This window comes from Puma concolor, chromosome E4 (assembly GCF_028749965.1).
Source record: "Puma concolor isolate L17-30 chromosome E4, mPumCon1.1.hap2, whole genome shotgun sequence".
Classification (NCBI taxonomy): domain Eukaryota; kingdom Metazoa; phylum Chordata; class Mammalia; order Carnivora; family Felidae; genus Puma; species Puma concolor.
Genome location: NC_141683.1, coordinates 29,928,057 through 29,979,174, shown reverse-complemented (window position 1 = coordinate 29,979,174; position 51,118 = coordinate 29,928,057). Strand labels below are relative to the sequence as shown.

At 51.3% G+C, this 51,118-nt stretch overlaps 1 protein-coding gene across 4 annotated transcripts; it reads right to left on the bottom strand.

Moving 5' to 3' along the window:
* Positions 1-16,503: 16,503 nt before the first annotated feature.
* On the bottom strand, positions 16,504-36,155 carry TMEM9 (transmembrane protein 9). 4 transcript variants are annotated; one of them, XM_025921049.2, is made up of 6 exons: positions 36,081-36,155; positions 35,473-35,583; positions 34,293-34,384; positions 28,677-28,785; positions 26,233-26,364; positions 16,504-17,544 (listed from the first exon to the last, which is right to left on the bottom strand). In XM_025921049.2, the coding sequence occupies exons 2-6, from the start codon at positions 35,545-35,547 to the stop codon at positions 17,392-17,394; spliced, it is 561 nt and encodes a 186-aa protein (XP_025776834.1). In that variant the 5' UTR covers positions 35,548-35,583; positions 36,081-36,155; the 3' UTR covers positions 16,504-17,391. The 4 variants fall into 4 exon arrangements, with proteins under 4 accessions (XP_025776834.1, XP_025776835.1, XP_086550562.1 ...); XM_025921050.2 differs by having other exon boundaries at positions 35,482-35,583; XM_086694436.1 differs by lacking the exon at positions 36,081-36,155 and adding an exon at positions 35,997-36,042.
* Positions 36,156-51,118: the final 14,963 nt, after the last annotated feature.

The following is a 51,118-nucleotide window of genomic DNA, read 5'->3' as shown; positions in this document are numbered from 1 at the left end:
TTGCGGTCTGTGAGTTCGAGCCCCGCGTCGGGCTCTGGGCTGATGGCTCGGAGCCTGGAGCCTGTTTCCGATTCTGTGTCTCCCTCTCTCTCTGCCCCTCCCCCGTTCATGCTCTGTCTCTCTCTCTGTCCCAAAAATAAATAAAAAACGTTGAAAAAAAAAAATTAAAAAAAAAAAATAAATAAATTATGATTCCTGTTGGAGGAGATGTCCCACTGCAGATTTGAATAATCCTGCTGTGACTGAACTTCTGCTCTGGTGACAGAAGTTCCGCAGGTCACCTTGGGAAGGTAACTCCCCCTTGAGGATATTCTCGAATCTCTGTTGGGAAGCTCTGTTGGGAAGGCAAGAATTGGGATGTAATCAGGCTGAGTCAAGCATCAGGAGCTGTACTCCAGGAAACCTGATTAAGACCCTTGCCTGAGCTTAGACAACTTGGATAGTGGGATGGTCCTCACTCAAAGGTCTGCAGCCTGGGCAGGATGCGGTCAGCAGCGGGGAGGGAACTAACCAACCGTTCCTCTGAGTTCACTCGGCGGGGCAGAACCGTGTGTTAACAGTGCCCCCGTGTGGCGAGGAGAAGCAATGGCAGGGGTTGATTGATGAAATTCCAGGTCAGGACCTCCTGAGCGTTTTTAACGAACTGCCTGCTCTAAGTCTCCGTTGGGAACTGTTTCTCCAGGTCTTTTGGAAATTTAAGGAGGAGGGAAGACTCCCCCACCCCCATGAAGACTCACTCAGTTTTCTGTTAAGATATACTAAATTCTCTTCCTGAGTTTGTGGATCAATTCGCATCACTTAAACTTCTGTTATGTACAATATGTATATCGAGCCCCGCATCGGGCTCTGTGCTTACAGCTCAGAGCCTGGAGCCCGCTTCGGATTCTGTGTCTTCCTCTTTCCCTGCCCCTCCCCTGCTCATGCTCTGTCTCTCTCTGTCTCAAAAATAAATAAAAACATTTAAAAAAATGTTAAGTATATATAATTAAACATGTTTTGTTATTTGTTTTGAACAGAAACTTGCACATTGTGTCAGTATTAGACAACTTGCTAGATAGAAGTGTGGTTCTGAAGTCACGTAGAGGCACTCCCCCCCCCCCATGTTAGCTGTAGTGGTGACTACTGGATGGGTTAAGTTCAACCAACCCATAGATTGCTTTAAGCAGCCACAAAACAGCACCCGTGGGCAACGCTGTCCACTTTCCAAAGGGGTGCTGGCTCCTGTCTGGGACTGAGGGCACTCCTCGCCCCTGGCACCCCCACTCCTCACAGTTCTGCCCCACTCTGGTTTATTTTCACCCCGGCACAGCGGGGCAGATGTGCAGGGCAAGAGGTACCTGATATTTTTCCATGAAGCTTACCTCACGACGCGAGCACACTGAGCTTCCCCCTTTAGGACCACGATACGTTCACATCGTACCCTGCACGGCTGCTTTATTAAGGGCCAGCAGGACTCCAAACCCTCAAATCCAACTTGCAGTAGAGGAAGTTGCCAGTGGGGGTGTCCTGGGCTTCCCTCCCAAAGTCTTGCTGTTCCAATTGTGCAGCGTGCAGCGTTTGCCCCTCCGGTAGCACCTCCTTGTTGTCACATGCTTCCAGAGGCTCTAATGTCACAAGTCCCAGGGATGACACATTGTTATAGCATGTTGCTGATGGCTTCATGAGCATCGCCTGCCGACCCCTGTCCCAGCCCCCTCCCAAGCCACTGAGTCTACTAGCTACTCAGTCTCATTCTCCCACTTTCCCTCATGCTGGACTCTTGGTGGCCCACGGACAGCCAGTGGGCTCTCTCCTTGGAGCACATCCCGACGCCACCTCCTGACCAGGTTGTAAACTATAAGTGAAGGAACTCCTGTCTTATACTTCATTAAAAAAAAAAAAAAAAATGTTTATTTTTGAGAGACAGTGCGAGTGGGGGAGGGGCAGAGAGAGAGAGAGGAGGACAGAGGACCCGAAGCAGGCTCCGCGCTGACAGCAGAGATCCCGATGCGGGGCTTGAACTCACAAACCGTGAGATCATGCCCTGAGCTGAAGTCAGATGCTCAACCGACTGAGCCACCCAGGCACCCCTTATACTTCATTTTTAAGACAATAGCATATGCTCAACAAATGTTTGTTGATCGACACTGGGAATCCCCAGAGAGGGCCGAGCCATCGTTTATCAAACAAAGGGAGATGTGAACTTCCAAAAAGACCAGTTAAAGAACAGCTTCTCTCACTGTCTTCACTGGGACTGGAGCCGGAGGTGGGAGTCGGAGGTCAGAAATTGGCTGAACGTAGAACCCATGGCTGCAGCGGCAGCTTTGGGGACAGGGAGTTCACGGTCCTCAGCTTCTCCTACCACTCTCAGACATTCCTACAGTTGATAAACCCACCATGGTACCTTTGAGCCCCTGAGCCAAGACTTCTTCCAGAGCCTGCCACCCTCTGCGGCCAAAACCTGGGAGAATTTATAAGGAAACCAAGCACTTAAAATGACAGAGGGATGGGGCGCCTGGGTGGCGCAGTCGGTTAAGCGTCCGACTTCAGCCAGGTCACGATCTCGCGGTCCGTGAGTTCGAGCCCCGCGTCGGGCTGTGGGCTGATGGCTCAGAGCCTGGAGCCTGTTTCCGATTCTGTGTCTCCCTCTCTCTCTGCCCCTCCCCCGTTCGTGCTCTGTCTCTCTCTGTCCCAAAAATAAATAAACGTTGAAAAAAAAAAATTTTTTTAAATGACAGAGGGAGGACCTGGCTGACTCAGTCGGTGGAACATGTGACTCTCAATCTCAGGGTCATGAGTTCGAGCCCCACGTCGGGCATAGAGATTAGTTAATTAAAAAAAAAAAAAAAAACAACAGCAACACATTTTAAGCGACGGAACTGTTTGGCCTTGTGTTGTCATCTTGCACATCTCCTGGCCGCCAGCAAGGTGGTCACTAAAACTTTTCCCCAAAGGGCTCCGTGGTCAAATACTTTCAGAAATGCAGCCCCCTTTATTCCCTTTCTTGGAGATTCTCAAGATGCATTGACATCCCAGAGAAAGCCCTACAGCAAAGAAAGCCATTTTTGGTTAACGCAGAAATTCCCAAATGACCTCAGAGAACTTTTTCCCTCATTTCAGGGAATTCAATGATAAAATCTCCAGAATAAATATGCACTTTTTTCTTTTTGGATAAGAAATTTCATAATATCCCTTGGGAGTCTGTCTTATGGACTGTAACTCTTTTTTTTTTTTTTTTAATTTATTTATTTTTGAGGGAGAGAGAGAGAGAAGAAGAGAGTGGGGGAGGCGCAGAGAGAGAGGGAGACACAGAATCCGAAGCAGGCTCCAGGCTCTGAGCTGTCAGCACAGAACCTGACGTGGGGCTCGAACTGTGAGTTCATGACCTGAGCCGAAGTCGGACGCTTAACCGACTGAGCCACCCAGGTGCCCTTGGCCTGTAACTCATTCTAGAAAGATAACCTCACCACTCCCACCATATGCATATGCAACACCCCCAAATACATGTGTAACATACATAATCATTTCAGTATCTCACTGCTGTCACACTGGGTCTGACCAGAGAGGAGGGGGACAGCCAGGCCGGTGATCACATGCCCACATGGTGTCTTCGGAGGGTTAGTCACTCTGGTGCCTTATGCTCTAAGCAGATACAGAGTGCGTGCAGGCTGATTTCAGCCCCTCTGGCCCCTCGGCCTGCACTGGACGAGGCAGGGCCACGGTGGCCTCAGCCCCAGAGCTGCCTAGCCTCACACTGCCCGCCACACCATCCTTCCTGCCTCCCATTTTGGAAAGCTCTGTTTGCCCCCGAGCAAACTGTCTGCACCACTTTCAGCAAATAGAACAGCACTGCAGAGCTTTGGCATGGGCTGACGGAGCCCCGTGCTCCAGCGTGGCATCACTCTGCTGAGAATCTCAAAGAAGAGGAAAGGAGTGGAGAAGGGAAGCCTAATGTGGGGTAGGTGCCTTCTGATGTCTGATACTTTGCCTGCTGGCCTGCTCTCCCTGTCTTGGGTGACCCTCATGCCAGAGAAGAGGTAGGTATTATTGTTTCCATTTACAGAAGAGGAAACTGAGGCTCAGAGAGGCTAAGAGAGCGCCTCAGTGGCACACAGCTTGAGTGCAACTTACCGGGGTCTGGTCAGGTTGATGCATGAGGACCTTCTTGGCTAGGCAGGGGTCCCCAACTTTGTTGGAGGAGGACGATCATTACAGGATCTCCTGGGGGCCAGAGTCAAGTGAGGGGCTCGGTCCTTCCTACTTCCCTGGACTGCGACCCGGTATTTGCTTGGGGGTCACAAGAAGATGCTGTTGGAGGCACCTGCTTCGACTTCCTAGGAGTATCAGGCTCCGAGCCTCCTGCTGGGAGGAAAACCCCAGAGCACCCCAACTCCAGGAGTTCCCGAGAGAGGTGGCCAGACACGTGGGAGAGCACAGACTTTCACCCTGGACTGAATCCTGGCTCTACACTCACCGGTTGAGCAGCCTTAGGCCAGATAGTGATTTCTAGAAGCCTCAGCTTCCGCATCTGTAAAAAGGGGGCAATAATATCTATCTCGGGGGTTACTGTAGAGATAAAGATAATGTGCCTTAGTCACGTGGCACCCAATAGGAATGGCATTACCGGAAGCTGGTATCGTCAGTAAGGCAGGGCGACCTTGGGAAGAGCTTCTAGAAGCTCTAAGGTCCCTGGATACGTCTGCAAAAGGCCCAAAACAGCGTGTGCCGTTCTCCAACATCGTGACTGGACACAGCGCTGATGCCCACCTCAAACAGCTCCCCACAGTCGCATCTGTCCTGATAGAAGCCCAGAAGGAAAAGTCTGTACCCAGGGCTTGATTTTTTTTCTCAAGTCTTTGGAGGAACAGGGTAACCGAATTCACATAACTCTCTACAGAAGCTGGATGTAGTTAGCGCGTGTCCTACTGCCTGTCAATTCACCCACCAAACGTCTTCTGAGCTCCTTCCAGGAAGCCTGCTCTGGGCTGGGGCTCAGCACAGGACAGCCACAACGGCTGTCCCCAGTGCGGCAGGGGAAAAGGACTGCGTGTGAGCAACAGTGCCCATTGCACACCTAGCACTTTCCTATGTGCCGGACCCATCTCTAAGTGCGCTCTCATACAGCCCTGGGAGGGCAGCACTGACAGTAGCCTGGGTTACAGGTGAGGACGATAAGGCTCAGAGAGGTTAAGCCACTTGCCCAAAGTAACACAGCTGGTACAGGACAGAGTTGAGACTCACATCCAGGTATCTGGGCTCCTGAGTAAGCCCTGCTCACTGTCGTACTCATAAGGAGAAATATCACCAGAAAGGGAAAAGCAAAAGGAGTTGCGAGGAGAAGATAAAGACTCACGGCATGAGGTTAAGGAAAACGCACCATGAGACCATCTCAGGTTTGCTCCTGACTTCCCGGAACTGGGATGTGTGGACAGTAATGTCTGCCTGGTCTGTTTGGTGATCAAATGGGTAAGTTCGTAAAATCACTTTGTAAAGTTGCAGACAAGTGTGAAAGGATTGTAATCATTAGGTTTGCGATTGCCATTTTAAAAGAAGTGGCCGCTGGGGCGCCTGGGTGGCTCAGTCAGTTAAGCGTCCGACTCTTGATTTCGGCTCAAGTCATGATGCCAGCGTTGAGGGAGAGAGTCTAAAGCTGGGCTGTGCGCTGAAAGTGAGGAGCCTGCTTGGGATTTTCTCTCTCTCTCCCTCTCTCTCTCTCTGTCTCTCTACCCCTCACCCCCCCTAAATAAATAAAACTTTTTTTTTTTTATTTTTTTTTTTCAACGTTTATTTATTTTTGGGACAGAGAGAGACAGAGCATGAACGGGGCAGGGGCAGAGAGAGAGGGAGACACAGAATCGGAAACAGGCTCCAGGCTCTGAGCCATCAGCCCAGAGCCCGATGCGGGGCTCGAACTCACGGACCGCGAGATTGTGACCTGGCTGAAGTCGGACGCTTAACCGACTGCACCACCCAGGCGCCCCAATAAAACTTTTTTTTAAAAATAAATAAAAATAAAAGACGCGGCCACCAATCAGGTACCACCTCTCTATATATGCTGGAAGGGTGAGAGCTAAGGGGTCAGAAAGATTTCTCAAATATGCTTTCAAGCCTGCAATGAACTTTGGGAAAAACCCATTCTTGCATTCATCACCAAGGGACCCACTAGACTGACCTTCAGAAACAGTGACTGCTCCTCAGGAGCCATTGAGAGCTTAGAATTCCGAGCACGGCTGGACCAGAGAACAACAGCTAACTTGTCCATGAGATTTCCTCCAGGTCAGCCACTGTTGTAAATGACACAGATACGTGTGCTTGCTTGCACACACACGCACACATACATACATATGGCCAGTGACTGAATCCTCACTACAAGGCAGGAACTGTTATTATCCTTATTTTGCAGATAGGAAACTGAAGCACAGAGAGGTCAAGTAACTTTCCTAAGGGCACACAGCTGATTAAATGTTAAACTTGGCATTTGAGAGAAACTGGCATACGCCTTGGGACTGGCTAGGCATCATCATTCTGTCCAAGGAGGAGTCTTTTTTAACAGTCTAAGAGAATGAGGAAAAACTAAAATTCAAGAGAGAGAAAGACTGTTCTAGTCATTTCTCTTTCTACCCACACTCTCACCTCCCCCTGCCCCCTGCTGTCAGTTACACCCAAAACAGGGAGGAAAGAAGCCACAGCCTAGAAGCCAGGACATCTAAAACTCATCTGGATCCAAAACTACCAGTAATGCTAATGTGATTCAGTGGGCAAATCTTACCAAGAGATAAAGCTGCTCCTCCCCTAGCCTTCAGGGAAACAGCTCAGAGGAGTCCAACAACCTCATGGTGGGGGTGAGGGTCGGTGGGGAGGGTGGTGTTAGGGTCGCAGGAGGGCAGCTGGGGAATGAAAGGCCAAGGGAAGGGGCACTCGCCAAAATTCTGTTGGGAGCCCAGTATATAACCCGATTCTCGGTTAAAAGAATACTGACTGCTTCCAAATGCAAGTTACTCTGATTCCTGTTCCGATCGTGGCCAGCACAGAGTAAGTGCTCAAGGGTGTTTCTGAAGCCATGCTAATTTCAGAGACAAGAACCGGGGAAGGAAAATCACCCTGTGGAGGCATGGTGAGCGCAAACCAGGCAATTGCGCAGAAGAGCTCTGACCAGGAGACTGCGAGCCGAGCCCAGCTTCCCTTGATGGGGAGCAGTCGGCTGCAGGCTGGGTATGTGGGCTGAGGGGGCGCCACCGAGGACGCCCCCCCAGGGCTCTCCCGAGTCGCCCCCTCAGCCGTTAGTGTGGCTGTCTCCTCTCTGGGCCTCCTGCCGTGGGCCTAGCACCAACCTCAGGCAGAGAACTGGGCTTTGGAGCCCGTATCATTGCTGACTAGGGGAACAGAGGAAAAAGAGATTCTCACCCCCTTCGCCACAAAGAAAGTCACCCTTGGGGGCGATGGGTATTTTCCTGGGTAAAAAATCCCTGAGGGCCGCAGAGCAAAAGTCTGAGGTTTCCTGAGGCCCCTCCCAATCACGGAATCAGAGAGTTTGTAGGTGGGAAGTGACTTCCTGCTTCAGGGCCCCGGGAACATGGCATCTCCTTGGTCTGCGATGACGGAGGGGAAGAGAGGTAATGTTGTTTGCATTGGTGATGCTTCAGGCGTTGGACCTCACTGCCGTCAGAGTGTCCCTGTGAGGAAGTGTCCCACTCCACAAGGAGGAAGCCAGGGCCCGTGTGGCCAGATCAGACAGTGGCCCTGTCTTCTCACCTCCTCACCCCAGCCCCCTCTCCTGGTGGCTGAGGTCCTCACGGCTCCCTCCAAGTCCAATCCCCGGGCTTCTCCGATCTGTCTCTCTCATTCACGCACTTAGCCACGTTTCAGACAGAATTCGTGCTCTCTGCATCTTGTCAAGACTTGGCATCCAACCAGGGACTCTGGGGCTGGCCAACCATGGCTTGGGATCCTGGCTTTGACACTTCCCAGCTACAGCGGCGTGAGCCACGCTGTTGGATTTTCTCTTCTGTGGGTGGGGGACGGCTGTGGCACTCCCTCCCTAGGGTTACGGTGCAGTTGCAGGAGGTCACGGGCGCGAGCATCTTTTGTGCAAGCGCTCAGTCCACATCTCTGCAGCTGCTGCCGCTGGGGACGGCAGCTGGTGTCGGGCTCCCATCCCACCCCACACAGACCCTCTAGAGGCACAGAGCCAGACTCATCCTCTAAAACCTTATTTTGATTATGTTGCCCCCTCCTCCATAGGCGACTTACAGCTCTTTAAAGCGTATCCCCCCTTGCCTGGCACCAAAGGCCCTCAGCGGCATGCCGACCTCCTCCTTCTCCGACCTTCCCTCTCGGCGCTTGGCCGAGTCAGCCCTCACCTCCACTGTGACCCATTTCTCCACACCGGCCTTGGCCTTCTCCCCATGACTCCCCTCCTGGAGTGTCAGCCCCTGCCTTTCCACCCGTCCAAATTCAAGTCCTCTGGAGCCAGATGGAGTCTGTCCATGGCCATGGAGACCACCCTGCCCCCTCCTGTTCTATTCTTTCTCTCTCTCCCCTGAATCCTAGAGCCTTTGCGTTGTTGTCCCTCATCAGCCATCATCGGTTTGGGGACGCTCTCTCTCGGGCTGTCCTCTCGCCCGGCCGATGACCTGGCCACATGTTTGCGTCTTGCTCTCTCACGGAGAAAGGCGGGGCCGTGCCTCGTGCGCCTCAGCATCCCGCAGGGCTGGCGCTGCTCCTGATGCCCAGGAGGTGCCCCTGGTGGGTCCCTCAGGTGCCCTAAAGGTGCAGGGGCGATTCAGCGACCAAGCACATGCGGTCACACGTGAGGGTGACCCACCCGGTCCACAGAACGCTGCGGTGACACAGGTGCTCACGAGCCGCGTCTAGTCTCTTGTGTCTGCGGTGACGCAGCGATGCCGACATTCCGGGCCCGAGAAGACAAAACTTTTCCATCCAACCTGCTTCCTCTGGCAGCAGAATAAAAAAGCATAGGCGCCGAACGGGAGGAAATACGGTTTTAACAGGGACGGAATCTCGGCTCACTTCATGGGGACGGGGGCTGCAACTTAGCGGGCACCTACCGTGTGCTGGCAACATATTTAATCCCCTCATGGTAACTTCTCTTCCCTGTGCTGCAGATGGAGAAACTGAGGCTCAGAGAGCTTCAGTGAGCTTCAGTGAGATCGTGTTTCTGGGAGATAGCAGGATTACAAACCCCACATGGAGATTTCTGTAGAACTTCCTCGGTGCTAGGCGCTGGTCTACGTGTTTCCACCGTATGACCCTCACAGCAGTCCTATGGGGTAGGTATTACTGGCCCACTTCCCAGGTGATGGGACTGAGGGGCAGATAAGCAAATGGCCTGTGGTCTCACAGCTACCAAGTGACAGAGCTGGGATTTGATCCAGACAGCCTGCTCCGGAGGTCACACCCGGAGCCACCTCAAGCCTGCTCCCACATTCAAACACAGGACCAAGCTCTCCCCTGCACACCCCTTCACATTGTAGCTGCTTTCTAGGAGGGCTAACCCCGGCTGATTTCCACCCAGAAAAGCCCTTGCTTTAGTCTCCGGACACTGGCAGGCATCAGGCATTGGGCCAAACGCAGTGGCAGTGGACTGTCCCAAGATCAAGTCCACGGGAAAATTCCCAGTTGGTGGCAAAGCCTTCGGCAGCACAGCTAATCTCGCCTGCTCCCCTCAGAGATGGGTGCCATAACCCCAGCCAGCAGGTGGCTCGGCTCCGCTTTCCTTTCCTTTGGGTAGGAGAGCCATCGGGGGTGACTAAGCCCTGAGTAAACTGTTCCCAACCTCACTCCTCCGAGCCGGGAGGGGCCGTCACTATTTCAGGACAAAACTCAGACACATCCCTCAGCCCCCACCTCTGCACAGTTACCTCCTCGGGCGGGGATCGCTCCTCCAGCACCGCGGCTGCCGCTCACAGCGATCTGTGTCTCGTGGGCCTTCAGGGGGACAGAGGGACCTCGGTGCTGCCCGTCTGTCCTGCGGCGCCTTCGGCAGCCTCTGGCCCGGCTTCCCTGCCACAGCACCAGGAGCCAGGTACACTTTCCTGATTAAGCTTCAAACGGCGGCGACACACCCAGAAGGGGAGGGAGGAGGGCGGTGGGGGGCGGGGGGGCTCCTCTGATCTGGGATCCACTCCCAAGGAGGAGAGAGGGCCACTCTCGGCCTCCTGTGATTGGCCGCCCCAAGTCCAAGCAAGACAAATGCGGCTCCGGCTGGAGCCAAGGGTGAGCCGGGATGCTGTCCCCTCAGGGTGCTGCCCACCTGAGGGCCAGCGGAGGGCCAGCACACCGGCCCAGCTGGCAGGGAAGCTCAGAGAGCCTCCAAGATGGAAGTGTGTGCGGCAGGAGGGACTCTCGAGCTTAGGAAATGCCTCTTGACTGTGGCTGGTGCAAAACCTGGGACGACACAAGGGGTCTCTTCTCATGGGGCCAGTCCTTCTGGCTAGGGGAAGATAGCCCTGTCTCTGGAGTGACTTTATGGTACCAGTCTGGGTGCTGGGAGCTGATGTGGTCCCTGGGCCCTCCTGGGGAAGGATGGGGGACTAAGAGGGCTGTGGTGGCTCTCTAGGACACAGTTCCAGGGCGGGGCAGGACACGTACTCGCACAGTTGGGCTGGGGGCTGCCGTGTGCCCGCTGGGGACTACGGGGCAGCAGAGGGCTATTCCACAAAACTGCCTGATGCCAGAGCTGGAGGGGCCCTTGGAGGCCACCCGCGCCACAGAAACTGCCCCCCCAGAGAGGGCAGGGTTTGCTCAAGACACGCAACCAGCTAGTTTAGCCTTCTGCAAAGCAAGACCTCCACTCTGGCAAAGCTTACTGACCTAGACAAGGTGGAAGCAAGGAGACCTGCGTGCTGGCCTCTGCCTTGTCACCCTCCCCTTTGCGTTGAATACTGTTTCCTTTCAGAAAGAGCCTGGGGGGGGGGGGGGGCGCCCAAGGTACCCCTCTCAGCAGGAGGGGGAGACACTCCTTTCCCTCACATGGTTACAAACTGCACCACTGAGCACTTACTACCTGCCAGGCTCTGTTACACTCACACACGCCCATCGACCCCTTCCGACACCCTATGAGATAAGTTACTATTCCCGCTTCTCTGCCGAGGAAAGGAAGACGGCTTAATTTGCCCAGATCCACACAGCTCGGAAGAGTCAGCGCTGGGATTAGGACCCAGGCAGACTGGCTCTGGGGCCTACCCACCTGGCCTCTTTGCTACAGCGTCCTTTGGTCTGGGCCAGGTCCGGGGTTTCCGGGCATGGGTCCACTCGGTGCCTGCTCTGGGCTCCCCCGGCTCCGTCACACCAGCAGAAGCTAGAGAAGACCCTCTCTCGGTACTCGTTTACCCCCGTTCGGCCAGTGGGACACTGGCATCCAGAGAGATTAAGTAGTTTACAGATGTCAGTTCCGAAGGTACCTTAGATATCAACCACCTCCGGGGTCCCCAACCAGCGGCAGTAGCACCCAGCTTCTTGCAAAATTTCTGCCATTTCTGAGCACCGTCTGAACGGTTTTGCTACGATTTCCTTGGTATGTACTCACTTCCCCGCTTTTCACTCGTCCTTAGCACTCATTTCCCTTGAAATCACGAAGTTTATGTGCTGATGGTGGGTTTTTTTTTTTCTAATACTCATTAAAATAATCATAGAACTACTAGAATAAAAAGTATTCTTCGGGGTACCCCCCCTAAAATCACGCTCAGGTGAACCACACTTCGGGAAACAATGGGCTGGTGTAACGTCCTCACTCTCTACCTCGAGAACTTCAGGCTCAGTCAGGAGGCCTGCTGTTTGAGGTCAGGCAGCGAGTGACAGAGCCAGGACGGGACCAGGGCTCCCGACTCCCAGCCTGGAGCCTCACCCTCTGTGTCCACCCTGATGCAGTAATCAGAGAAGCCCAGTGCTCTCAGGGCCTGCCTGCCTCCAGCCTTGGCTCTGAGCTCAAGTCCATGGCTGGGAGCAGGGATATCGGGGGCTAAGGGAGTAGCTAAGGGCTAAGGGCCACCAACTAATCACCCCCAGGGGGCTCTGAGAAGAACTTCAACCAGAGAGGGATTTAGCTGAGGGGTCAGGGTTTCCTGGGGCCCTAGGGCCCCCCATCGCACTAAGTAGGAATTCTCTGTTCAATCTATGCAACCTTGACCTGATGGGTAGGAGTTTATGCTGTAACAGTAATAACAGTGAAGTAAGAATAACCAGCACTAAGTGCTCTTTTAGGTGCTAGGATTGTTCTAGGTGTTTTATACACGTTAATAATTTATTCCTTACAGCAACCCAATGAGGTAGGTAATTACTCCCCTTCCACAGTGAGGAAACAGGCATGGCTTCAAGATCTACTCAAAGTTGCCAAGACAGTAAGGGGCAGAGTTCGCATTTGTACCCAGGCTACTGGCTCAGGGTTCACGCTTTTAAGTGCCCCACTTGCTTTACTAAATAGAGGGCTGATCTTATGGGGAGATTTCGGTCCAGCCCCTCATAATGACAGCCATCACCAGCTAAGCACTTAACCACGGGCTAGACCCCAGGCCAAGGTGTCACTACAGATGAGGGGATTGGCTCAGAGGGGTGGAAGGGCTGTCCGAAGACGCGGGGTCTATTCATCCCAGCTTCTAGGCTCTGAGCTCCACCCAGCCACCCACCCTGCTGGCTGCCTGGAACCTGTGGAAGTTGCCTGCACTTGGAAAGCAGAGGCTCAGGAGGAGCTAGGAGGGAAAGACTCGGCCTTCTCCTCCACACCTGCAGTCATGTCTTAAAGCCCTGCTTCCTCCTCAGCCCCCCAGGGCAAGTGGGTGGACAGTGGGAGCTGGTGAGAAGCCCGAGTCAGCTTCTGACAGTGCCTCCTGCCCCAGACGGCGGAGCCTCAGAGGCAGCTTGGGAAGAGCCAAGTCCCTGGTAGCTACGCCTGCGCCCACCTAGGGGAGGGCCTGGGTGGAGGGCCCATCAATTCCTCCCTAGCAAGGGCCCCACCCAGTAACTCTGCCAATTTGTTCTGGGGCTAAATGCTGTAGTACAGGCAAAACATGGCCTCAAGGCCTAATAGGCCTCAATAAAGAACTCAAGACTTAGGAAATGGGGAGCCCTTTATGGTTCTGAGGGAGGGAAGCAACAAGATCCCAAGAGAAATGAAGGCATGAAATGGGGAGCGGTGGTAGGGGTGGAGGAAGGGGACAGATTCCTGAACAGTTGACCCTTGAACAATAGGTGTGTGTGGGGGGGGGGTTATGGGGGCCCACACCCTGCGCAGTTGAAAATCCACATATAACTTTTGACTCCCCCAAAACTTAACTACCAATAGCCTACTGTTGATTTGAAGCCTTACCGATAACATGAACAGTCGATTAACACATATTTAAGCATGTTATATGTAGTATATACTGTATTCTTACAATCAAGTAAGCTAGAAAAAAGAAACTGCTATTAAGAAAATCATAAGACAGAGAAAACATATTTACAATACTGTGCTGTAAAAAAATCCACATATAGGTGAACCTGTGCAGTTCAAACTTATTCAAGAGTCAGCTCTGCTTGGCGGTCAAGTTGGTGGGACTTTTGAGTGATTGGGCACAGGAACTGCAGACAAAGGAAAGATCAAGAATTGAGTGACCTCCAGGTTTCTGGCTTGAACGATAACGGATATAAAGGTCAGTTAAAGAGCTTAATCTTGGACGTGTGTATTTTGACAGGCTTGAGGCACCCTGTGGGAGAGTCCATCTGAGAGCTGGGTACACAACCCTGAAGCTCAAGGGTCGGGTCTGGGCTAGAGAGAGAGATTCTAGAGTTAATATCAGAAAATCACAAAGGAGAATAGACTTTCAGGAAGAGTACTTGGACATTAAACTTTAGATTGAGCCATGTAGGCTGGAAATGGAAGCCTGAGAAATGTCAATCTTTAGGAAGAAGTGAAGGGATGGTGAGAAAGGGCAAGGAGGACCGAAGATGCAAGGTCCCAGAAGCCAAGTGAAGAATTTCAGGAAGGAAGAAGGATGAGGGCATCAAATGTAGTTGGGGGGGGGGGGGGGGGGGCAGAAAGATAAGAACCAAGGCTATCCTCTGGGTCTGACAATTAGAGTCATCAATGACCTTGCCTACAGAGGGCTCGGGGTGAAGGACTGAAAGGGAAGGTGGAGGGCATGGGGTCAGGTAGTAGACTCCATGGTAGTCAGAGGTGGACATGGGGCCTGTGGAAATTTCTTTGGAGGGCAGGAGGACTGGACATGTTAATAGGCTGAGAAGGACCAGGAAATAGGGTGAGGTAGAGGTCCTTGGGAGAAGGGGATGGGTGGGTTGGCTTTGAACAGGAGGGACATGCTGTCCCCAAGACCACAGCAAAGGCAATAAGGTAAGTACGAAGAAAAAGTTTCAGATGGGAGTGAGGAAGTTGAGAGATCATACCTACTGGCCTTGATTTTCTTGAAGTAGCAAGGGAAGATTTTCTAGGGTAGGGAGAAAGGGAAATAAAAAAAACTTTTCTCCACTAGGAAAGTTGCCTAGTGACCTCCACAAAGAGTGAGCCACAAGAAAGGACTAATGCCAAGGGATTAATGGCCCCCACAAAGGCAGGGAGGAGGTGGGGGGGGGTGGTAACCACCAGCCCTCAGGGGCCCCACTCAGTCTCTCATTGGCAGAGCTGAACTGCCCAGGGAGGAACAGAGAAGACAGGCTGGGCTGTAGATCCACACTTGGAATTTTGCTGGTGGAGTACGGTAGATGCAAGGAGACAAGGCAGAGTGGGTCTGAGTGAGAAATGCAGAGAGACCACCAGGAAGTGTTCTAGCCTCACACCGTGGGGACCAATTCTAAGACCCTAGTCCCCAGGGCCAAACCCAGTGTCTTCCCGGTGGGCCTGAGCATTGCTGAACAGCGGATCTCGTGGGTTTCATAGGAGACACAGGATTCCCGAGCACGACACTAAAATTCATGTCGTACTACGTGAGATGGGATAGAGTGTCACTTCTGATCTTTTCTGTAATTAACTGTAGGGATCATAATCCTGTTCCAGATGACTTGCAGAGCAGTAAACTCTCCCTCTGCTGGGCTCCCTGCTCTTTCATCGTTCATAGAAAGAGGAGGTACACTCTGGAAGAGTTGCCTAAGAATCAATTTTGTGTGTAAGGTGAAGCATATCTAGATGTTTGGCTACTGGCTGAATCCTTATGTAAAGTGAACAGTCATCCTAATTTTTTATACTAATTTGTTTTTACACACTTGGCTTATTTATAGTTAGTGGCTTGCTTCATCTTAAATCCTTAAAATTACCAACAACTAGCTGGATCATCTGTAGGATTCAACCAAGACTCCGAGAAACATGGTACTCGAGGTTTCTCCCAGGCGGTGTGGTTTGGTGGGGACCCAGCAGCGTTAGACACCAATTTCTGGATTGGTTATTCTAGATAAGTTAACACACGCACCTGCCCACCTTTGAAAAGACCCAGTTTTGCCTGCCTCTTGAAATAAGAGCATCCTCTTGTAGAAGAGTTACAATGCCCCCATCCCCCGGCCTTCCAAAGTAGCGGTGGCCCCAGCAGGTGCCAAGTATGTGCCAGGAAAAGGAAGAGGGCAGAACTGGGACCCATGCTCCTTCCTCCCCGTGGCATGCGTGTCTCCTGTCAACGCCATCACAAACTTTCATGCTGGCTGAGCACATTTGCTCAGGATCCCGCAATCACTCCAGCCCCTTCTCCGCTGCATCCCTTGCTTGCTTCAAGGCCAACTCCAAAGTCTCCGCTCTTCCTAGAAGCCCAATTGGTGTGTCACCGCTCCCCCCCCCCCAATCCCCTTTATACTAGTATTGGACTCTGAACTTGGGCAAATCTTTGCAAACTGAAATCCGCATCTCACATTGTTCTCTTAGCTCGCACTTCACCAAGGACCCAGCAGGGGGCTCCACACAAAGCTCCTCAATACAAGTTTGCTGGCCCAACCCAAGGGCAGAAACTTTAATCAGATCCAGCTGGTCCCTCTAGGTGCACCGTTTCTGTCTGGGTCTAGGACACACCCCGCACTGCATGTTCTGGGATGGGACAGAGGGCACCGGGCCAGGCTCTGCGGGATGGCCCCTGGATGGTGCTCAGATTTGTTTCCCCCAGGCAGCTGTTTTCCTTGCTGCCCCACACCTCTCTGAAGAGCCGTGGGTTTTCACTAGGGAAAACACACGAGTTTCGAAGTGAGCACTTTTTACTGGTCTGTAAGATACTGACTGACATCAGGACTGTTCAGAGTTGAAGGCGGAATCTCCCCCAAAGAGGAAACACAGAATTTCGAGGTAATTCCCAACGGCCAGTGGATAGAGCTCGTGAGGAGCCTGTCTCCAACCCATCAAGTGAGCGGCACTCCTGGCGAGCCCTGGGGCTCTGCCTGGACCCCGTGGACCCTGCCACACCGACCAGGACTTTCCAGGCTCTGCTTCTCTCCCTGGACCTATTAAAGGACAATGTTCTCTGTCCCTTCTCTGGGACACAGCGTTTATCACATCACTTGTGAAACACTCTTAGCTCTCTAGATCTCTTGAAATCCAGGAAGTGAGAGAAAGAAGACAATTTAATGATGGCTTCCTTGATGTACAGACAACAGAAGGACAAACGTTTCTCTCCATGCACTGGTACAATGAAATTCAGAGACGAGTGGAAATCCAGGGACAGGAGCTATAGCATTTAGAGCCGCTGCTCAGCCCATGGTCACGTGGTCCCACCAACTGGCTCAGTGCAGACATGGGGAGATGGGGGGACAGCCCGGCCTCCTGAGGTGGGGGCGAGGGCCCAGGTGGCAGAGTGAGCAAGGTGCATCAGCACCACCATGCCTTGGGGAAAGAATGCGGGAGAGTGGGGGTGGGGGCAAGCGGGTGGGTGTGCCCTGAAGACACAGTGCGGCTCAGTGGCATCAGCTGCCCCATCAGAACCATCCTGAGGGCTAGAACCAGGCTGAGCGGGACTGAGGTATTGGAGCTGGGAGGAAGGTGGCCATAAGAACCACAGCAGAAAGGAGAACATGCTGACTGCCTTCCTCCCACACACTGAGTCCTCGATGGCCCAGCTCCATCCTGCGAAGGGTAAGAACATTCTGAGATCTGGAGCTGGAAGGGTGGCCAGGGTGAAGTAAGGAGGTACAGACCGTTCCAATCCTGAGGCCACCTGAGGTGTCTCTGCTCTGCTCTGGCCACCACCCCCTCCCCTTAAGCCCAAGATGTGAGCAGGCAAACCAGAGATCAGGGACCCCATCACTCTTCCCAGATTCAATCAGCTGACTAGGACTTTCCTAAAAAGAGAGAGGAGAGGGAAAATGGCCACAGGCTTCTAAACAGAAAACCTGGGAAGGGTGGCACCGAGTGGGGGGAGGGGGCATCTGGCTCCATCCAGCCCCAGAAGCTGGCGGCCGTGGCCTCTGGTCCTTGACCCAACCTCGTCGGCCCATCTAGCTGAGCATCTTGTGCCGATCGAAGACGGTCTTCCGCTGCTCCTGCACCTGCAGCTTCCACCGCTGCTGGGCGCCTTCCACACGCTCTAGGACTGTGTTTGCTCGAGGGCCCCCAAGGGAGGCAGTGGCGGCTGCCACAGAGCGAGCATCCTGCAGTGGAAGAAAAGGGAGAGATTTGGCACTGTGAGCTGGTGGCAGGGGTTGGGGGGGGGGGTGGTTTTGAAAGCCTGACACAGAAAAAAAAATGCCCTCAGAGCAATTCCAAAGGTTGAGCTCCCCGCAGACCAGGAGGCTGGACCTCCCCAATGGCTGGGGGTGGCTTGAGGGCCTTGCCTGGTGGTCCATGGGGCCTAGCATAGCACCACAGCCCAGCTGCAGGCTTGGTGTTTGTAGAATGTGTAAGGTAGGGCCTGGGAAAGGGGGCACTCCGGGAGGAAAATGATCTGAGGCCCCAGTCACCACACGGCTATAGCTTGAGTCCTCGGCTGCATCCCACTGGCCTATTTCTTTTACTTTATTTTATTTACTTGTTTATTTTTCAGAGAGAGAGAGAGGGCGGTGAGAGAGGCAGAGGGAGACTGCATCTCAAGCAGGCTCCATGTGTAGCGTGGAGCCCAATGAAGGGCTCGATCCCACAATCCTGGGAGCATGACCTGAGCAGAAATCATGAGTTGGCTGCTCAACCAACGGAGCCACCAAGCGCCCCCACACTGGACTATTTCTAACCTTCAAGAGGTAATACTTCTTCCTGGACTGTTCACCTCATTTGGTCAGCAGAGGCCCTGATGCCGTCTGCTGTTTGTGGATATGTATCAGTGTGCCCCGTGGCGGGTACAAGGCTGCAGGACTCCTCCGCCCTGCCAGCCACAGCCCAGGGACAGCGGGAAGGCCCAGGGCTTAGGGCCTCGCTGCCCTGACATGGCAGCATGTGTGCTCCAGTGGGGAGGACGGGCCCACCGAGGCATCTGCACGGGAGCTGCTCTGCCAGGCGCTGGACACCCAGCTTACTCCCCCTGGGAAAGAGGGGTTGTCCCTCACTCAGGGAGTCTGGCAGGGATGGGGATTTGGAGTTGGACCCCAGCACTCCCATTCCAGAGCCTGCTCTGGCCCACTCCCCTTTGACAGGTCAGGTCAGGACGGCTCAGCTCCCCTGGGTGCCCTACTGATCCCCTTCCCCTCTGCTCTCGGAACTGCTCTGTTGTCAAAGGCAGTGGCTCCCCTAATTACCACCTCTGCCTCTGAAGCTCCGGAGCCCATGCATTTCCTGCAGGACCCCAACCTGATCTTTGGGGGGAATTAGAGCCGAGGGCCAGGCCCACACCCCTGTGGGGATTTCCTCCCTCGCTCTCCCTGCCTCTCATCTGCTGCCACACATCTCTTAAGGGATTAGCACACCTCTCTAAGCCCAGAGCCGCCCAGTAAATGCAACTTTGCTTCTAATGCCCCGAGCTGGCACGGCTTCTGTCGCTTCACAGCTGCCAGGCTGGGGAGAAGGGAGGGGTGGTTAGGCAAGGGTAGGGGAGGCACAGAGAGCTGGCAGTTGCAGAGAGGTGGCTGGCCAGGGGTGAGGCTGGGAGGTAATTCGCCGTCGCCGCAGAGCTCCGAGTCACTGTCTCATGAGGAACACTGCCCTCTGGGAGCCCCAGTCCACAACCCTGAGGAAGGCCTCCTCAGCCTGGTTAGCTGAGGATCACGGTGACATCAAGGACGCAGGTGCTGTCAGCATGAGGCGGGGGGCGCATTGAGCCTGGAGTCAGGACTCCAGGGTTCTAGGCCGGGGCTCCGAGGGGCCACCTTCTCCCCGCCTCAGACCCCTAGGGCCCATCTCACAGGCCTCCCAGTGGGAGCTGGGACAGAGGGGTGGCCTCAGCCACCTAGCAGCTCTGTGCCCCTGGACAAGTGACTACCTCTCCAAGCTTCAATTTAACGAAGCCAGTCTTTTCAGACTTTTCTGACTGTACTGTCAGCAGGAATTACATTTAAAACTTTTACAAGACACTTAGTATGAGGCATTCGGATACTCTCTGCTCTGCTCCGTTTCATTTTTTAAGATGCGGGTCATGACTCAGTACGTTGATTTCGTGGCCTAACAGTTGGGATCCATACTTTGAAAAACACGGTTTAGGATGAGGAGACAGGTATGGCAAGGTTAAGGAAAACAGTATGTCCAGAGTTCTCAGTGTACCGGCCACCACGGAGTAGGAGCTCAGGAAATGTTTAGTTTCCTTCTTCCTGGACTGCGCAGCTCAGTGGTTAAGAATACTCCGGAATCAAACCAACCTGGCTGTGAGTCTTGGCTCTGACACCTATCGGAATATGACCCTGGGCCAGTCAGCTCATTCTCTGAACCCATTTCCCCATCCATAAGGTGAGGACTGCAAGAGCGGCTTCTTGATGAGGCAAAGAAAGTAAGGCCTTTAGCAGCGCCTGGCAGATAGCAAACGCTCCAATTACTCATGGCAGACCCTAGCTCTACTAGGTGGGAGAGAGGAGGAGAAAGCCGGCAGCCTGCTGCCAGAGGGAGCTGCCTTTGAAAAACCCCCATGGCCCTGTACCACCTTTCAATGCTGTTCCTTCCCCGTTCAGCTGTGCCAGCTGAGGGCTACGGGGGGCCAAGGACAGGGCTCCATGTGGCAGCATAGGTGACGTGGGCACTGAAGCCCCACTGAGGAAGCTGTTGGCCCACCAGGACCTTGCTGTTCTGGCTTCAGGGGCCACAGGGGCTTCTCTCCCCTCCCCCCTCAGGCCCCCACCTCTAATCATGTCCCTTCTGGGTCCCACAAGGAGTGCCCAGGTGCGAGCTCCAAGGTGTGGGCTGGGATACCCAGGCAGGCTTGGAGGGATGGGGCAGCTCCAGCCCTGCTTCTCCTCAACTGCTCTGCATCTCGGGAGGACGTCTTGAGGAGAGGAAGCCAGAGGAAGCCAAGAGCAGAGCATTAAGGGAACATGCTGAAATTCACCGCATTACCACAGTATCATTTGTTTTCCCTTCATGTAAAGTCTTAACAAACAGCTCCTAAGTGGGGGAAAGCTGCTGCTGAGAGCCTCCGTGTTTCCATTGCTAATAGTCTGATTAAAAGGTATTAAAGACTCCACATCTGTTCTAGAGACGGCCCAGAGCGGGGCCTTACCCTTGCCCGTTCTGCAGACAGAATGGCAGCTGGAGGAGGAGAACAGCACCATTTCTAGCCCCTTTCCTCCGACCTAGCTCCTTTCCTCTGGGGCTGAGTGTCCGGGAACTAAGGGAGGCCAGAGGGCAGCTAGGAGAGGAGGAAGGCGCCGGATACTGATGGGACACCAGGAGATGCCCGGTGGGACCAGACTAGCACGACGATGACAAGCATCACTAAGTGCCGTGGGTTCTGCTAAGTACTTTATGTGGATTCTCCCCAGGCTTACAAGACTGGCACATGGGAAACATCACTCCCATCTGCAGATGAGGAAACTGAGGCTATGGGAGATGAATCATTTTGCTACCCAAGGTCACACAGCCATTTTGGTGGCTGAGCTGGGGTTTGAACCATGTCTGTGATTCTCTTATCCCAGCACTCTGCTGGGTCCTTCTTTGTCTGGTTTCTCCTAAGAGGGAGCCAATGTGGAAACCCAAAGAAGCAAGCTGCTATCTTTCCGCTACACTGGAGGAAGAACAAAGCACCTGTAAAGGCACCCAGAATCAGGCACTTCAAGCCACCCTCCCATCCAGGCCTGGCAGATACTGGTGCACACAGGCCAGAGCTGACGACCACCATCAAAGTGGCCTAGATGAAGCCCCTCCAGCCCACACAGGAGCACTGGTTCTGAGTCAACACTGGGCTGGGCCGAAGCCTCTCTGATGACAAGAAGATGGAGGAAAAAAGAACCCCCACCTGGAGCTGCGGCCCCTCCACCGTTGTCCCCAGCCCTGGGAGTGGGGGCAGGACCGGCACTCTTGTCACTTACCCAGTCACACAGCTAAGAATGGCTCTGGTGCAAAGCCCTTCAGAAAAGTGACCACACAGCCTCCCTCTGTTTTCCCAGTTTAAATCCTTCCTGCTGTCACCTAATCCCACTGCTTCTCTGCTGCAAAGCTCTCCCTGACTCCCACATGCTCCCAGTCACCTTCCTAGGACATGGCATGATGCCATTCCCCCACCCAAAAACCCTGCCTGCTGACTCGGCTCCTCACAGATGAAACACTCGTGGGTACGGCATTCAAGGCCCCTGAGCTGGCTGAGGCGCACACTCCCGGCCTCACCTCCCCTGCGTCCCCCAGCCCTGCAGCCACACTGGTCCAGGCAGCAGCCCCTCATTCTTAAGGATGCACAAACATTTGTCAAACTGGAACACACATGATCCTGATTACATCGCACCCAATCCAGACTGAGGAAACCACACTAAGAGTTCCGGTGTCGTGGCTACTAAGTGGCAGAGTCCGACTCCAACCCCGAGCTGTGGCTCCAAAGCCCTGCTCCCAACAACAGTGCTGGGAGTCCTCTAACGGATGATCTAGAATCACATACTTTTCTGTCTATCCCCAGAGGAGGTGGGAGGACTGTCCCCATCAGCGTGTATCTCCAAGTCTGTCAGCTTCCCTGGAGGGAGAGCCCTGAGCACACATGCGGCCCGCCTATCCGTGGACAGAGAGGGAGGCCATCCCAGTGGCCCTGAGCCTTCTCGCCACCCCGGTTCCTTCGTGCCCCCAGCTGCTGCCCTCGTCGTCACCACCATTCTTTGCTTCCCCACACACCCCTCTCACACGGAGGGCCTGGAGCTGCACCCAGCCCCAGTGGGGTGAGATCTCTGAGGACCCCGCAGAGCTCAGGGGCCCATGCTACAAGAAGCAGAGACACCCAGAGCCTCATGGAAACCCTTATTTCTCTCTTCAAAGAGGGCCAAACCTGTACATCTAAAACAGCTCTGTTTGCTGTTTCTGTCCCAGCAAACATGCTTGCTTCCTCCTTTCAAAGGGTGTCTGAGCCTGGGGATTAAGCCTAATGCTGCCGGAATCCCAGGGGAGGCAGCGCTAAGCAATCAGGGCCCACCGAGGCCTGCCAGCACTTTCAAAGGGAACACGCCAGGCTTTCATCTCCCTCCTCAGGCGCTGGGGCTGCGGCTGTGGGGGAGGCTTCCCTTCCCCTTCCAGACCTCTTGCCCCAGGGCAGGAGAGCTCCTGGCCACAGGAGTTGGGGGAATGGGGACAAGGGCCCCCAAACCTGGGAAGTGATCCAATCCCTAGACCCATCTCTGACTGGGTCCCAGACTCAAGGTGGGAGGTGGGGTGGGGGCACCAGAGCCTGGACAGTTTCCTCCTCAAGGTCACTGAGTTGTACGGGCCCAGAACTTTCAAAGAACTGAGAGGTCCTATTCCAACTTTCCTCCTTATAGGGTGAAAGCTAAATCCGTTACCCCAGGGGAGACCCTGTCCTTCTCGCTTCCTTAAGGGAAACATTCTCCAGACCATCAATGAACCCAGAGACACAGCCTCAGCCCTGGCTCTGCTGCTGCTCAGCCAGGTGGCCTTGGGGCCTGCTCTCCTTGCCCCCAACCCCACCCCACCCCCCTTTCCCCAAGTGCACGGAGAGAGGTGGGTCAGCACAGTATCCCTCAACATCCGAGACTAGGGGCACTGGGTCTCTGGAGAGATGAAACCTTTGGGCACTACTGACCCCAGTGTCCCTACAGCAGCCGAGCTATCAGTGTCCCATCCATCCTCTGAGCTGGCTCTGAAGAGCCCCCTGCCAGGAAGCCTTCCTTCCCAGACTAACAGGAAAAAAAGGGTAAGTGCCCAGCCCCCAGTCTAATAAAGAGCTTCCCAGAGCACCCAGCTTTCTGACTGCCCATCTCCTAAAACCTGATCTCACCAACTGCCTTCATGGTCCCTGCTCATTCCTTTGGTTGGGGCTCCATCTTGGGACATAAACCCCCTGAGGGCAGACATGAGGTCTACAAATCTACACAGCGCCACCTGCAGGATTCTTGAGTCCAGAGGAAAGAAGAGACGCCATGTCCATGGGAGAAAAATGGTGCTGCTGAACCCCCAGGAGGGATGACCTAGGAACACCTAAGTTGGGGACACCATACAGAATCACAAGGTGAGGGGATGGGGAGCCAGGCTGAGTACTGGGACTAGGGGACAATCCATGCTAAGAGTGCTACAACGGGGGGACAGACCCCACTCACGGCTGCCTGAAGGTGTTCCTTTAACCACCCTCCGGAGCTGCACCCAGGAGCTGCACCCTGCCCCACCCTCCACATCTGTGCAGAGCTGGCTGGGTCACGGTATCAGAGACTGAACACCTTTTATTACCTTCTAGAACCTTGGGGTAGGAGGTGAGGATGTCATCCCACCTCTCTCTACCAAGGCAGAAATCCCCTCCACAGTGTGGAGTCTGGGCTCGCCGGCTTCCGCTTGAGGGCTGCCTAAGGCACCCCACTGCCCTTGCAGGCACCCATGATACATGGCTGGACAGCACCCCCTCGTAGGCCAATCCTCCTTCCTATTCAGCCAAAATCTGCACCCAGGGGACGTCTTCCCTTGGATTCAGGATCTGCTCCAGTGGATTCAGGATCTGCTCTCAGGAACTGGATGACCAAATCTAACCCCTCCACTCTCCCTAAAGCCCCTTCATACAGAGGCAGCTGTGACTTAAGACTCCAAGTGGGGAGCGTCCCAGGTCTCCTGGGGGAGAGGGGCCTGCGCCCAGACCCAGGGATGGCAGGCTGCCCTCCCCTCTGGCACCACATCCAGGATGGCAGGAGACACAACAAGGCCATGCCCGAGAGCCACACATTCCAGAGAAATCGCGGTGCGGACTGGGTAATCACGGGGCTGCATCTCTCAATTACTCCCCCAGCCAGGACTGCAATTACCACATTACCCCTAATCGCCGAGTGTTTATTAGCAACGCTCCTCCCCATCAGAGCTGCTATTACTGCACATTAATAACCGGGTAGGCACACAAGGTTTCCTCTTGAACACAGACCACCCAGCCGCCAGTGCCACCAGCTCCCAGGCCCCAGCTCCAAGGGGCGAGGCTCAGCCTCTCTGTTCCCCCTTTGGCCAAACGCATGTCGGCAGGAGGCTGGGGGCAGACTGGGGATGGTCCAGGCACACACCCAAGAGAAGCAACAGGGCCCATGGGATGGCCAGGCCTCCCTCCTTTCCTGGCCTCGTCTTCCTGCTCGTGCTGGCTTAGACCCACAATGGCTGCACACTGAGGTCTGAGCCCTGGACCCTCTTGGTGGGGGACCCGCCCTTGCCCACCTCCGATCCAGTGCCTGAAATGTTCTAAATTCTGACTGCCTGGTGGCAGTTTAGCCGATGCCTGGTGATTTCCTGTGACTCCAAACGCACTCGCTTACAAGGGAGCCCACCCGACACATTATCAGCGGTGTCATCTGCAAGAAGATTCCTTCTTAGATCTCGTGAAATCTCCCTCTTGTAACTCCCAACTGTGGGTCCTCGTACCCCTGGCTTTACCTGGGCGAAGCAAAGCCCTCTTCTGAAGACGTGCTATCCGAAGGCCGCTGTCACGTATCTCCTTGAGTTTGGCTTGTTTGGTTTTTTTTTTTAAGCTAAACATCTCCTGGTTGCTTCAACTTACCCTCCCAGGACATGGCTGAGATACTTCACCCCTAGAAGCCCCTTTGTGCATGCGCTGGTTCATTCACTCCTTCCCTCACTCTGGGGATAAACAGTATCTTCCAGCAGCCAGAGCCACCAAGGACACAGCTAACGGACCGGTCTGTGCTTCCCACAACTTCTCAGAGCGTGTCCCTCAGGGTAGAGAGTGGCAGTGAGACCTGCCCTGCCTTCAGATGCCACTGCTCTGAGGTTGTTGTGGTGGCTGTGTGATCCCATAGAGGGGGAGCTCCGGGCGTGCGGGGCGAGGAGCCTCCCTCAGGCGGCGTGCTGGCTCATCACACCCCTGCCCAGGCCGCCTACACACGCACCACTTCTCACATTTTTTTTTTTTCCTGCAGCCATCCTCTGCCCCGCACAGGGCTTCCTCTGCAGGGCGCCCCTAACCCCTCAGCATGGGGACAGATACAGGAGGGCAAGAGTGGCTGCTAGCTATGCCGGGCCTGACCTGAGGGGTCTGCAGGCTGCCTGGTGCCAGTGGTCCCCCATCTCCTTTATCTAATGACGTTGAAACTCCTGAGCCTGATATTTGAGGCCAACAATAATCTGGCCTAAACCTACTGGCCAGCTCTATTTGCCACTATTCCTCCTGCCTACCTTACCCTCGGAACGCTCCAAATTCCTCAAGCACACACAGTGATTTCCCACCTCAGCACCGCTACCTACTTTACTCCTCACTGGCTCTCAAAATCCTACTTTCCTCTCGAGGCGCCCAGGTTGTGTTTTGCATCGAGCAGGTGCTCCGCAGAGGACTACAGAATGACTAAAGGACAAACCTGCCACCTCCAAGTCTGCCAACAGCTTGACACCAGTGTCTGAGCAACCGGTGTCACGTGTTGTGTTCACGTGTGACCGGCCCTGGCTGGCCCACTCCCCCTCGGCCTAGAAAGGCAGGGTAACAGGAACATATGGCTCCCCCCGCCGATGCCCTGAGGCTGCCTGATGTCAGACATCGGGAGAAGTGTAGGGCCACCTCCCGCTTCACCTGGAAGTGCAAAGGACAGTCCCCTGCCGAGGAAAACTCTAGAGTCTGGGTGACGTGTGGGACACTGAACAGAAGAGCGAACTGGAGTATAGGGGGTGGGGGACATGGATCCTCAACGAGGCCTCTGTAATGCTATTCTGGTTCTGCCCCGGGGACTCGCATGCCGGGGGCCCAGGACCCCACGTGTGGGCAGAGGTACTGGCAGGGCCCTGGCGCCCAGAACCCCGGTTACCTCGTTCTCCTCCTCATTGTGCAGCTGCTCGGTGTATGCATCCGGCTTTCGAATGAGAGGATCCACCAGCATCAGGAAGGCCATGTAGAGCAAGAGGGCCCCCACCACTGACAGGTAGATGACAATGGTAACCTGAAGGAAACAACCAGCTTGTCCTGTGAGCATCCTGGGCCAGGAGGGCAAATCGTGTCCATTCCCGTGCTGTGCATATTTGATGGCGCAGCTGCCTCAACTTCTGCACTGGGGAAGGGCGAGGACACTGGGGGCTTGGAGGGCAAGAGGGAAGGGAATGTGCCCTATTCCACATGTGTACCAGCTCTGCCCCTAAACTGAGGGGACCCCCCAAGAATGACGGACATAAAAACAACAGATAATGAAGGAAGACATCTGGATTCTGACACCCCAAGATGCTCCCAGGGGTGGGGATCAGGGAAACAGGGCTACCAGGATATCTCTAAGAAAGGGTGGAAAGCAATTGGACACTAAGAGCAAGGAAGAACCGGCTGGTGAAGAGGCCTGAAGGCAGAGGCCGAGCACCTGGGCACAAGGGCTCACTCCCCCCACCAACGGGATGGACAGGTGCGAAGCTGCGGTCCTGAGAGGGCACGCCAACCGGTGGAGGGGGACAGACCGGCAAGGTGTGCACTGCAGGCTGGAGGCTACATCTCCCCCTCCCGGCGGTCACCCCGGGAGTAATTTCTGTAATTTCTGTTTTACAGAAGATAGATTCAGTGAGGCCAATTCAAGGTTTCCAGTGTGATACTCTGGGCATTTAAGACAGGATTCTCCAAGACACTTAGCAGCTTCAGTCCCTGTAATGGCATTACTAATACACCTCAGTTACTGGGACTACAGAAGCACCTTTGCTTGTGTCCAAATGCCCCCTGGGCGGCTGCCATCACCTGAGAACGGTGAGGCTAAACCGCTCAGCCTAGGTGCCAAGGTTAGCAAGTGGGAGAGATGTAACCTGAACTCAGATTTACTGACTGTCTCAAATGCTTTCCTACTTCCACAATGCCTGGCCATCACTGGCCTCTGAACCCGGCCTTGACCCTAAATGGACTGCGAGGAGGGATAAAAGCAAGAAAGAAACCTTGGGACTTTCAAGTCAAAGCTCAGCTCAAAGGTCAAGTTCAACTGGACCAACTTCCTCCCTGATTGGGGCATCAGCGTTCATGCCTCTTTAAACAGGGCAAACGATCAGACCTCTTGCCTGTACCCCAGGAAGGGGAAGGGGAGTAGAGACTGAGTCTCTAATAGGCTAAAGCTGGGGGGAGGGGGAGGCTCCTTGGGAGGAGGACTGGAGGGAAATCTGAGGGATTAGGAAGTGTGTCTGATGAGGTCCCCATATCGGGAAGTCCCTTTCTGCCAAACAGGGACAGGGGACACTTGGCTCAGAATTCAGTCTCAGCCACTTGGTCCCCAGAGGGTGGGGCCCCAGAGCACGTTCAGAGCAGGAGAAAGATGCTCCAGGAGTGGCTGGTTCAGGTGGGAGGATAAAAGGAGTGACAGACGTGGGGGATAGGCAGCTGCTTTCCATGAGAAAGGCGAGAACACAGAGGACTGCAGGGCAGGGAAGGTGCTGCCAGCTCCCTGGTCTGGGAGGACAGCAGTGAGCATCGCCTCCCCTCCTGAGCCTCAAAAGGAGAAACCTGGACGAGGCAGTGTCGTTAAATTCCCAAATTCCTTTCTCGAGGCTATTTCTAGACTCTCCACAGAACCAGGTTCTCCACAGAACCTGGCCAGGAAGGCCTTAAGTTAGAAATCGGTAGACGGGGTCTGGCTCAGGTGTTGGAACACAGACTAGGAGTCCCGGGGGGGCTGTGGGTGGACGAGACCCTGCTAGCGTGAGCCGTGGTCCTGTTGCGTCCGCCTCAGGCAGAGGAAAGAACAAGGCCCCCGTCCTCACTCGCTACGGGAGTGGTCGTGTCTACCACTTCTCTCCTGAATTCACCCAACAGCCTAGGAGAACGAGGGTCAGGGCTGAAGCCCCTCCTGCCCAGCTGCCCCATGCAGACACCTCGCCCTTGTCCACAGCTCTTGGGACCTTTTCAGGACTCTGAGGAGTTCGGTAGACTGGATGTTCCGGGAGGGCGGGCTTATTGCTCTATTAGCAGCATCCTACACGGTGCCCAGAACATAAAAGGCACCTGAAGGAGGCTCCCTGAAGGAATGGGAGAGAGAGGAAGGGAAAGACTGGAAAGAAAAGAGTGACACTGAACACCTCTCCCAGGTTCCCAGCGCCCCCGTGTAATGGGAGCCACTGGACAGAGGTCAGAGGAGAAAGCTGCCTCCAAGAAGGTGTGGGGAGCGGGCCCCTGCATCTGCGACCAGGCCAACGCAGAAGCCGGTCCCACAGCCACTTGGGATGCTCAGAATACAGCCAGAGACAGTGAGTGCCGGGCAGCTGGGGATTGGAGGGGGGCCCCCGAGAGCCGGGCTACCTTGATGGTGGTGGTGCTGCGTTCTTCATACTTGCACTCGCACAGAAGACAGTAGGCCTCCACGTCGTGGCCGGGCACTGGCATGGGCTCCACCACGTGCAGGCAGTTGCTGCAACAGAGACAGACAGGGCGGTGGGAGCAGGACCACAGGAAGCGGGCAGCCTGGGAGGGGAGGGGCTGGGCAAAGGTGAGGGTGTTCCCAGGGAGTATGGAGTTTATAAAGGGTCAGGCTGGCGCCAGCCCCCTTCCCCAACTCAGAGCCTCACAGCACCTGGCCACTGGCCATCCGAACCAGCTCTCCAAAGTGTGCCTACAGGGCTGGCACGAAAAATGCTAACGTTCCCCAAACTTCTACCCTTAGCTGCCCTCATGTCTCCTGCTATGGTTCCCCTGCTGGGGCTTATCCATTCCAAAGATTTTCAACTCCGAGCTGGTGAGGCCTAGACTGGTATCTTAGACTAGAATCTCTTAGTCAGGACCGCCCCGGGGCCCTCCTACGTCCAGCTGCCCACTGGATTCACCATAGGAGCACCCCACAGGGTCCGCAAACTCTACGTCCACCCCTCCGCCCCTCTGCCCCAACCCCCCAGTCCCGGAGTCTATGTTACAAACGGCAGAAAGCACCCCTACTGTCCACTCCACTGACCAAGTCAAAACCTGGCAATCACCTTGACACTGCCTCTTCCTCTCACCTATGAATCCACCAAAAGCCAGTGATTTTACCCCCTTAGACATTTCTAAGACCCACCTTCTCTATTGTCTCCCGCTGCTGTGTCTCAGATGAAGTTCTCATCATTCTTGCTTCGGGCAAATGACCCAGCCTCCCCACTGCTCTCCTGCTCTTGTTGGCCCTGTGCCAATACTACCTGCACCTGGCAGCCGAGTGGTGTTACCAAAATGAAACTCTGGTCATGTCACCCCCAGCTTAAAGCCTAAAGCTGGTGCAATGTCTCCACCCAGCCTCTAGGGTGAGAACGAACTGAGCTGTTGCCCCTCGGCCTCCTACTGATCCACCTGATTCCAGGGCCGCCTACCTGTCCAATTCCATCCCCTGCCTCCCCTCAACCTGCTCCCCATCCTCCTCCAGCTATGCTGATCTTCTGGACTCTTCTCTGAATGAGCCATGCTCCCTTCCTTGACACATCTCCCACCCTCTGCCAGGAATACATGGCTTTTCCACCTTCCCTTTCCATGCTCTGAATCCTACACCTCCTTGAAGATCCAGCTCAAAGACCTGACCTCTCACTCTGCTCATCTCTATCACAGCACTGACCACACTGTACTGTGATCTCACCTTTATTTGTACGGTTGCCCCCAGGAGATGTTGAGTTCCTTGAGGACAGAGGCCATCCCCAGCACCCTGGCAGAGCTGCACTCAGTGAACAAGTGACTGCCAAATGAATCCCATGTTCTAACAGTATGCCCACATAGCCCACCTTTCCCTAACAGGGCTCCCGCAGAAGGTGAGCCAAAGATCACAGGCCCATTTGAAAAGGTGGTGGGTTCAGGAAGGCAAAGTGGCATCTCCACCACGATGAGGTCAGGACCCAAACCCTGATCGTTGGCTCATCTTTACATCTGACCCTCAGCTTCAGTGGGGCCTGTGCTCAGCTCTTTATCTGGGTCTCTCGATCAGCCCCAGCCCTTCAGATCGGCAGGTTTTCAACAAGTATGGTTCACAGACCACAGTAAGCCAATGACCTAGAGAATGCGCCTTTATCACTACCACCAGGAAAGGTCAAACACACCCTCAGAGGTTCACGGAGGCGAGCCAGGCATCACACTGCCATGGACCGCCAGGTCTGGGCTGTCCTGGCTGTGCCGCTAAGTGTCTGGGGCCCTGGGCCTATTTTCTCCTCTCTGAGATGCAGGGGTTGTACCAGATGACCTTTAAGGCCCTTCCTGGTCTAACAGGAAGCCTGCAAGAGTCACGCATAGCTCTCTGAAAACAACCAGGCCTGTTCTGAGCTATCCAGGGTCCTTTTAGACTCAGGCTGGGTTTTTGGCAGAGGCATCAAAGACGTGTGACGTGAAGATCAAGTGTTGACATAAAAATGAGATGTCCTCTAAAATCCTCTGATCCCCTTAAAAATCTGGCCCGCAGCATATGTGATTTCATCTAAACCTCTGACGATTCCAGTTTCACCACTGGGTAGCAACTTCACCACATCACTCCTAGCTGCATGAAGGGGTCCTCTTCTACCGTAACTAAATGCATCATTTCCAGACCCTGCACACTGCCAGTTCTGGGGGCTGATGGACAAGGCCAGGTTCACGCACAACACTTGGTCATCAAGTGTTCACTTGGGACCTTCTCTTTTCCAGGAAGTCCCCACAAGCCTCCTGAGGACCAGATGCCTCCTTTCCGAGCCACACGGGGTCGTGGTTTAGAAGGTCACGCCAGTGTTGCAGGAGGATATGTGGACTAACCCCAAGGCCAAGGTGGAGTGTCAGGGGGAGCTGGGAGGGGCCAACCCAGGTTCTTCAAATTGGAATGCTATTACAGGAACAGGCTGTTTCTAGAAGGGTTAGGGCAACAGTAAACGAAAAGCTGTAATTTTTCTGCTGGCTCTGGCGCTCCTGAGAGTCAGTGAAACCCTAAACATGATCCTGCTCTCTAAAGCTTTCCTTTACCTTTTTGGGGATCAGTGCTATCAAAAGACTCCAAGCATTGGCCAGAGGACATTAAGGGGAGAGGTCTACAAAGATAAGCTGGGTTTAATTCTCTGCTCTTCTATGTGTTCTGTGATGGCAGGTAATTTATTTACCCTTTCTGGGTCTCGGTTTCCTCATTTATAAGTGGAGGCTGAACTCCATCGGTGTCTTTCAAGCTGTGCTCTCTTAGAACCACTCAAGAACCACTGTGCAAGGAGGTGGGCTGAGGGAGGGGCTGAGGGACGGGTCCCTCTCGGCACTGGTTCTGATTTTGTTTTGTACGTTGTTTCCAAAACAGATTCTGTCGATAGAAAGGTTCAGTTTGTATAAGTCTGAAAGACACTGAACTAGCCAACCTGTTTGGTTCCTTCCTACTCTGGGATGGCCTCTAATACATTATCTCCTCGGCAGGCCCACCAACAGGGCAACATTGTTAGGGTTTCTGCCCTTCTACAGGCATGTGGTTATGAACTACCAGCACTAGATGGCAGGATACCAGCACCGCAGGAACATAAATGCCATTAAATGTGAGGACTGCGGCTCAGGCAGTTCTGGCTTCACTCTGCACCACAAAGGAGGGTGCAAGTATTGCCCCAGCTGTGGACCAATGTGACAGCACAGTGACAAGGTGGCAGAGACTTGAAGACACAACTGGACTCCTCTGGTCCTAGCACGGAGACCCTAAGACCACATGTCAAGCCCCATCCCATTACTAAGGGAGTGTCACCAGTGTTGCTGGGTCCTAGAATCTGTCCAGCCTCGGTTTCTACCTACCACCCTAATGGAACTGTCTCAAAGTTCTCCATTAAGATTGTTCATTAGGCAATCCCCTAATTCTGATTTCTAAGGAGAAGATAAACTACAGCCTGAGAGGTCCAGACAAGACTCGTTTCTCTGTGGGCATCCACACTTGGGTTTTCAGACCATAGTATAACCCCAGGGCGGAGACATTGCTAATAAAATCTGCTGTTGCCTGTGCGATGTAGTCTTATTACCTGCTGTGGGGCTCTGACAGTCTATCAGATCATTTCCTGATGTTATTTGAGCTCTAACCCCAACATACAAGGAGGTCACAGGGGCTCCTCCCAGGACTTCATGTCTCAGGGCTTTGTGACTCCATCAGGACAGGCAAAACCAGAGGGAAACAGTCTACCTATGTTGTGGGAGGAGCTCAAGTTTTCTGGGGCTTGGTGTAAGTCTGACGATTATCTATGTGGCCTCTAATAACGCATGATAATATATATTAATATTAGCTAACATTTACACAGCACTTACTATGTCCAGGCATTGTCTAAGCGCTTTACTTACACAGGTACGTACAAGCACATATACCACACACACACGCCCACACACACACACACACACACACACACACACACACACATTTAATACTCAAAATACTGCCGCCCATCTTCCAGATGAGGAAACTGAAGTACATTGGAGAGGAAGTAACTTGTCACAGAATGAGCAAATGGCAGACCTAGAGTGAGGGCAAGGCAAGCCAGATCCCCAGCCTGTGCATCTAACTAGACAGCCTCTCGGAAAATCACTCAGACTATCTCAGAACTGGGTAAATTCAAAATTCCCAAATGCTTCTCCGAACAAACTGCCTCAAGATCACCTACAGAACTTTAAGAAAATGTTACCCCTGCCTTCCTGTTCCCAATACTTACGGAATCGAAATCTTAGGGGGGAGGAGATCTAATGTAGGGCATGGTGACTATCGTTAACGATACTGTCTTATACACTTGAAAACTGTGGAGAGAGTAGATCTTAAATGTCCTGACCACAGACACAAAAGGTAATTATGTGAGGAGACGGAGGTGTTAATTTACCTTACTGTGGCAATCATTTCATAATATGTATATCAAACCATCAGGATATACACCTTAAACTTACACAAAGTTCTACGTCTAACGTATCTCAGTAAAGCTGGGGAGAAAAAAAACAACAGAATCCAAAATCTTGGGGGGCAGAAGGTGCTGGCAATCTGCATTTTCTCAAAGCCCACCTGATGATATTACCGTACAACCAAGCAGGCGCACTGACCTGGACATCCCCTCCCCATGAAGTGAATCCCTTCTAACAGTGCCCTTAGCAAAGAATCACCCCATCTGTGCTCAGATCCCTCCAAGGATGGGGCTTCCCAGCTCCTAAAACAGTCTGGATTAGAAATGTTTCCTCAGCTCACACTTAAATCTGTTTCCCTGAAGTTTTCCTTAAAGTTGTTTCTATTGGCTCCAATTCTACACCAAAAAACCACATGGAACATAACGGATTCCCATTCCCAGGCGCCCCACCTCCCATAGCATGCCAGCCCTGCTCCTGGTCTTTGTCAGTCACCAGATGTCCCCAAACCCTCCCCTCGTTGAGCCTCCCTTAAATCACTCCTTCTAGGACAATGTGTTGAAACTTCCTTTAATCAAGCTGGTCTCCTCTCTCTGAATTTGTGCTTCTTCATTTCTTTTTTAACGTGAAGCAGCTAGAAATGAATTCAGGACTCCAGGAGTATAATTTAAAATTCCCCTTTGGATTTTAGACTCTGCAGTTATAAAAAGGGAACACTACCTATCTCGCCTACCTCACAAGGTGTTAATGACACTGGTACAGAATAACACACGTAACAGAGCTTTGCAAAAGTACACAAAAGATCCCACAGTATGCGGGCATACTAACAACCTCTCCCAATTTCTCTGCCACCATTTTGCACATATGAATAAACACCCAAACCAAAGCAAAATAACAACATCCACTTCTCTGACCAGGAACCCCTCAGCTAGAATTCAAGGCACCTAGGCCCTGTTCGCAACTGGCTGTGTGACCATGGACAAAACAGTGCTTTGTACACTGTCCATAGGAATGAGAGAGCAAGCTTATCCTCCAGGGGTCCAAGAATCCCAGGAAACACTTGTAACTTCAACTAGTTGAAGCAGCCATGAGCCAGCCTGTACAGTGCCTTACCAGTCCTTCTGTGACACATTCTGGTTGTAAATGTGCCCACTGATGTTTCTATATGGTGGACAGATGCATTTGCAACGGATATCTTCAGAGCTCTGGAAGAAAAAGCGTATCAGGTAGACAGGGCCCATGGGTTCAGGTTCTAGCAAAGACTTTCAGCTTTCATTTCCCTGTTCTATATATGAATGCTCTTGACCTTTCCCATCCCCAAGTTCAGCAAGGAATGGCTTCTGCAGGAAGGATGCTAGTATCACAGGACCCTCAAGACGTCAACTGTCCAGGTGGCAAATGAGACCCCCAGAGAGCTGCCTAGGGCTGTCATTCCCTACTAGGGTGCTTTGGAGTAGGGATGTGTGTGGCAAGCAAAGTGACAGTCCTCTACTCTGGGCCCCACATCTGCTGTGTGCACCTCTGTCCGGCAATCTTGATGATGAGACCCTTTCTCCCCACCCCTCCATCATCCCATCTCCAACTTCCCAGGTTAGGATGAGGGCAGAAGTAAACAAGAGAAAGAGGGTCATTTCTGTGGGAATACCCAAGCAACCCCTTAGGAAGTTCTTCCTCTCTGAAATGGGTAAGAAACAACACCACAAATATTTTCATTCCAATCAGGAATTCCCCAGGGAGACTGCAAGCAAACCCTCCGACTCCACCTTACTTAAAGCCTTGGGGATCTTCAAATTTTCAAATACCACAGAGCTGCCCAGCTCCGGGTAATATGCCCCTAAAAAAAAAATAGCAATTTCTCCAGAGTCCCAGTGCTTAGGGTGGGTTAGGCTGGTCACCCTTGGCAACAGAAACTCCCAACTATGTAGGACTTCACACTTAAAGAGCATTTCTACTCACTGTATCACTTGATTCTCCTTCAGCAGAGTAGTGGATATTATAACCATAGTTATTTTAACCCAGGAGCAAAGGAAGATATGGGGAACTTAGATAATTCCTTCAAAGACAAACTCCCTTGCTGGAATCCTACCTCGGTTTCCATCTGGTCCAGAACCTATGTTCTGTGCACCACCCCACTCCTCTCACTCCACCCTTCCCGACGCCTGCAGTTCTGCGCCTGCGAGTCCCAAAAGTATGGCCCATAAACGAGTGAGAGGGGCAGAGCTGAACAGCAGCTACCCCTGGGGAAGCCCTGTCCGCAGGGAGGGTGGTCGTGCAAGAGGTGCTGCTGTCTCACCTCCCTCACCTTGTTGGCTTGAGCTGGGGGCACCAGCAAGCACCCGACCACGGCCACCAAACATAGGAGCTTCATGCTTGGCAGGCTGGGGGTGCCAACCAGACCGGACACCTGCATAAGAGATATGAAGTCGGGCAAGGAAAGGTGACCACACCACTGTCGGCATTCTCGGCCCCTTGGCCGTCTAGCCGGGACGTGGGAATGGGGTTGGGGGCTGGGCTCAGCATCCCAGGGCCTCCTAAAACCCTGTAGCCAAATGCTGCCTTCCCTCTCCCCCAAGTCTCCGGCTCTCGACTGCCCACCCGGGGCGCCCAGAAGAGAGGCCTCCCGGGGACACGGCCGCAGGGGGCCTCGAGTCCAGAGGAGCAGGCCACGCTCCGTGCTCTGACCCTCGCATTCCATTCCACCGCCCTCCGCCATCTCTGCCTCCGCCCGCCCGGCAGCTCCTCCCCGCTCAAGGCCCGACGAAAACTTTGGGTGCAGAGGCTGGAAGACCTGATCCGACCGCCAAGGCCAGTGCCCACCTAATCTAGGGGTCTTGGGCAGTCCCCGAATCCCCGGGTGCCCCCACGACCCCTGTCCCCTCCCCCAACGCGCCGTCCGCTAACCTGCGAGCCCCGCCGCTGCTGCAGAAGACCCAGCCGGTCCCGCCCCCTCCCGGCCGCTATTGGCTGCCGGAGCAGTCTCTCAGCCCAACCTCGCTATCGCCAAGGTAACAAGACCCACCTTCGCCTGGGCTTAGAGGCTCCGGCGCAAGGGAGAGGAAGGCATTTCTCAAACCCGACCAAACAAGAAAAGGGAGCGTCAGTCAGTCTTCCAGGCCGAAACGTGGAAGGGTCTTGCCTTTGTGGGGCCTGTAAAACTACCACTGTAGTGCTTGGCCCCTCCTTGTATTATAAAAGGCGGAGGATCTGAGAGGGACTAAGCTTGTTTCACCTTGTTGTTTTGAAGAGAAAGCACTTTATACACAATAAGCTAGTAACAACAATAACCTTAAAAAATCCAATAAAGGGCTTTGTCCTCGCTCACAATCTGGAAATGTTTAGGGATCCATGTCTTTGCTGCATAAGACTTTGCCAGACCCCAGCTCTACTCTTCCCTCCACCCTCCTCCCTGAGGAGGAGGAAACCAGGGGTGGCAATGAAGTGGAGGACTGGGCCTGTGAGGCGTGTGCCCGGCCACCGGTTACCTGGTCTCACCGCCCCGAGTACTGGTTCTGGACCTGGCAGACTGGGGCAAGATGTGCAAGGCCAGCATGGGGAGTGGGGAGTGGAGGGTTGGGGAAGAGAGAGGGAAGTCTGGGCTGCTGGGGGGCAGAAGTGAACTTCTTGCCAGCTGTGAAGGAAACAGAAGCCATCTGAGCCTGGGGTACCAGACCCAGAGTGAGGACACCGAGGCTCTGGCCCTGGCTTTGCCACTAAGCATCTATGTTACCCTGGGAAAAACCACCTCCCCTCTCCCAGCCTCAGTGTCTTTATCTGTAAACTTATTTGGTTGGATACTAAGGTCCCTTTCAAGCTTTGAAATTTTGGGGATTTCAGGGAGTGGCTTGATGTGGCCCGCTCTTGATGTTGGTGGCTGGAATCAGCATAGGGGCTGGGTGTGGGCACAATTAAGGCCCTCACAGGCACACTAGACGCCTTGTGTGGAGGTAGTTGGGTTTATGTTTCTTTACCGGACTCATGTCTTATGCCTTTTTAAGTCCTCACCACCTTGTAGACTATCCTACCCTTGGTGGGTGCTCAGGAAATGTTTGCTAAACTGAACTGGGTAGTATTCAATTAAACCTCATTGGACAGCAGGCAGGAGGCACAATGGTGTGACACAAAATCATAGCTCAGGGACTAGGGAAGGAATCCTGGTTCCTCCTGTCCTAGATGTGAGGGTTTGGGTGGTTGGCTTACCCTTTAGGAGGGCTTTGGTTTCCACATCCATAAAATGGGGCTAATATTACCTACTTTTCAGGGTTATTGTGAGAGTATAATGGATCCTTATGTGCAAAGCACCAGGGGCAGGCTAGCACAAAGCAGGGGAGGGATCTATAAATGGAGATGTTAGCTCATTCTGGGGGTCAGAATGGCTGCTTGGGTGAGTAAGCTGGGGCAGAGAAAGCATGCCTGCCACATGGGGGCAGAAGGGACAGTTCAGGCATGGGAAAAATACCCTCCTTCTCCCAATTCATCTCTTATATGGAGGTGGGGAACTTCACAGGGACAAAAGCAATTGGGCTGAGTCCCAGTCACCTCCAAGGCATGCCCCTCTGACACCCAACACTAAAGGCACCCAATGCTGAATTCACCATCTTGTTCATCTGATGGAAGCAAGGCCTCCATCCTGCTGCTTTTCTCAGGCCCCAGACTGTGGTGTCAAATTATCCTTGTCTCGGGGCGCCTGGGTGGCTCAGTCAGTGAAGGGGCCGACTTCGGCTCTGGTCATGATCTCGCGGTCCCTGAGTTCGAGCCCCGCGTCGGGCTCTGTGCTGACCGCTCAGAGCCTGGAGCCTGTTTCGGATTCTGTGTCTCCCTCTCTCTGACCCTCCCCTGTTCATGCTCTGTCTCTCTCTGTCCCAAAAATAAATAAACGTTAAAAAAAAATTATCCTTGTCTCTGCTCTCTCCTGTCTCCATCTAGTCTATCTAGGTGTCTCTGTGGAGGGGCTATCATCCCCCTGTCTGCAAACCCTGCAGCCAGCACTCTGCTTCCTGAAATACACTCCTTTCCTCTGTCCTCCAACCCTGCTTTCAGTACATCGCTCATTGCTCAGTAATCCCTGGTAGGATCCTGTCACATCAAGTTCAGACAGTTCCACCTGGCATCCAAGCCCTGGCCACCATTTCTGCCCTTACCCACCATATCTCATCTCTGGTTACAACCCACCAGTTATCTCCTATATTTGACTTTGTTCACACCAGTCCTTCCATAGGATGTTCTCAGCCCCTCAGCCCTGCCAATCCTTATCCTGCGTCTCTTTCAAACCTCTACCCCAAGCACTTCTCTTCCAGGAACTCTTCCCCGGTCGTCCTAGCTGACCCAGGGCCCCTCATTCCCACACATCCTCCATGTGCCCTGAGTTTAAGTGCCAGGCCATTGAGATGAGTCTGAACTTATTTATTCAATTCAATCCCACAAACATTGACTAAGCACTGTCAAGACATCCCAGCAGGTACCACAGACAAGCCACATGGGAACCCTGCTTTCAAGAAGTGTGTAGTCTTGTACGGGAGTAATCATATGGCCGGGAAGTAACTTAAAATAGAAAGTGATCTGGGGCATCTGGGTGGCTCAGTTAGTTAAGCGTCTGACTTGGCTCAGGTCATGATCTCGTGGTTTGTGAGTTCAAGCCCCACGTCGGGCTCTGAGCTGTCAGCACAGCTCTCTCTCTCCCTCTCTCTCTTCCCCTCCCCCACTCATGCTCTGTCTCTATGTGTGTGTATGTCTCTCTCTGTCTCTGTCTCTCTCAAAAATTAACATAAAAAATTTTAAAAAAATCAAGTGATATGTCATAGAAGAGTTCTCCCTGAAAATATTTTTGAGCACTATGTTCCAGGCAGCATGCTAGTTGCTGGGGATATATCAGTAAACAAGACCTACCCTGTCCCTGCTCTCGTGGACCTTGAAGTTTATTGCAGGAAAATGACAGATCAACAAGTAATCACAATTTTGGGTGGTAAGAGCTATGGTGGGGAAGACCTACAGAGGCTGGTGAGAAACCGAGACCAAAGGCCAGAGGAGCCCAGAATGGTAGAGAGGAGGCTTTGAAGGTAGTGGGGGGCTACTTGAGCTGGGCCAGTGTGATAGGCAGAAGAGTAGCCCCCCACATCATAATCCCTGGAATCTGTGATTATGTGACCTTCCATGGCAAGAGGGATTTTGCAGCTGTAGTTAAATGAAGGTCATTGGGATGGGGAGAGTAGCCTGGATTATCGAGACAAGCCAAATCTAATCAGGTGAGTCCTTAAAAAAGGGAAACCTTTTCTGGCTGCGATCAGAGAAAGAGATGTGACAATGGAAGCAGGGTGAGAGAGATTGAAGATGGAAGGGGCCACGAGCCAAGGAATGAGGGTATAACCTCTCGAAGCTGAGAAGGGCGAGGATCAGATTCTCCCCTAGAGTCCCCAGAAGGAACACAGCCCTGCTGACACCTTCATTTTAATTCAGTGACACCTGTGTCAGACTTCTGACCTACAGAACTGTAAGATAATAAATTTTGTGATGTTTTAAGCCACTAAATTCATGGTAATTCATTACAGCAGCAATAGAAACCTAATATAGCCAGCAGGGTGGGCAAAATTTGGAACAGAATTCAGGAACAGGGTGATTATGGGGAAGGACATCCACATAGAGGGGGTGTAAGACGAGCAAAGAGATGGCCCTGGGAACATGCACGTAGGGCAAGAGCAAACGATTCGGTTTGGCTCAAACCCAGGGCAGGTGAATGGGAAGGGAGGGCAGAGGGTAAGCCAAGGCCAGAACTTCATGACAGCAGAGAGTTGATGTGAGCCAGCGAATGAGCCCGGGCCCCTGGCTCGGGGTTCAAGGGCAGGGTTAGGACCAGGCAACTTCAGGAATGTGCTGCCTCCAGCAGAGGAGGATGAACGAAGCTGTGAGCTTCCTGCTGCTTCCTCGTGGGACTACTGGTCTTCATCCTACACCTTGCTCCCTACTCCCAGATTTGGAGCTCTGGGACTTAGACCACAGGTCCCTCTCAGGGACCTGCTTTTACCCCAACAACCCTAATATCTGTTGGCCTGAAAAGACCAGGTCTTGGCATCTGTGCCAGAGCTGAAAGTCTGGGTTCCTCCTCACTCCTTGTCCCCACTCTTGGTTCTCCTGGAGAGGGACTGGACTGCTGTCATCACCTCCAAATGGTGCCTACTCTCCCCGGCATCAGCTGTATGTCCCCGCTCTTCCTCTACTCCCAGCAAAGCTTATCTATCTGTCCAGTGCCTTGGCCCCTCAAGCTCCTATAAGATGATTACTTCCTAATCTGTACAACAGCACCCACGCTTTAGCCCCACCAGGGAATAGCTACACTAAAGCATCATCCAACCTAAACAGAGAATAAAGTGTCATCCAAGTCAAACAGAGAAGGAAGTTCAAGGGCTAGAAATCGGATGCTTGTAACAGGCTCTAAGGGGGCAGTAGTTTGGAGTACAGAGAAGCCCTTGATCCACCTCTAATAGGAAGTCATCACTCCACCCATAGATGGCAGGTCAGGGGCCCAGGGACGTCCTTGAGACGGAGTGAACACCATCGTCAGATGCCCTGAGGGTGTCTGCTCTCTCTGACCACAGCAGGATTTCTCAGGCATCAGGGGGCACAGAGCTGAGAGCATACTCCCTGGGCTTGACATCCACCTGAATATGTGTACTCTTTTTTTGCCTGGGCCCCCGAAGTTGCCTTTTCACACACACGCTGCACTCCCCAAAACCAGCTAAGACAGCACTTAGTCAAAGAACAATTATATTTAACTGAGAAGAACTCTGAATGGAAGCATTATTCTATCTAAAGTGTATTACATGACATAAACTGCACCCAGTCTAATATACGTAGACATATACATACACATACATACACACACACACACACATACACACACATATACATACATATGTAGTCCACACACACACACACACACACACACACATTTAAATTTACGTTCTGGACCCACTTTATGCCAGTCATTCTACCAGCAATTATTAATTGGGCACAATTACATGTGTGATCTTACACTAAGTGGCTTCTCTCCTATCTTTCTTGGCTCAGCTTCTTTTGCTGCACATCCTCTTTGGTGCAGGCTTGAGGGCACTGCAGAAGTATAGAACAACAGTTCACTTTGGGGTTTCAGTTGTCTTAACCACATCAAGTATCTTGGATTCTGTTAGCTCAGCTCACAAAAGTACATGAGGCAGGATGGGGGCTGGGTAAGTCCCCGGGCTCAGAAATCACAAGATCTGGGTTTTATTTTGAAACTAGCCCACTGGGGCCTCAGTTTCTCCCTCAAAGGATTTGTTCAAAAGAGCAGCTCTAAATCTTTTTGGTCTCACGTCCTGTGAAATAATAAGAAATTTATATATTTGTCTCTGCCATGGTTCCTGACACAAAACTCCTAAAATCTTTTCTTTCCTGCATGACAGCCACAGCTGGCACGTACTCTTAAACCCTTGGGAATTCTTGGCTGATAGGAGCATCTTTTGTTCTAATGAAGTGACTCTTGGTGGGCTCCTGGGTGGGGGCTGGTCACCTAGAAAGAACAAGCCAGGATTAGAAGCTTGAAACTTTCAGCCTCATCCCCAATCCTCTGCAGAGGGAAGAGGGGCTGGCAAATGAGTTAACAATCGATCGTGCCTGCGTGATGAAGCTTCCATAAAAATCTCAAAGTATGAGGTTCCGAGAGCTTCTGAATTCCCGAACACATAGAGATACTGGGAGGGCGGTGTGCCTGGAAAGGCCTGGAAACTCTGCACCCGTTTCCCTATACCTTGCCCGCTGCGTCTCTTCCATCTGGCTGTTCCCGGGTTGTGTCCTTTTATAATAAACTGGTACTCTCATAATGAAAGCGCTTTCCTGAGTTCTGGGAGCAAATTATTGAACCTGAGGAGAGGGTCGTGGGATCCTCGATTTACAGCCGGCCAGTCAGACGCCTAGGCGAAAGCAGGTGACTCACAATGGGCATCTGAAGTAGGGGAAAGGGAGCAGTCTTGTGGGACTGAATCCCCAACCTGTGAGGTCTGCACGCATTTGATTAGTGTCAGAGTGAGATGGAACTGTAGGCCACCCAGCTGATGTCACAGAATTGCTTGACGTGGGGAAAACCTACGCATCTGACGTCAGAGGTGTTGATATGTGAGTGTGAGCGGAGAAGGGGGAGCAGTTTTTCCCTATTTTCATGTCCCCTTTACACCTAACAATTACTGAGGACCCCAAAGAGCTTTACGTGATCCTATCCATCAATACTTACAGTGTTAAAATTAAAGCTAGGAAGCTTTAAAAAATTTGTTTTAAAATAGCAATAACAAACACGTTGTGTGCATAAACACCTTTTGGTGAAAAACAACCTGTATTTTCCAAAAGAAAAAATGGATCGAGGAAGGTGGTATCGTTTTACCTGTTTTTCTGCTAAATCTCCCTAATGTCTGGTTTAATAGAAGACAGCTGGATTCTCACATCTGCGTCTGCATTCAGTTCCTTGTGAATTACGTGTTATCATGTGTCATCTGCTTCCTGAAAACCCCCCTGTATGCCTGGAGGAAAATGAGATTGAAAAGGCGAATAACATCTTAGCATTGTTAGGAAAATCAGCAGACCTTAAGATTGCGCTAAAAGGGTTTTGGAGACCCACACGGTCCCCAGACCACGCTTTGAAAACCGCTGGCTTAGGAGGCCAAAACATTTCTACCAGATCTGACATTCTGTGGTCTTTCTGAGAATACTCCCTGGTAGTGTTTTTCGAAATGTTTCAGAATTTACACTCCCAGGGATAATTTCATGGGATGTTACTGAACATGGGGAAATGTAGTTTCTATGAATAAATTAGTTTGAGAAGCCCTAGTTTAAATTATGTAGATGTATTTACTGCAGAACTTTTTAGAAGCTTTGATGTGATAATACATGTTATGAATCTCTTTAATTTTTTTATTTTTATTTATTTATTTTTTAATGGCTTTTTAAAAATTTTTTATTATATGAAATTTATTGTTAAATTAGTTTCCATACAACACCCAGTGCTCATCCCAAAACGAATCTCTTTAAAACATACTACCGTGGATAAGGTTTCCTCATAATTTTAGCCAGAAACTCTTTTTTTGAGAAGACTCTTTAAAGACCGTTGTAACAAGGAACATTGTTTGGGAAATGCTGCTTTAGTGACTCCTGGGTACTTTTCCTGAGTATTAACAGATCTGATTCTACCATTTGGAATGCATTTTTCTCTACATAAAATTCTGCATGTATACTTTTTAGTTCTTTTAATGCAGAGATTTTATGGTAGTCATTTCTAGGACTAAGAGAACCTCAGGTTGCTAAATATTTTGCCTTTAGACAAATTGCTGAAAATTAAATAGGAAGAATATTAGCATTACGTATATATATAAATATATATAAATATATATATATTTGTTGAGTGGATGACTAAGTAACATTTCTTGAACATCTACTACAAGCCAGCAATCTTTGTTTTTTTTTTTTAAGTAGGTTCCAGAGCCCAGCATGGGGCTTGAACTCACGACCCTGAGATCAAAACCTGAGCTGAGATCAAGAGTCTGATGCTTAACAGACTAAGCCACCCAGGCACCCTGACCAGCAGCCTTTTTAAAAACACAATAATCAAGACTGTGTGGTATTGGCGGAGGGGATAGACACATAGATCAATAGAATAGAACAGAGAACCCAGGAATAGACCCACACAAATATTCCCAACTGATTTTTGACAGAAGTTCAAAAGCAATTCAGTGGAAGAAAGATAACGTTCAACAAGTGATGCTGAAACAGTTGGACACCCAGCAGCACAACAATGAATCTGGACTAAAGTCTCACACCTTATTAAAAAACTACCTGAAATGGATCACAAATTGGGGTGCCTGACTGGTTCAGTCAGTAGAGCATCTGACTCTTGATCTTGGGGTCATGAGTTTGAGCCCCACGCTGGGTATAGAGACAACTTAAAAAAAAATGAATCATGGACTTAAATGTAAAACCTAAAACTATAAAATTTTTAGAAAAAAGTCATAAGAGAGAATTATTAAAATGTAGGGCTAGAAAAGCATTTTTACACTTGGACAGAAAGCACAATCCATACAAGGAAAAAAATGATAAGTCTGACTTCATAAAAATTAGAAAACATTGGCTCTGCTAAAGACTCTGTTAAGAGGATGAAGAGAAAATATTTGGAAATCACTTATCTGACAAAGGATTAGGATTTAGAGTACATAAAGAACTTTCAAAACTCAGTATTAGAAAGTGGGCAAAAGACACGGATAGACCTTTCAACTGAAAGCAACATACAGAAGGCAAATAAAAACATGAAAAAATTTTCGGCATCACTAGCCATTTGGGAAATGCAAATTAAAACCACAATGCAGTATCTCTATATACCTGTAAGAATGACTAAGTTAAGGAAAAAACAGTGACAACACCAAATGCTGGTGAGGATGTGAATAAATTGGGTGCTGGTGAGAATGGTGTAGGTAAAATGGTACAGGTCCCTGGGAAACAGTCTGGTGGTTTCTTTTAAAACTAAATATGGGGGCGCCTGGGTGGCGCAGTTGGTTAAACGTCTGACTTCAGCTCAGGTCACGATCTTGCGGTCCGTGAGTTCGAGCCCCGCGTCAGGCTCTGGGCTGATGGCTCAGAGCCTGGAGCCTGCTTCCGATTCTGTGTCTCCTTCTCTCTCTGCCCCTCCCCGCTTCATGCTCTGTCTCTCTCTGTCTCAAAAATAAAAATAAACGTTAAAAAAAAAAAAAACTAAATATGGATCTCCAGTGCAACTCTAAACAATTATACTCTCGGACATTTAACCTAGAGAAATGAAGACTTATGTTCACAAAAACCTATATGTAAATGTTTACAGAAGGTTTATTAAAAATAGCCCTAAATTGGGAGCAGCCCAGATGTTTTTCAATGGGTGGTTAACCTAGTTGGTGCATCCATACCATGGAATACTACTCAGCAATAAAAAGGAATGAACTATTGATTCATGGAACAACCTGGATGAATCTCAGAGAATTATGTTGAATTTAGAAAGCCAGGGGCGCCTGGGTGGCTCAGTTGGTTGAGCGTCCAACTTCAGCTCAGGTCATGATCTCACAGTCTGAGTTCGAGCCCCACGTTGGGCTCTGTGCTGACAGCTCAGAGCCTGGAGCCTGCTTTGGATTCTATGTCTCCCTCTCTCTCTGCTCCTCCCCCGCTTGCGATCTGTCTGTCTCTGTCTCAAAAATTTAAAAAAAAAAAAAATTAAAAAAAATTAAAAAAAAAGAAAGAAAGCCAATCCCAAAAGGTTACATACTTTATAAGTCCATTTATATAACATCCTTGAAATGGCAAAATTATAGAAATGGAGAATTAGTGGTTTCTGGGTATTAAGGAGAGAGTGTTGTTGGGAGGCAGGTGAATATGACTCCATAAAGGCAACATGAGGGATCCCTGTGGTGATGGAAATGTTCTGTGTCTTGACTGTATCAATGTTAATATCCTGATTGTGATATTGCACTATTGTTTGGTAAGATGCTACCAAGGGGGGGAACTGGGTAATGAGTATAGGTGATCTTTGTGTATTACTTCTTTAACTACCTGTGAATCTACAATTATCTCTAAATAGAAAGTTTAATTTTTTTTAATTACCTGAATTAGTCAAGATGCTAACTCTGTTAGAAATCTAACTCAAGGGGCACCTGTGTGGCTCTGTCAGTTAAGCATCCGACTCTGGATTTTGGCTCAGGTCCTGATCTTGCAATTCATGGGATTGAGCCCTGCATCAGGCTCTGTGCTGACAGCACGGAGCCTGCTTGGGATCGCCTTTCTCTGCTCCTCCCCCACTCATGTGTGCACTCTCTCTCTCAAAATAAATAAAATAAACTTTAAGGAAATCTAACTTGAATTTGCTTGAATTAAAAGCTAAACTATGTTATATTGCTAATATTTGACTGGTTTTGACTTATAAATGACAATTTCATATCAGTCAACTGACTACAACAGGAATGTATTAGTTCACGTAAGTGGGAAGGTCATGTGTTGAACCAGCTCAGGCACAGTTGGATTCAATAAATCAAATGACATCCTTACAGCTCTGTCACTCTCTTCGTCTCTGACTCTGCTTTCCTCTATGAATTGGCTTTGTTCTCAGGATCACTGCACACGGTTGGAAAGATGCTGCTAATGACCCTAGGCCTACATCTTCATGACTGTAGACATCAAAGCAAAAGTGACTCTCTCTTCACAGCATAAATGTAGCAGATTTTAGGGAAGATTCTAATTGGATTTGCTTGGGTCACAAGTTGATCCATCAACCAATCATTTGGGCCACAGCGGTAAGTGACTCTGTCCAGCCTGGTTCAGATACCCACCTCTGTGGGAAGGGGAAGCCCTATGATTAACTCCTATCAGGACCAGGAGAATACCAAGAAGGCAAAATGACAGATGTCTACTCTTCTACCTAAGTGGATGGATGGATGGATGGATGGATGGATGGGAAAGAAATAACAAATATACACATTTCTCTTTATTGTTTGTTTCTCATAGGGGGGTAAGAGAAGGACTATGAGTAATTTATTTTCCTTCAAAAGTAAATTTCCCTGTTCACTTTTCTTTAATGAACATGGGTCACATGGTATCACTTTTTGGGAGAAAATGTATATATTCATTACTCCCAGCGTGATATTTACAAAAAAGTAAAGTCTAGGATGAAGTCTGCCAAAAATTCTAAGAATACTCAAAAGGGCTCTTTTACAAAGCTATGTTTGTAACTTAGAGGTGGAGGAAGGGATGGGCCTGCTGTTTGGGTCCCAGGGTCTAATGCTCGTGGTGAATGATCAGCATAGTAGAAGGTTATTTGGTTGTTTAGACAACTGTGGGATGATAGCACAAGTTGTAAAAGTACAATTTGTATTGTCAGAAGAAGAATAATTTTTAGGTTTATTATGTCGTAATAAGGTCTCTGACTCTACTCTCTTATTAGGGACTCTCCTTCCACTAGCAGTCCAAAGGGAGAAAAGAAAAACCTCGTCCCGCCAAAGGTTTTGTTTTTTTCTATAACTTTCTTTTAATGGAGACGTAACAAATCTATAGGAAAGTACATAAAGTGTACAGCTCAGTCAATTTTTTTTTTCGTATGCAAGACTCAGGCCTGGGAGTCAGGAGTCCTGGTTCTGTCCTCAGCTCTGCCGTTAAATCTCTGCATGATTGAAGGGGCACGTCTCTCCCTTTGAATTTCAGTTGCCCCAACTATAAGGCAAGAGTATTAAACTAGATTATTATTCCACAAAGGGTGCTGTGTATATGCAAGATGATTCTAGAGTAGTTTTTTGCTTTGATAGGTATATAGTTTCTTTTTTTAAACTTCCATATAGAGCTATACTTCGCATACAATAAAATGCACAAATTTTAATTGAACAGTTCAATGAATGTTTATCTAGGTATACAATATACAATACATAGAAACCATTTTTAGTTATTCAGGAAGTTCTTTGTGCACCAGCCCAGTTAGTATGCATTTCCTTGCCTCCGACGCATCCAGCTTTCTGAGTTCCATCAATATTAACTGGTTTTGGGTGTTCTTGAACTTCATGTAGTTAAATCACACAGCATCTACTTTTCATCTCTGCCTGGCTGTTCTTCTCATCACTATGTCTGTGAAAATGACCCCCGTTGCTGCAGGTAGTGGATGGTCATTCACGTGCATTGCCAAACAGTATTCCATTGCACGAATGTACCACAGCTTATGTATCTGTTCCACTGAAGGCGAGCATTTGGATTATTTCCAGTTTGGGGCTATTGTGAACAAAGCTGCTATACCATAAATGTCTTTGGGGGGATATATGCACTCATCTCTCTTGGGTATGTTCCCAGGAGTGGAATTGCTGAGTAATAGAGTACTCATATGCTCAGCCTTTGTGTATACTACCAGTTTTCCAAACTGGATGTACCAATGTCCACTCCATCAGTGTATGAGGATTTTAGGTGACCCACACTGTTGCCAACACTCAGTGTTATTATGTCAAATCTTGTATGAATATAAGAAGGTGCATTGGTGGTGGGGTGGATGAAGATGATCTCAAACCTTTTCAGATTCTTGCAGGGATTTTCTGACTCAAAAGGGAGTTTTTAGTGTCCTGGTAAACACGCCCTTAGAGGGAGGATTTTAGTAGGGACACATTTGGGTAAAGAATTTGGATGAAGAGAGACCACATCCTGAGCAAATTGCAGAGACCACAAAGCTCTGTGTGTGTGTGTGTGTGTGTGTGTGTGTGTGTGTGTGTGTGTAGAGCTGGAGTGGGGAGGACGGTCCCAGAAAAGGCAATGTTTTGGAGGATAGAGTCAGGGTCCAAAATATCTTGTAACACTGTAATGAAGGCTGGATCTGTTTCCCCGCTTACACAAATACAGGATGAGAGAGATACGTAATGTAACACAAGATATGTTAGTGCTTTACACTAATACAGTGTGAAGTGACTGACAAACTCATTTGACTCAGGCTGAATTAGCAGAAGTTAAGACCGAAGGAGTCCTTCTTATCAGAACAGAACATTTTATGTTTGCTCTGCTCTGTACCAGAAGCCCACTTCTGGGCTCTTCTGTTTTAGAGATATATGCTATGAGGAGCACAGACACAATGCATTCAGAGCACACAGTGGCCAGCAGGCTGGAGGCTTTGAAACCCTACCACACGAGGAACAGCTGGAGGAAATGGGACATTGTTCTGGGAAAGAAACACCTCAGCGGTATGATAGCTGTCTTTGGCCATCTGAGGGAAAGTCATGTGGAAGAGGAATAGAATTTATAGTGCATGACTCCAAAAGGTCAACACTAACAGAGAAAACTTTCAGTTTGGTGTCAGGAAGGATGTTTACCAAGGATGTCCGAAGAAGAAATATATTGCCCGGAGAGCCCGTTTTGCTATTACCGGGAGTGTTCACATATCTTTAGGTCAGCTACTTCCTGAAGCTACCTCAGAGGGAACTTCATCCCTCACAACGATGACAAGTTTGACAAATGACTCTAGGTTCCCTTTTAGCTCTGAGATCCCCCGAGTCTGGCTGTGTGACTTTGGATTTCCTGGAACCTCCATTCTTTATCTGTAAAACAGAGGGTGAGTTAAGGATTCTTCAACACCAAAGCCAGTTCATTGTGAGTGGCTTCCCACAGGGGCCAGGTGGTGAGTTATGTGTATTCCCAATCAGTAGCTGCGACTCCGGCTGTTAGGGTGCTTTGGTTGTAAGCAACAGAAACTGACTGACTTGCCTAAGGAAAAGGGGAGCTTGTTGGAAAGAAGAGGAAAATCCATATAATATTATATAATCTAAGAGATGGCTGAAAAATAAGGCATGAAGAGGGAAAAAACTAGTGCATCCTCTCACATCTTTGCCACTGGGGTGAAATGGCGGTAGATGATGCCTCCACTCCCATCCTTAGCTTGCTACTCAGTCTTCAAAGTCCAGAAGAGGGAGTGGTGCCATGGACCTAACTGGGTCTTACAGTTGCCCCCTGGCAAGAAAATTCAGGACACGTTGATTGTCAGCCCAAGGTCATCTCCCAAGATGAAATCAGAAACTATTGTCAGAAAGGGCAAACAAGTGTTTGCATACTTCACCCTTTTCTCTCCTACTCAGGACAGCACAACAGAGCTCTAGAGAGCATTTGATCTATTATGATAAAAACAATCTTCAACCGATTCTAATTTATCATTGAAAGGGGAAAATGCATCCCTCTGGAGGCTTACATTTTTACTAGTAGCACATGTGACACATGCCTTCACTGTGTGGTGACAAACCTGCAGGCCTGAGACCACGACACCCCCCGGGGAGACAGACAAGCTGACAGGCGTGTACATCAACAAACAGGTATCAGATGCGTTCTATGTGTCAAGCCCTATACTAGACACCAAGACTCATTAAGCCAGTGCAAAAATGGAAAGGTTAAATATTTGCCCCGTAGATGCAAAGGGCAAATGCAATGCATTGGAGCTAAACAGCCTGGGGCTGGCCAAGGAGGGTTACCTTACAGGCCCGGCCTTCCGGCCCTAATGTGGCCGCCCTAGCCCCACCCACAAGTGACCTCAAGCTCCAGCTGTCCAACCGCTGATCACCCCACCCTGGTCTAGCCGGTCCTGGGCCTTTGCAGCCCTCTGGAGGAGGTGACGCCCCCAGGATGAGGACATTTCTATCCCGGCCAGCAGCTGTCACCTGAGAAAGATTAAGATCCCCCCACCGGCGACAAGGCTTGTTGTACCCAAGACAGGCACAGCTCAGATTCCCTCCGCTAGGTAATTAACCCCGGGAAAAAAATGTGACAAATCCCTGGGGCAACCGCCCTCCAGCCTGCCGCTCACAAGCTCCGCTCGGGCCTTTCCCAGACAGGGCCTGAGCCTAGAAGGTTTCAGGAAGAAATCAAGTGGTGGGGGCGTCCCCTCCCTTTCTCGAGGAGGTGCGGGTGGGAGGACTTGACACAAATCCCGTGGGGGACGTCTGGGGCTCCAGACTCGGGTGCCGCGACCAGGCGGCGAGCTAGAAGCACGAGGCTAAGGTCAGAGAAAGTGAGCCTGGACCACAGCAGGGGGGTGTGCTGGCTACTGGGCTCACGGCGCCAGCAGCCCCGAGGTGACCGCTCTGCGTCCTCGCCAGCCTCCTGGGGCGGGGGACGCGGGTGGCGGCGGGTGGGGAGGCTCGATCCAGCGGATCCCAGGAGGCACAGCAGCACGGGAGACACTAATCCGCAGTTTTTACACATAATCACTTCAGACGGCAGAGATTAAGTACCTGTACCTCAAATTGCACTCATAGCTGGAAGGACTGGTGGTTTTAGAGGCTTTCAGCTTGTGTTCTCAGGGGCCTTTGGGGGCAGAGCTTCCCAGGGAGGGACCAGGGGCCCTGACTCTGATCCCTGAGTTGCCACTCACTCTGAACCACAGCATCTCCCTGGACCTCAGTTTTCGTACC

Bases quoted from the DNA above. Each gene is read 5' to 3' on its own strand.
- TMEM9 (XM_025921049.2), bottom strand. From the start codon at position 35,547: ATGAAGCTCCTATGTTTGGTGGCCGTGGTCGGGTGCTTGCTGGTGCCC. The intron at 34,385-35,472 runs GTGAGACAGCAG...TTTTTCTTCCAG, and splicing joins AAGCCAACAAGGTGAGGGAG to AGCTCTGAAGATATCCGTTG. The intron at 28,786-34,292 runs GTAAGGCACTGT...TCTCTGTTGCAG, and splicing joins AATGTGTCACAGAAGGACTG to CAACTGCCTGCACGTGGTGG.